This window comes from Myotis nattereri, assembly GCF_964212035.1.
Source record: "Myotis nattereri genome assembly, chromosome: 15".
Lineage (NCBI taxonomy): Eukaryota > Metazoa > Chordata > Mammalia > Chiroptera > Vespertilionidae > Myotis > Myotis nattereri.
Genome location: NC_138090.1, coordinates 22,999,600 through 23,071,688, shown reverse-complemented (window position 1 = coordinate 23,071,688; position 72,089 = coordinate 22,999,600). Strand labels below are relative to the sequence as shown.

Sequence of the window (72,089 nt, the reverse complement as noted above, 5' to 3'; positions counted from 1 at the left end):
GCGTAGATTTCTTGTGGCTGGTCATGGCCAAGGCAAGGTTGGAAAATGCTGTTTGGAGAGGCTGTGATCACCCTGGGCCCCTCCCTCCCTCTGCCTCTGGGTCCTGGGGCAAGTCCCGGGAGGCAGTCCCCCAGCCTCTGAGCACCTGATGGGTTTTCATGGTGAAGTGGGGGGAAGGGTGGCAGAGCAGCATGTCCACAACCCCGGTTGCCATGGCAGAGGTTCCCTGGGTGAGGGAAAGGCCATGACAGTCCTCCACAGCTCAGGGCTGGCCCAGTCCCGACCCCTGATCCCTGACAGCGCTGCTGCCCCATCCAATCTGCTGTAACATTCACACCCCCCCCCCACACACACACCCCTGGGGATAAGTCAGAATCCCCAGTAGCCCTGGCATCATCCCTCCATCCCTGGCTGCCAAGCAGGAGCTGGGCTGCGGAGCTGAGAGGCCTTTAATTTGTTTGATGTACGACTTGCTGCCAGATGGTGTGCACTGCCAATGAGGCCTGGCCTCTACGTACACACACACACACACACACACACACACACACACACACACACACGAGGCAGAGCCTGCGGACAAGGGAATGAGGGGCTGTGCAAGTCTCCCTCCCATGCCATCCTCTCCCGGGCCCTGAGCATCCCAGAGACCTGGCCCAGGGAGGAAATGGAAAGACATTGAGCTTCTAAGGCCCCAAGAGTTGGCGCTGAGCCCCAGCCGAGTAACTCCAGGCAGCTAAATCTCTCCAAGCCTTGGTTTCCTCATTCGCAGGCTCCTACCATTCCCTTATCTCATTGCTGTTTTCACTCTGGGAAGGACAAGAACATGAACAGTGCCTGAATTCCAAGCAGAATCCATCCTAGTTCGGTGGGAAAGAATGACACTGGAGGCCCTTCCTCCCTCAGATACTCCTAAGCATCTGTGTATTTAATCTCTTCTCTTCTGCCTCAATTCCCAGCTCCTCTAGTAGCCCCTTCTAGCAAATGAGATGTCGAGGTTCCTGGGAAAGGCTTCCCCTCTCAACTCAAACCTGGCTTGGAGGAATCCATTGGTCTCTTCCCTCTTCCTCCTGACATGGGCATGGTATCCAGTCTTAAGACCATGAAGATGGGATAAAGGGGAAAGAACAGAACAGTAGAAGCACATTTGGGACATTGTGACGCACACCCCAACTGCTCACCTTCAGACCTCTCGTCCACTTTTAACACTGAAATTAGTTTTTACTTTTTACTTGTAGGCAAGTACAACTTCTGATGTATATAGTGATCTATTCATGTGGGGCCTCACCCTTGAATTTATTCGTTTGGCAAACATTTATTGAGTCCCTACCATGTGCTGGGCAGAGCCACCAGAAAAATGAATCAGATTTGGACTCTGCCCTGAAAGAGCTCAGAGTTTAATGTGGGAGGTAAGACATGTGGAAGCCTTGTAATGAAGGGGGTGTCCCTGCCCCTCAGATCTAGTTTTGATCAGCTGAACACCTGTGAATTCCAAGGCAATTTTATAACATTAAGTTCAAATTTAGATCAGACTTCTGGCTTCTGTTAGGAAGTTCCTATCTCTAAATCTTATCTTTGTTGCTTTATTTGTGCCAGTTGGTCCAAATGGGAGACACCTTTTTTATCCAGTCAACCAGCCTTTGCCAAAACTTTGCCCCCCCTCCCCCCGCACTCCCCAAGCTCCCACTTACCCAAGGACTTTGTCTGTACAGCAGACTTGGCTGGAGATTTGGGGAGGCATACCCCGGAAAGTTAGAAATGGAACATTAAACACTCCTTAAAGTCATTTGTTATCTCCTGCAGCTACTCCTCCCTCCCTTCTCCTCTTGCCTCCCCACTCCCCCTGCTCTTCAATTACTCTCATGGGATGTACATCCTTGTCTAAATATATGCGAGGAAGCTGAGGAGCTGAAAGGGGTAGGGCTTTGAAGTTGAAGGACCTAGATGACAATCACATAGTTTCTCTGGGGCTCACTCTTCTTATCTACAAAAGGGAGATAATTATCCCCTTTCCCCTCAAAGAATCAGGAGAGGACTCCATGGGGCAATGGTTAGCACAGGACCTAGGGCATTTGTGGTATAATCAATATATTAGTTCTATATTGCCTGCCCCACTACAGCCCCCAAAGGAGTTCATTCAAAAAAAGGTTTCCATGTCAAGTAGGAATCCATCACCACTGGGCTTCTGTTTCTATGATTCTGAGCAGAAATAGTGGGAATGTGTATCTTCATTATGACGCAATGAGTAGAGGTGTGGAGGATTTTCAAAGAAAATGGGGTGTTTGGACCAGTGACATATTTGGCCAACTTTGCTCCATTTCCCCAGACCAACACATGTCCGTCAAATTGTTACCATCATGGGAAAATTGAGGGACTGTGCCTCTCCCCATATGCACCTGTCCCAGTGCCTATCCCATTGCTTTTCTAAAGTTCTCTTTCTCCAGCAGATTTGAGGGGTCTGGATCCCTTTCTGAGGCTTCTTTTTTTTTATTGAGATATAATTCACATAACATAAAATTCACCCTCTTAGAGTGTACAATTTGGCTGTACAACTACCACCATTCTCTAATTCCAGAATATTTTCCTGTCCTCACAAAGAAATCCTGCACTTATTAGGATTCCCATATCTGTAGCCCACTCAGTCCCCAATCTACTTTCTGTCTCTATGGTCCCTCAGAAACTTCTGACACCAATATTTCAAGTCTGTGAGCATGATCTCCATTTTTAATAGCTTTGGCCTTGACACCCCCAACTTACCTTTGCTCCTGGATAAAGCAGGTTTAATACTTCCTAAGAGCAATTTTTCATTATTTCCCCAACATTTGAACCTCCTTCCTGTATTTGTGGAATTCCTTAGTGTGTGGCTCATTGTAGGAGACATAGGCTGTCTCTCTCTATTAAAGCTAAAAAAGCTAGATATATGTTTTCCCAGACTCCCTTGCAGCTATACCTCAGATATTTTAGCTAGGCTCAACCAAGGACTTAAAATCTGGAGTTAGTGGTCCCCAAAAATCAGGTACAATGGGGTAGCTGTGGTGACCTCAGAATGTCCAAGGTTTATGGGCAGTCATGATGATGAGTCCATGGTAGTGGGAATTATGCCCAGTGGTGCCAGTGTTCTCACTGGGCTGGTTCTGATTCTGACTGCAGTCCTGGCTATCTCTCAGACTCCTTTCTTTCTGCCCATTGTTTCAGCTGGGTCCTTCAGCCTTCCCAGCTGTTGTGTGAGCTAGGTCTTATTCTTAAAATGGGTTCCTTTTAGTTAAAATCATCCAGAGTTGAATTCCTTGCTTGCAGCTGAGCATGCCATCGCAGTTTAATAAGAAGGGTTTTACAAAGTAGAGTCTTAACCAGAATAGGTTGACAGAGGTTTTTGTCCTAGAATACGGCAATACACAAGGTGCTACATTGCAAAGATTGAAACCACCTATCTTCCTCCTATTCCTGCTGCAGCAGTGGTGAGCTGGCCGCTTGCTCTGGGGCCATCTGCTCAGGAGCAGGTGGAAAAAGATGGAGGTGGGACAAAGGCATTGAGTGCCCACCCTGGGGTTCCTCTGTCAGGGAGAAGGCCAACCCCCTCCTCACTCTCTGAATCTCCTTGTTTAAAAAACTGAGTTTCTGGCTGCTTGTCCTCTGTTATGGATTGAAGTGTGTTTCCAAAAAAAAACCACATTGAAGTCCTAACCCCCAATACCTAAGAATGTGACCTTATTTGGAAATAGGGTAATTAAAGATGTAATTAATTAGCGTGAGGTCACACTGGAGTAGGGTGGCCCTTCACGTAGTGTGACTGGTGTTTGTATAAGACGACGAGAAGACAGACAGAGGGAGGGGCACAGAGGGAAGAAGGCCACGTGATGACAGGCAGAGATTGGAGTGATACAGCTGCAAACCAAGGAATGCCGAAGATTGCTGGCCGCCACCCGAAGCTAGGAAGAGGCAAGGATGGATCTGAGCCTTCAGAACTGGAGGAGATAATTTATGTCCTCATAAGTCACCCAGTTTGTGGCCCGTTGTTACAACAGCCCTGGGAACTAAAACAACTCTTGTACCCAAGTCCCTGGCAATAGCTCTGCTTAAGAATCCTCCAGCCTTGGAGGCAGGTGGCCTGGGTGATTCTCAGCTCCATTACCACCAGTGCCATGGGCAGGAGAAGTGATTTACCTTCTTGGAGTCTCCATGCCCTCATCTGTCAATCAAAGATGAACATACCTCCGTCAAAGACTGTTAGACATTTCAAGTAGTGCCTGGTGCACGAATGGCAGCCATTAATATTCAACAACTGCTCCTTGTCAGTATCTGGCCCCCTTGCTCCACCCCTGTTTGGGGGAATCAGTCTAAAGCTTGCTCTTAGAATACAGATCAATGCCATGGATTATTAAAAAACAATGATTTTTGTTTTCAAAAGAGATGATAATTCCATGTGTGCCGTGTCTCCCCCCACCTCTTTTTAATGTAGCTTTTTGCTCTTCTTAGCTTATGATGCAGGAAGTTTTCCTTCCCAGGACGAGTGGGCGCCAACACGCAGAGCTGCCACGGGGGCCTAAGGACTGAGCCCCCTTCCCGCCGGCCAGGGTGGGGTTCAGGGGGTGCAAATGCTGCACGGAGCAGCTACTAGAAAATCTGGCCTCTGATCTGGGAAGCTCAGCGCAGCCAGTGGCTTTAATATCCGCTCCCCACAGCTTCATCTCCACTCGAGATGGCTGTGCTGATTGTAGCGCAATAGAGCTGGGGTGATGGGGGGATGTCTCTACTGTCCCTGGCTATTTCATTTAGAAGCCACTGTAATACTCTTCGGGGAGAGATGGCCGTGATTCAAGGTAATTCAGGACTTCAGGCGCCCATGACATTTACGGTCCCCTAGAACTCTGGGGATTTTATGATTCGAGGCCTCTGGCCACACAGCAAGGCCAGCTTGTGGCTAACAGCGGGGAAGAGGTTAACAGGTGTGAGTTCCAACTGGGTGGTGGGAGGTTTCTGCACTATTATCCATGTATCCCTCACAACAGCCCCGAGGGCGTCTTTGGGCAGGTTCCCTAGAAGTGGGCCCTGCTCAGGATTCCTGTGCATGTAACTATTTTAGGAAGATCTCCTGGGGGGACCCACAGGAGACAGTGGGAGAGGAAGGAGTCCCGCAAGGTGTCATTTCAGGCCCAGACCCATGGAGGGGAGCTGCAGTCGGCTCCTGCAGGGGCTTCTGGAAGGCACACTGCACCTGCCCTGGGTGCAAGGGAGCTGGAATCACACACCGGCACCCAGCACTTGCCGGACGGCGGCTTCCAGGGTGAGTGTGAGCAAACTCCTGGGCACTTGTGGTCTCTTGGCATGCTTACAAAGTGGCTGTCATCACCCAAGGACAGGTGGAAGCAAAAAACTCCAGAGCCAGCAGCAGAGCACACAGACATGATAAGGAGGCTTTAAGGGGACTTGGGTGGAAGCCAACAGTATTTGCTATAGGGAACAATCAAGATCCCCATTTTTCAGATAAAGAAACTGAGGCAACAAAGAGGGAAACAGCAGGCCTGGCTAGTGTTTCTCAGTGGTTGAGCATCAACCTATAAACCTATGAACCAGCAGATCAGGATTCCATTCTTGGTCGGGGCACATGCCTAGGTTGTGGGGGCTTGATCCCCAATAGGGGGGCATGCAGGAGGCAGCCACTCAATGATTTTCTCATCATTGATGTTTTAATCTCTTCTCCCTTCCTCTCTGAAATCAATAAAAATATATTAACAAACAAACAAAAGAGTGAAACAACACTCCTGGAAAAGGTGATGGTAAGCCAGGATTTGAATCTAAGCTTTCAAAGCATATGTCCTTCCACTGTACAGCGATGGTGGGCGGGCTTGTTGGCATCTGGAACAAGTGGCTGAAAGCATGGACCTTTCCCCTTTCTTTTACCATCTCTCTGAGCTATGCCAGCCCTTCTGCAGGAGGGAAAAATCTGGCTCCACACTTCCTTCTATATAGACTTCCTCCTGCCATCAAAGAAAAAAGTTTAAGTAAAATTGCTATGCTTAAAAAAAACAAACACACAAAAATGGCGATGAGAATGAGTGATCTCCTACCCACACAATACAGGTGAATCTCACCATCGTACTGATGGTCAAATGACGCTGGATACCAAAGAGTAGGCTTTCACTTATACAAAGTACACACACACACACACAAACTAACTTCTGGTGACAAAAGCCAGACTCTTGATGACCCTAGGGTTGGCGTTAGAGACCAGAAGGAAGCCCAGGGGTCCTTGGGGGCAGCTGTGTTTAGTCTCTTGATTTGGGTGCTGGTCACATGGTGTGTTCAGTTTGTGAAAAATCATCAAGATGTGTACTTAAGATATGTTTGCTTTTAATATGCATCTCATAGTTCAATAAAATTCAAATTGCTGAAAAAAGTGAAAGAAGCAGACCATAAAGAAAGGCAAAAGGGAGAAAATAAAATCGGGCATAATCCTACTCACTCAGAAATCATTATTGTTAGTGTCTTGGTATGGATTTAATTTTTTTTTTTTTGCCCTGCCTGGGTGGCTCAGTTTGTTGGAGTGTCATCCTGTACACTGAAAGGTCACGGGTTTGATTTCCGGTCAGGGCACATACCCAGTTTTTGGGTTCTAACCCAGGTTGGAGTGCCTGCATGAGGCAACTGATGGATGTTTCTCACATCAATGTTTTTTTTTTCTCTCTCCCTTGCCTTTCCTCTCTTTCTAAAATAAATGAAAACATATCCTTGGGTGAAGAATAAATAAATAAATAAATAATCTTTCCACATGTGTGTGCACACGTGCACTCACATATACAAACACATGTGACAGATTTCCTGACTGTCTCAGAGCCAATCACCCTACTCTTGAGAGTGGATCAGCCTGTGCTCCAGTGATAAATTTACCTTTATTTATTTACAGTGTGTGCCCCTCTTTCCCCACCCCCCCAAACTGGTGATGTGGATTATACCCACACAATTCATTATTCTTCATCCAAGCTTTCTATGCTGAGTGTGGACTCGATACAGACTCTGAACAAGGCATGGGAGGGGTGCAATGATAAGTAAGAATTGGTTTCTGTCCTTGAGGGTCTTTGAGGTGAGCAAGCAGCGTGACTCTGGGCAAGATAACCACATGTGAACCCCATTTTCCTTATTAGGAAAGCAGGGATAATGAAGTCTACCTGGGGAGGTTATTTTGCGATCAGTGGGGTAAGATCATAAAGAACCAGGAACACAGCCTGAGCTCCAGGACTGTATGTGACATTGAACAAGTCTGTCGGAGCCTGGTTTCAGCTCCCACAGGCGTCCAGGTGTGTCTCACGACAGGTAGGCTGGTGTTGTCAGAAGCCTGTTTGCATGGATGCTTCAGAGCCTCCTGGATGAGCATTCCCCCTCAGTGAAGGGGAAGTCAAGAGAAAAGCTAGGATTAACCCAGTGAGACCTCACTTCTCTGAGTGGAAGACCCACCTGGTTAGAGAAGGGGGTCTGCCCCCAGGAAGGACATGGTTTGTACAAACCGAGAGGGTGGCCTTCACAAGGAGCCCGAGCTGATGGAATCCAGGAAGGAGAGGAAGAGCCCGAGCTGAAGGACTCCCTTCTGCAGCTCTCACTGGTGGCAGGTGTGCCTGGCATGGGAGGAAATGGTGCTGGCAGGTAAGGGGGCAGTGCCTCTACTATAGTGGTTCCCAGGGTGTCCGTGATATTCTGAACCCAGTAGTTCCGGTAGGATCAGCAGTGTCCTCGGGACATGGCTGTGCCAAGGGGGGCGAGTTGGAGCAGGGGAAGGTGAAGGTCATGGAAATGCCACGTGGAAACTGGCTGGACTGGTTCACTGGCAGCCGGAGGGGACCTCAATCCTGGTGGGTGGATCAGCTTTGGTTGGATTTCACAGTGCGTCTCCTTTCTCTCTTAGTTTGGATTGGGATGCAGTTGACTTCTATATACCACACCTTTACATCGCTCCCTGCCTGTTGTTAGCTGTGGCTTTGGGTGTCCTGGGCTTGGCAATGGAGGATGATTTCCAGAAGAGAGAAAAGGCAGAGTGGCAGTGTTTCTTAACTCCCTGATCATAACCCCTCTGTCTCCTCAGGGCACTTGTTGGGGAAAATAGATTTCCTCCTGGCGTAGCACTTCTCAGACTTAATGGGAACAAGTGTCCCCTGGGGCTCCTCCCAACTGCAGATTCTGATTCCACAGGTCTGGGGTGGGGAAGAGTAGGGGAAGGGGGAAGGGAAGAGGAGACACTCTGCTTCATGGAGAGCAAGCCGCTCTGCTCGCCTCTCCTCAGGGCTGTGTGTGAAGCAGGTCGCTATTCCTAAAACAAGGTTTGAAGACACCGCCTAGAACAGCCGTGGGCAAACTACGGCCCGCGGGTCGGATCCGGCCGTTTGAAATGAATAAAACTAAAAAAAAAAAAGACCGTACCCTTTTATGTAATGATGTTTACTTTGAATTTATATTAGTTCACACAAACACTCCATCCATGCTTTTGTTCTGGCCCTCCGGTCCAGTTTAAGAACCCACTGTGGCCCTCCAGTCAAAAAGTTTGCCCACCCCTGGCCTAGAATATGCCTCCCTTTGCCATTTTCTGCCTAGATCCCCGTTTCCATCTTAACACTGTAAACTAGTCCACCTTGAACATCCAGCTCAGAGTGCCTGCTTGAATGCAGCCTCCTGAACACCACGCCTTTATCAGCCCTTTATCCGCATTGCAGTCGCTTTGTCCCTCACACATACGTCTTTGGTTGCTATTGTCTCACTGTTTGAGAATGTATTCTTTGCACACCTATCTCTATTATTCCCCAGGAGCTCTTTGCGGCAGGGATGACATCACCCATGTCTGCTCCTGGGCACAGAGTGTGCCTGGCCTGAATTAATTATTGGTTAGGTGCTTGCAGAATGGGATACCACCTGGTTAATGGTAACCTGGTTAAGAAACATACCTCCTTTCCTCTAAACTCTCAGAGGAAGCCAGTATTATTATTAATTTGAGATTTCATAAATGGTTATTCATCTCTGCTTGCATCTCCCGGAAATTGCTGGGCTTGGCGAGAGCAGGTACACTCATTAAGATGATATCCTCTATCCTGTTCTGACATCACTGATGTTTGTGTGCTTTTTTTTCCCTTCTTTTTTCCTCCTGGAGACAGTAGACATTTACTTTCCCCCCACTTCCCTGAGATATGATCAAATACCCAACCGAAAGGTTCAGAGTTTGTGAACAACCTAAAGTTCACATTGGATAAAGGATCTGGCTGACGGCACCATTTGGGGCATTGTAATCGGAGGGAGCTGGCGTCAGCCCATTCCCCAGAGGTCTAGGACTAGCTGGTATAGGCCTCCCATCCCTGCTCTACAAAGGGTGCAGCTGTGGGTGCTGGACCTATTCTGAGAGCTGGGCCCTCTGCTTTCCTGGCATTGATGGGGAGGCCCCCAGATCTTTCCTTGGGCTATTGGGAAAGCAGAAAGTGTGCAGGAGCAGATGTGGAAGGAAGCCCATGGGAGTCAATGACCTGCCTTAATTCATTTTGCAACCTGAATTGAGAACTTCATTTTGCAATCTGAATTGAGAAGGGTTAGCGCTTCTAATTGGTCAGAACCCTGTCTTGAGTATTCTCAGGGGATGTAGATAATTATGTCTACTTGAAAGGTGCATATTAACTTGGTGGACCCCTCTGCAACCAATCCCATAACAAAGGGAACTGTTTCCAAAAGGGGGCCTGGGTGGGAATAGAGATGTTGACTATTTACCACACAGACACTGTGCCAGATTTTCTGCCAGGTACTAGGGGGTAAGAATAAGACGGATTTTGTCCGTAAGCCTAACAGACTGTGTAATGAACAACTTTGCTTGGTTGGATTTTTGCGTTAGACCAAAAATCAGTCTGATATGTTGAATTGACCCATGAAAATAGAAAGGCTGGTTCTATGTGTAGGCAGAGTGGGGAACAGGAAAGAAGGAATGGTTCAAACTGGTTACAAGTGGGACAGAATAGGAAGGAAAAAAAGCATAGTACAAGCTCATTTTATGTGTAGAATCAATGGGAGAGAGATAAAACATAGGCTTAGTGACACATGAAAACATGAAACAGTAGATGCTTTCCTGATGGAGAGATTAGTCCTATGAGCAATTCCTGGTGTGAGGACATTCCATGAGTAGAACAGTAGGCTGACATCCTGTAAAACCAGATGGATAGCTGATAGTTGATTTAGGGATTTGATGGAAGTATTAGGAGTAACCACTCAACCTGATGAGCCCCATGGAATATTGTCAAATATAAACATTGTGACATTGGTCATATTTATATTAACATAACTGCTAAGTTGGTCATCTTCCAGCAGTTACTGATCTTCTAGGTAGTATTGATGGGGATGGTGATAGTAGCAATTACCCTTTGTTAAACATCTACTAAGTGTCAGGTTCTTTATATAATTTCTTCTTGTCTCCCAACAACCCATAATGTGGGAGTTATGGTCTGTATTTTACAGGTAAGGATTCTAAGGCTCATAGGCGTTAATTTCCTTGTCACATGTCTGGTGAGTCAACAATCTAAGGGAGTGGTAGAGTGTGTGCCCCAGTCACCTATGGGGGTTTTGGTTCCTCCTATGACACTTAAAAGCTGATTGACCTTGGGAAAGCCATGAGACTACTCTAAGCCTTGGTGCTCTTGTCTGTAAAATGGGATTGTTGTGAAAATCCAATGTGCCTGTCACATAGTAAGTGATCAGCAAATGTTTGCTGCTGTTGTTCTTCATCCCTCCTTCCTCTTCCTATTTTCTTCTGAAAATAATATAAATTATCATCATCATCATCATCATCATCATCATCTTCATCATAATTATTATTAACTAGAGGCCCAATGCATGAAGATTCGTGCAAGAATGGGCCTTACTTTCCCTAGCTGCCGGCACTGCCTTTGCTCTGGTCTGGAGCCGCCTTTCTGCCTTCCCACACTGCCCAGAGGCCCGGAGTGGCTGGGGTGGTGGAACGCAAGCATCCTGCCCCGCCCCTGGCCGCTTGGTGCCTGCTTATGCAAATAAACCCACCAGCTTTGTTGGGTTAATTTGCATACGCACTCCTGATTTGCTGGTGGGTGTCACAAAGGTATGGTCAATTTGCATCTTTCTCTTTTATTAATGTAGATTAGTGTAGATGGCAGGGCAAGGTATCAAAGACAGACCTGTCTAACCACAAAGCATTGTCCTTGCTTCAGCACCACACTGCCTTTGGGGACAAGGGGGTAGTTTGTTATCTGGTGAGTCTGTTCTGTATCTCTTTATCCCTCTTGTGTCTCAAGCGGCTTTCTGCCAATTCAGCCACCCTGGGCCACCTGGAGTGGTGCTTTGGGAATGCGTCTGCCCAGTGTCCAGGTGGTCACATCTCTTTCCAGCCAATGACAGAGGCAGAGGCAACCCACCAGGTGGAAATGAACTAGAGATGCTGCTCCCAGTGAAAGGGATGTCTCAGAACCTCTCTCCAACCCAGAGTCTGCCTCCTAAAGCTCCAGGGCTTACATTAACCAGGGCCTCTGATTAATATACACATTGGGGAGCCACTGGGCTCCTTGGCTGTGTCGGATTAAAGCGGCCTGGGGTGACCCAAATATAGCCCAAATGTGTTAGGTGAGGCCTTTTTGGTTTCAGGCAACAGATGAAATCCACCCTGTCAGTGTACACAAAAGAGGAAAACCAAGGGTAAAGTGTAGCCGATGACCTACAGAGAATCCATGGAACATCATCCTGCCCTGGCTCTGTACTCTCTCCTTCTAAGAACTGCCTCTCTCTGCTTTTCCCCTGTGCAAAATATGGCTACACCCAACACCTGTGTGTTTGTGCAGTGGTCCAGCCACATGGGGACTTGCTCTCTGACTCTCTTCCAACTCTAAATACCAAGGAAGCATCTCTCATTGGCCTTGTCTGGACCAGGTCACCACTGACAAATATGAGGGAAGTGCATACAGATATTAAGAAAAACCAGTAGAGGCTGTGGGAGGGAGGCACCTGGGGGAGCTTTGGGCAGGCTCTCACCCATTCTCTTCTGGGTGATGAAGATTTGGGAGCGTAGAATGATGATGATGTATAAATATATTTTAGCTATTTTATCAGCTGGCCTTTCTAGGTTCCTTATCATTCATATTTATGGTGGGGATATGTTCTTCCAGACATTCTGTAAATAGCTCTCCTATTATTCAGGTAAAATTCCTACCAAGTTGGATTAAGGGGAGGCACCAGTGAGCCCAGGCTTGTACTTCTCATAGGAAAGGAGCGCGTTACCAATGGTTTTGAATAGGTGTGAATCTTTAGGTCCAGGCATCATTAAAATAGAGCTAATTAACTATGCTGTGCATCTGGGGGCAGGGAACATGAATGTCCATGTGCCGGAAGGCAGAGAGCGGTTGTAAAAACTCCCAAAGGTCATATCATCCTTCGATGTAATCGGCTTTGGCAAGTTCTACTTTTTGCTGCCACCTTCACCATCTCTAACAAAGGATTACAATTTCCTCTGGATGCAAACGTGCAGGCAGGATCACAGCAGAATTCACTGCCCAGTAGGATGGAAGGGTTGTCTTCCCCAGCAGAACCCACCCAGAGCCCCGGCACTAGCGGTGTCCTTTGCATCTGCCAGAGATTTCCCACGCCTGCATCGCAGATGGGGCTTGAAATTCTGGCTGGGCCAGGAGGAAGGAAGTGGCTTTACCACTCAGTCACGCATCTGCCGATGAGCTCTGGGTGGGCTGGGGAAGTGTGGGGAGATGACATTTAGGTATTGGAATCAAATGTTACCTCTGGTACATTTTATAACAATGAGCTAATATGTACTTCCTAACTTTTTTTGGAGGCTATGGAGGGGGTCTCAAAAGAGCAGGAGCCCTCTGATAAGATCCTAAGCATCCGCTTATAGACATGACCAGTCCAATACAAACCCACATACCTGATTCCTGTGACCCCTGACCCTTGGCTCAGGTGAAATCTTCACCTGTAAAACCAAGGGGCTGGACAGGTGATCTCTGTGGGCCTTTCCCTCAACAATGCATTTCCTTGCTGTGTGTATTCTAACAAGATCTTGTTTATGTTGGAAACTGTCAGCAGATGCTAAAGCTGTCCCTGGGGGAGTGGGCACTGTGGTACCCAGACCTCCCTGGGCTGAAGCATGAGGTGGGTCCATGGTGATGTCTGGTCTCTGAGTCAGGCGCAGAAGGAAGGTTAACACCTGTGACTAAGACCTGCCCTTCAGCTGAATTTCCTCTCCCTGAGGCTGCATCTGGGTCTAATCAGCATGGGCTCAAGGGGGACGGGGAGCAGGTGGCTCTGGGGACTCTGGGGAGAGCAAATACAAATTCGATACCACCTGGAGGTACAGAAGAGCGAAAAATGGGGTCCTGAAAACAGCTAAAAACGAGAGACATAACAACCAAAGGTAACATGTAACCCTTGATAGGATCCTGGATTAAAAACACACATAAAAGACATATTGGGGGGAACTTGAATGACTCTATTAGAGGATATCAGTATTAAATTTTTAAGTATAAAATTGGAGTTATTGAGATATATATCTCAATAACTCCAATTTTATACTTAAAAATTATATATATATATAATATATATATATATATATATATATAGAGAGAGAGAGAGAGAGAGAGAGAGAGAGAGAGAGAGATATGAAGCAAATGTAAAATATAAAAAGTTGGTGAATGTGGGTGAAGCTTATATGGATGTTCATTGTGCTATTTATTCTTCTCCTCTGCAAGCCTGAAGTTTTAAAAAATAAAGTGTTAGAAAATTGCTCAGAAGTCAGATAAGTGCTATAGAATAGGTTCTCCATTCCTGCAATGTTTCCTTTGTGTTTACCCATCCCACACATTAAGAAGAACACACTCCGATTGTAATTTAAGCTCATTTCCTCATTTGTTCTGTTCTCTCTGGAGACAGTCAGCATCTTCCTTGTACATCTCGGGCTCAGCTGGCTGGGATGATATGGGAACTTCAAGGCTGTTCCCGGAACTCATATTTCTATGTGTCAGGGGCCCTCTCCTCACCACCCCAGGGAGAGCCATTGTTGAGTTATCCTGAAGGCAGCTTCTGCTAACACTTGTTGGCATTCGAGTGAGTGCTCTTTAGCTGCACCAGCTCAGCTGATTCTCAACAACAAAACTTGCTTACAAATGGCAGAGCCAGAATGAGAAGAACCCAAGGACTCATGACTCCCAAACCTTTGTCCTTGACCACCATTCAGCTGATCTCAGCCTGAAGGTCATTGCAAATAACTGGAGAGGATATTCCAAGTATATTCATGTGCTCCCTCCCCCGACCCCAGCAGTACTGGATCAGACACCTGTTGTACAGACAGGCTTGGGTTCACTGTCTCTCTGAGCCTTGAGTGAGTTCCATCTGCGATCCATCTCCTCTCCCATTCCCACTTGGAGAGTAAACCCCTTAAATCGGAGGGATTGGCCCCAGCCCTTCCTTTCTGCCCCAAACACTGTTTGCTTGGGTTGGCCATGGTGCCTCACAGGATGCAAGCTGGGGCCATGGGTTTAGTTGAACTAGTAAAACTACTGTGCACCGTTCCTCATGCGTGCATGGCTTGTTGTGGAGGCATCTCGGGAACTCAGGTGCGGGCTGGTGAGGACCCCGGTGGAGAGTGACTTGTGCCTCTGGCAAGAATCCTCTGGGGGAGGAGAGGAAAAGGAACCAGGGGAGGAGCAGGCTTCGGCTGTATCTGTAATGTTTTATTTCTTATATTTTTGAATCAATCTCAAGGGAATTATGCTGAGCAAAGAAAGGCAATTCCAAAGGCTATGCACTGTATTATTCCATTTCTATAATCTCCTTGATATGACAGAATTACAGCAGTAGGGCAGATTAGTGGTTGCCAGGGGTCAGGGGCTGGTGGATTGCTGGTGAAGGGCACCAGGAGAGGCGCTGGTGGTGATGGGAAGAATCTGTATTCAGCCTGAATCAGTGTCAATTCCCTGCTTGCGCCATTGTACTGTAATTTAGAAAGATGTTGCTGTGGAGGAAAGCGGTAAGGGTACACAAGCTCTCTCTCTATGTTATCTGTTACAATGTGATGTGAACCCTCAGTTACCTCAAAAGAAAAAGGCTTAATTAAAAAAGAAAGAGGACATAAGGCAAATATGGCAAAATATTAATATCTGTTCTATATGGGTCTTGAAAATCTGCTGATTCTGTAGTTTGATTTTCATTATTTTCTGAATGTTTGAAAAATGTAGTAATAACAAAACCCTCTGGGTTATCTAGTCAGCCTTTGAAGTGTGCACCCTGCCCAACACCTGCTCCTGGTCCCCAGGCTGGTGTGGCTGAAGCACAATCTTGAGGGGCTTTGCAAGGGATGGGAGGCGGTGCTTGGCGGTGGTGCTGGCCCAGCTGAGAACAACCCTTCTGATCTCTCACTGTCCTCCCTGAACCTGGGAAAGCACCCAACACTCCTGGAGGGCGGGGACTGCCCTGTAGCTCCGCAGGGCCCCACTGCATCCCTTTGGCATGTCAACAAAATGGGCAAAATTCTACTTTCCCACTGAGTCTTGGTGACAGTTCACTTCTCAACTAAAAGGAAGGCTATTATAAGGAAGGCTGTCTTCTCACTAGACTCTTTTACTTTGTGTATTATAAGAAAAGAGACACACATACCAGAATTTCTTTATTATGTAGCTAAATCACAACTTTACAATACATTCAAAAGGAACTAAATGAGACATGTACAATAGTTTAAATGTAAAAATAGAAAAGAATGTCCAAAAAAGATCAGTTCTATTGGAATAGAGTCTTAGTAATCATTAAAGAGTAAAGTGTTTTCAACCCAGTGTCACAGGATGGGCTTGGCTATATACGTAGCAGGGCTATTCACATGGGTTCTGAATGACAATCAGAAGATATTCCTTATCTGTGGAAAGATATGGGCAGAATTAATCGACTCTAAAAATTAAATGTAATAAGTGGATACATCAGCTAATCTGCTTTTTCTCTTTGAAACATCACTTGGACCTTGTGTAGACCAATGGTTTTCCACCCTGGTTGCATCAGAATCATCTGTCCAACTTCCACAAAATACCCAATACTTGGGGCCCAGCCTCCGAGGTTCTGGTTTCACTGGTCTGGGGTGAAGTCCAGGCATCAATCATTATTTCTGTAAAGCTCTCCATGTGATTCCAATGTGCAGCCAGGGTGAGAAAAAGCTTTACTTAGTTTATGGGGAATTCTGATCATACAGGTGTGCTGCTATGGAGAATTTTATTCTAGACTAGATCTAGGAGCATGAGTCCTATTTTACACTGGCATCTACCAACACCGGAAATGTAATTCCTTCAGGGAAAGAAGCATTTTGGCAGCTGCTGTCTTTAGGTAGGCCAGGGGAGTGTGAGCTCTTCCAAGTGGGAGCCTAAGACTACAGGCCTGTGACCCACCCCTACTTTATCCCCTGGGCAGGAGACATTTCTCCCGCTCTCCAGAAAATCGGTGTGCTAAGTTCACCTTAATGTTTTGATTACTAATAATAAATGCAAGTGGGCAGAATCCAACTTCTTCAGAGGTCAGATGCCTCACCAATGTCACAGAATGTTCAAGTGGAAAATTTCAGATTCAAACGTGTCTTCATTTTGTAATTGAAGAATATTATGTGCCATAGTGCATATTAAAATCTATACTCCTTGTTCTTTGAAACAAAGCTTTTTTTATACGGTAGAGTAGGAAGATGCTTTAAATATGAAATAAAATGCCAAATTACCTGGCGCCACCATGATTTCATGTTTCTTTGATCTGATTCTAAGAAAGGTGAGGTCGTTCTGAGGATCAATGTCACGGACTGTGCTCCTGGCTTTCATGGTCAGCTGATGGAGAAGACCTGCATACTGAACTGTTGTCGAGTTGTCCAAGGTTGTTCGAATCGGAATACCTGGTACAAGATTTAATTTGGGGTTAATTTTTTTGTTTGTTTATAAAAGTAAAATGAACATTGTAGAAATATGAGAACTACTTATAATTGTTAGGAGGAAGAAAAAGTGATGGCTGGTATTACCCACTGGTAACAATTTTAGTTTATTTTCTCCCAATCTTCTTGTTTCTACATAGATTTAAAAAAATACTTGGGTCAGCCCTGGCTGGGTGGCTCGGTTGGTTGGAGTGTTGTCTGCTACACCAAAAAGTTGCAGGTTGGATCCCTGGTCAGGGTGCATATGGGAGGCAACTGATCTATGTTTCTCACTTCAATGTCTCTCTTGTCTCTCTCTCTCTCTCTCTCTCTCTCTCTCTCTCTCTCTCTCTCTCTCCCTCCCTCCCTCCCTCTTTCTTTCCCCCTCTCTCTAAATATAACCTTGAGTGAAGATAAAAGAAATACTCGGGGTCAAATTATAATTATAAATTTGATAATTGTTTTTGTCTTCATTTAAATGACAGCATACAGGTTGTCCTTGTTGGTGACCATGTCATCAATATTATTTTGAATGGCTGTACCCTTTACTATTATATAATATATCATAATCAATCCCTACTGTTTGATTATTAGGTATCGTGTCTTTGTTTTTGTAGCTAATGGTGTGATGAATGTTTTTGTGCACAGATCTTTTGGAAGCTGTTAACTGTTTCAGTACTAGGTGAGCATATTACTAGACAAAACGAATTCCCCCAAGTGTCCTGTCTACAGAATCTGCTTTGAAATGCTTGGTCTGTGATATGATGCTAATTTTCTTCCGAGGCCAGAGTTAGAAAGAGATATCACTGCACATGATAGACAGCATATCAAAAGGGATTTTCAAAATTTCTTAGTAACATTCAGTATTTAGAAAAACAAATTTTATATTGGAGAACACAGCAACAAAGACACTGAAGTTTTGCTGGGCATTTCATGGCTTGCACTCATTCTTGGGTTAAGCATTATTAAATTTGGCTACTTTTGTGCTCTACTGCTCCATGATACGTGTTTAAAACAGAACCTATTAATTTAACTGGAAACGTCTAGACAGACAAATATGCAAGTATAATTCAATTCAGTTCAGATCAGTCTAGCTTAATTCGGGTCACTCAGCGCTCAGAGCTTATTAAGTAACAGGTGCTGTGCTAGGTATTTGCATGTATTGTATCTAATCAGAAACGGCCTTCTTATAATTTTGAGGACTACCACATGGCCAGGGAATCCCAGGAATCTGAATTGCAAATGTGTCTTTAATTTAGGGTGACAGACAAAGGTGAATTAGAGATTACTGTCAGACTCCTCAGGTAGCTAGCTGAATTGAGGACAATCAATAAAAGAGGCTAGCGTGACTCTTGGTTTCCCCTCTGAGAATGTAACTTCAGAAACTCTCAAGATGAGCACTTCAAGAGTGGACCAGAATTACAAACTTGGGATTTTACTAGTTTTTCATGAAACCCTTTGAGAGCCTCAATTCTGAATTTGAAATAGATTAATTGCTTTCTCTTTTAAGAAGATGATTATCTCTAGAATAGGTAGGTCTTGCTAAGCAATACCAGGACAATATTTACAGGAAAACCTACTCAACGAATCAGGTTTTATATACACTTGTTAATTTTTATATTATTATTTTTTGGCCACTTTCCCCCAGAAGTCAGTGTTGTCTTTCACACCTGATGAAACATCCCAAGGCACAAGCAGGAGAGTGGAATGTAGCAAGCACTCAACCTTGTGAGAGCACCTTTGAGAAACAGTGTTATTTTGCATCCTAAATAGGGACTACTTAAAGTCTGCACTGCTCAGTGTCAACACAAGAAATACAACCAGAATAAATTATTTAAAATGCAGATGACAAGATATGAATCAGCTGCTCAGGTCTACTTAGTTAGTCTATTCATGATCCAAGGCGATATATAAAAACAGCTAGCCTTTCTGAATAGTAAGTGCACACTGTGGAAAGTCTTGGAGTTTTTCATATCCCCTATAGACACTTGAGAAAAATCAATCAACAAATATTTATGAAGCTCCTGCTTGGTACCATGCAAGGTAATTAAAAAATAATTTATTAGGAAGTAATTTTAGCACGTGGTGTGAAATTCTCCCACTTCCCCTTCTGAGAGGTAGCCACTCCTCCCTGTTTCTTTGGGATCCTTCCAGCCTATTCAAGTAGGTTTGTGTTTGTATTCTTTAACTAGAGGTCCGGTGCATGAAAATTTGTGCACTCAGGGGGTGGGAGGGGAGGGGCCCTCAGCCTGGCCTGCACTGTCTTGCAATCTAGGACCCCTCAGGGGATGTCCACCTGCTGGCTTAGGCTCACTCCCCAGGGGACAGAGCCTAAGTAGGCAGTCATTCAGATATCCCTCTGGCAGCCTGGGAGCCCTCGGGGGATGTCCGACTAACGGCATAGGCCCACTCCCCATGCCACTCCCTGTGCTGCTCCCCTCAGGGAGCGGGCCTAAGCCATTAGTTGGACATCCTTAGGGCTGCTGCAGAGGTGGGAGAGGCTCCTGCCACCACCACTGCATTGGCCAGCCATGAGCCTGCTTCTGGCTGAGCGGTGCTCCCCCTGTGGAAGCACACTGACCACCAGGAAGCAGCTCCTGCATTGAGTGTCTGCCCCCTGGTGGTCAGTGTGCATCATAGTGACCGGTCATTCTGCCATTTGGTTAATTTGCATATTAGCCTTTTATTATATAGGATTGTATCATTCTCTATTCTGCACTTAAATTTTTTTCATCTAATGCACTTTGGAAACGGTTCCATTCAGTATGCATAAGGCTCACTTATTCATGTTAATGACTATGTAATATGACTGTCAAATGGATGCTTTGTAATATATATACCTGGTATCTAATACATCCTCCTGACAGGCATCTAGGCTGTTCCCAATCTTTGACTTCTATAAACAAGGCTACAGAGTACGTCTTTGTGCATGCCATTTCACATTTGCATATATGTGTAGTATAAATTCCTAAAATTACACTACTTTAAAATGATTCTGTCTGATCCCAGTAAGCTGGTACTCTTCTGCTGTACATTTATAAAAGGAGTTGGCTGAAAGGCTGATAAAAATCTAATGAAATTCAAAGGATAGATTGTTAGAAATGTCAAGAACATTTCAAATTAAGACCCTATAGAAATCAGGCTTACATCCATAAGAATATATGACAGATGTGACAGATATACATATACAGGGTGTCCCAAAAGAATGTATACACACTTTAACAGCTGATAGCTCAATTTTGAAAATGAAGTGTATTTTAATAAACACTGTCTTTATAATTGTTGAAAGTGTGTGTATACATTTTTGGAGATACCCTATATACACACAGGCATATTCACTAGTATCTAATTCAATGATCAGTGCTGTAAGCTTATAAATAATGAATGGTTTTATAAATGGGAAATCGATGTTACCAAAGAATCTTCTCTAACAAAAACCTATACCATTCAGCATTGGACTAAAATGGTAGTCTACTTTATTTTCCTGAATAAGAAGTATATGTTTCCATAACAGTGAAACCAAAAAACTATTTAATATGGCATGTGAAAAGATCTCAGTGCATAACCATGGTAGAGGGCCTACGTAACCACCTGAAAGTTAAAATGATTTGCCTAGAGTTAGTGGACTAACATCATTAGCAGAAAATAAGACCACAAAACACCATCTTAGCTAAATATTTTCAGAATCAAATTTCATGGGACTTCTGAAAGCTACAAAACTGCACTATAATAAATGACAATTTCATCTAAAATTGAGTAGGCTGTTGAAATGGAGTATTTTATTACATTCTGGTCATACAACTTATACCACATGATATTAATAAAGATCCTTGCTATATACTCTGTTATTAATAATATGACCATAAAAATAAGCCCCTATTTATATTTTTGGGTAAAAGGTTAATTTGGATTTCAGAAGAGTGCCCTGAATCCTAACACAACCTTATCATAATAGAGGTTAATTAGAAGAAGTTAATAGGTATTAAAAATAATATTTTGTTGTCTGGATGAGAAAAGTGTTGAGAAACCCCAGAAAAATAATGTAAAAATCACTTTTAATTCCATCACTTAGAGATAATCACCATATCTCTGCCTTTTCTTCCATATTTATTTTAAGTGTATATGTGTGCCTGACTATATTTTTTATTAGAAAATGCTGGGAACTGCTATGTTTCCTGATATTTTCATCCACTATTGTGAATAGTTTCCCATGACTGGAAATTCTTCAACATTTTAAGAAATACTTCATCAAGTAAATATTACATAATTAATTTAAAAATGTCCCTACTGTTGGGAGAGATCATCGATTTTCAACCTTTTTCATCTCATGGCACATATAAACTAATTACAAAAATTCTGTGGCACACCAAAAAATATATTTTTTGCCAATCTGACCAAAAATAGGTCTAATTTTGATTCATTCACACCAGATGGCTATTGTTGTGGTTGGCTGTTGTCATTTCTTTATTTGACATCCTAGGGGAAAAGAGCAGGTATTGCATGTTTTAAAAATTCTGAGAGACACCAGTTGAAAATTGCTGGAATAGATATATTTATTGGTATTCTACATTAGGCCTCACTAATTATCCTTTGGATTTAATCTTTCCCTCATCACTTCTTAGGACAAATTCCTAGGAGTGGAATTACAGATCAAAGGGTAGAACATTGTTCAGACATTGAATGCATATTGCCAGGATTGCTTACTTTAGACTAAGATCTTCCAAAGTAACACATAGGTGAGCTGACCTGGATGTCACAGGTGAATGCACCTGTATTGAGCTGAATAGTGTCTCCCCCTCCCGCCCTCCCCCAATTCAGGTATATCCTAAACCTCAGAACGTGACCTTATTTGGAAATAGGGTATTTTTAGATGTGATTAGTTAAGATAAGGTCACACTGGATTAAGGTGGAGCCTAATCCAATACTAGTGTCCTTCTAAGAAGAGAAAAAGAGACATGGAGAGGGTGATGGAGGCAAAGAATGGAGGGATGAGTCTACAAGCCAAGGAATGCCAAGGATTGCTGGGAACCACCAGAAGCTGGGAGGCAGGCAAGGAAGGATGCTCTTGTAGAGCCTTCAAAGACAGCTTGGCCCTGCTGACACCTTCATTTCAACTTCTAGCCTTCAAAACTAAGAGAGAATAACTGTCTGGTTTTTTAAGCCACTAGGTGTGTGGTACTTTGTTATGGCAGCCAAAGGAAAGGATTATAGTGCCTCTGTGGAGTGACGAAGATTAACCCATCTGAGGGTGTGTGGCAGAGTTTGTGTAAATGCATGGACCTAAAATCAGTTTAACCAGAACCATGCACTAGGGTTGGATTGCTTCCTGGAAATATTAGGCACAGATCTGGACTTACCTGTAGGGCTGATCTTAAATCCACTCCTCCTGATCACTCTAGTTGAGTGTATTTATTATATTCATTTGATGTTATGTTTAATTTAATTTTATTTTGTGAAACACATCATATGTTTTATTGGTACAAATGAATTAAAAATCCCTGCATAATCAGAACTATTTATTTATAATTCTATTAAGTGTTGGGTATTGTGGCAGGCACTTGACAGTTATTACTTCACTTATTACAGCCATCAGTAAAGTGGGTGATTTTCCATTTTTAATAATAAGGGATTGAAGGTCAGAGTTTAAACAGACTTTTAGTTGTTTGCATTTTAAAGCCATCAATAAATATTGATGGATTTGCTCCAAAACAATGATTAGTGTTGAGATTCTGTTGCCAAGCACTGAGTTAGCAATGTGCCAATCCCATGGCTGCACCATCAATTATATAAAGTAACTACTCTTATTTCAACTAATACTCTGGGATTTGTAGCACCTCTTGCCCTTACAAATGCCTGAATTAGCAATGAAGTGAGAAAGAGCCTTTAAGAGGTAACACCATAGCTGAGCCTGAGGCAGGCAATGTGCTAGAGAAATGCTCTGTGGATTAATAGGGACTGTGGGGTGAGAGCCAGTTTCTGGGATAAGTCTACAGATTTCATAGGTGGAAATGTAGTAGCCCTTCTTATACTATAACCACAAAGACTATACTAGAAATTACAACTAATTCTCAAAGATTTTATTAAATGTGGTAAAGGAGCAATTTCATTTAAAATGAAGACTGAAACCCTGTACCCTCTATGATGTTAAAACAAAAACAAACTGCCAATAATGATACTCTCCCTATCTTCAATATAGAAGTTTTATTGGTATGCCTGAAATGCTAAAAGACACTTAACAGAGCTTTCAAAATTAGACAAGGCAATAGTGTCTCTTAGCAATATGTAGACATTTTTAGACATGTCTGCTTCATATTTATATCCCTAGTTCTTAGCAGAGTGGATGGCATGTGATAATAGATGTTTTATAAGTACATGTTATAGCTAAAATATACAAAATGTGCTTTTGATTTCCAAATTCTAAGATGCTTGGCTTGGGTGTGGCACAACCAACAGGGGCTTGGTTGGCTTCTGCAAGTCAAGAAGGAAGCTCGTGATGTCTTTACCTTCTGCATTTACAACCATCGTTCCAATCACCCCTTTATGGCTCTGTATCCTCTTTAGGGTTTCCTCCACCTCTGCCTGGAAGAGATCAGGAAAGAAATTAACCAAAAGATTCTTTGTGGTGACCCCCATCCTAAAGAGAATAATATTTGGAAAGATAGCTCCCACCTCTCTCTTTAACGTAAGGTATTACATACTAATCTCAGACTTTTGGAAGAGAGCTTTGAAATTGACAAGTCCCATATACAGGCCCATATAGGACCCCCGGAAGACAACCTTGACAAATCTCTTGGCTTGAACTCTTCTAGAGTCAGAAAGCTTACTGCCTCACAAGAGCTCACTCCATGTTTATCTATTTTCTGGCAAAGCATTCTTTATATTGGACAGAAACCTGCTCCTTACCATCTTTCACTCATTGGTCTTTCCATATTTGTATAAAAAATTCCCTTTCTACGTTATAGTATTTTAATATTTATAGAGCTATATCATTGCCATCCTCTGTCTAAAAGTATCCCTTAATGAGAAATCTTATTTTCAGTCCTAAATATTACGTATTTGGGAGTTCAGATGATTAAATTGAGGCTATTCTGTAAAAACATATTCCAATATTCCAAGAATCTCTTGGTAACTATGGCCTGGTTCTCAGTGCAAGCTGAATGTTCAACCATGAATGGTTGCATTGGAACCACATTATTGGGTTTAAACTCAGGTTTCGGAATGAATTTTATGCATGAACTATATTGTAGTGGTTTTCTTGCCTTCTACAAATGCCCAAACCAAGAATGATCTTTTCCAAACCTGCATCTTGTTCATAACTGAGTAATCACTGGACATTCTGAATTTAAACATCATTCTGCAGAGTCTCTTGATGAGGTTTTTTGATATTTTTTTCCCTCCCAACATTGTACAAGTGAACATTATGTTACTTAGGCAAGACAGTTTTCTTTTGCACCTAACGTGGGTGGGAAAACTTATTTCCTCTTTTGTTACCACTCTACAGGTGTTTTCTGAATTTCAGTCATTTATGGACTAGATTCTCAATTTTTGACATTAGGGATGCCATCTATGTTACTTACCTAGCACTTCTTTAAAATTATCTTACTGCTAAAAGCTTGAATGAATTTTCAAAGGAAACTATACATCACTACCAAATGGAAATCTGGTCATAAACAGAAATAACCAAGAAAGAAAGGGGGCAAATATTATTATATTATACCCTAATGAAACCTTTGAGCCTGAGGTGTATTCTTTAGTGAAAATTTGAAATTGTGAAATGATAGCGGCCTAACGACCTAATATTGTCAGAAACTTTCTCCTGGATATGGTCTAAAGGCTGAAAAGAAAATTAAATGAAAAAGGAATAACTCTCTCAAATGTGATTTACTCTGTTGTTTGGTGTTTCTGAGCCATCTCACATAGCAACAATGTTTGCACCTCACTTTGGGAAACACTGCATTTGAAGCTAACAGCTGTAGAGGGGATCAATAATCTATTACATTTTTGCCATCTCTAAGACAACGTCCACAGCCCCTTAGATCACTGCCCTCATTTTCCTTTTTTCTTTTACTTCTCTCCCCAACCCCTTTCTCTTTGCTTTCTCCAGACTTCCAGATTTTCCTTCTTTTCCCAGTTTTCTACTTTCGTGATTTCTGAGCCCTCCCGCTACAATCTCTTGATCCTCACCCCCCTTTCATTCCTCTCAAACCTCTGCGGTCACCTTGCTCTTCCTTCAAAATTTCCAGTTCCCTCCTTCCCCCCTCCTCCCTTTCTCTCACTCTCTTCCTATTTATTTTCTCTCCTCCCTTTTCACCTTCTTTCTTTCTTTTTATTTAATTTTCTTCTCTTTCAATATCTCCTTCTCCCCTCTCTCCATTGCCTTGCGCTTCCTGTCCCCTCTCTTTTTCCCTGTCAGGATGATTTTTCTCTCCATCTCGCTCCTTTTCACACTTTCCTCGCAGTGGAAATCTCTCATCCCACACAGGATTTTTCATCCCCTCAGTATCTTCTCTTTCTCGATATCTCCTCTCACCAAGTATCACCTCCAAAAATTCCCCCCCCCCACCCCCGCTCGCCCCCGCCACCCCTCAGATATCTATGCTCCAAGATATCTTTCCGCCTCCATGGTCACCCTGGGTCTCCCAGTCGCCCTTCCAAGAAGCTTCTGAACATCAGTCCTTCGCAACGGCCCCGGCCCGGCCTGGATGGACCTCGGGAGCCGGGCGGCGAAGACCCACTCGGGTCGGCGCCTTTAGAGCGCCCGGTAGCAGACGAAGACCCCAGATTTACCATCGCACTGGCGGCGAAACTCTGGGCTCAGTCCCTCAGTCCGGCGCTCCCTCTGCCTGGGCTGTCAACAACGCTTCCCGCCGTTGCTAGGAGACGGGGGAGGAAGTGACCTCCGGGAAGCGCCGTGCCCACGCCTGCGTGCGCGAGGGTGGGGCCGCAGCCGGAGGTGGCTTTTCCGCCCGGAACTGGCTGGCTCCTCCCGGCCGCCGTAGGCGGAGTTTTGGAGCTCGTGGCCTGGAGCGCTCACCCGCATTTCACCGACGCCCGCGGGGCGACGAGGGCGAGGAGCCGCGTGGGGCCTTGGAGCGGGGCATAGGCCGGCTCCGGATCATTCGTTCGTCCATTCGCTCATTTATTCGTTCGCTCTTTGAGGTATGCATTGATGTCACAGCCACTTCCTCAGTCAAGACCACCGACCACGTGCCAGGCTGCCCTCAGGGCCCTGGGTACATTCCGAGTACATTCCGTCGGGAGGCAGACAAAATGCAACAACAGAAACTATGCTCTCCAATGGGATACCTGCTCCGGAGCTTGCACGGGGAGGGCCCTCTGACGTGGGGTAGGGCTTCTTTAGACACTTGGGAATAGACTGGCGGCCTCCGGACATTCTGGGTACTTCCTTGTGCAGCTCCGGGGACGTTTGTTTCCTTGCCCTGCACGGATAGGTTTTAAAACCATGTTTTTATGCAAGAAGAAATGTATCTCAGCGTAGAATAGTACAATCATAGATACGTTTGGCAAGCACCGTCTTCCATATGGGTTCTCATCCGGTTGTAGCACTGCTTTGCACTCCGTTGAGTTGCCGCTTACCAGCCAGTATTCTTGTTTCATCCGGATCTTTCTTTTGTGGCCGTTATTTGTCAGCAGTTCTGAGTCGCTGAACAGTGGCAGGTGGCAGTGGTGGAACTTCTACAAATTGCCATAGTGTGACAGAGCATTGTACTGGGTATATAAGGAACTGATAGGGGAGACAAGTTAAATAAAGATCCAGTAGGGATAGTCAGAAGCCACTTGACCTTTTGAAAGGCATTGATAATATCTTTGTAGCCGGGGAGGCAGGAACCAACTATTGTGTGAAGTACAGCAGGAAAATGTTGTGACTGGAGTCATAGAATCCTGGGGTTTGAGAAGGCAAACATTGATTATCGATACACGTTGTAGGTTGGGAATGCATCCCCAAAGGGTCCAGGCTCTGACTATAACACTGATTCAGTCTGGGGTCTCATTTAATGAAAGTTGTCTCCAACCAAACAAGGTGTCCTTATTGCTAGGAATGCCATCGAGAATATGAATGGGCCCTTGTCATAGATGTTCTGAAAGAGTTGTGAGCTTTTTGGTAATTTGGGATGAGCAGGTCCATTTGAACTTGGAGTCTTTCATTTTATGGCATTAAGTTATAGACAGAAACACCCTGAGAAGCTCTAGTTCTGTTTCACTTTTTCCCCTACAGAGGAGGAGATTCTGGTCACTGTCATCCTCTTTTTTTTTTTTTTTCTCCAAGAAACTCATGATTCTCAAAAATCCAGGTCACAATAGCTAACTAGGGTCCTTTTCACTCCACACCTAAAAGTCCAATCAAGATGATTTGGAATGGGCAGCAAGGGTTGTGGGGGAGGAGTCTGGTGTGTGTGTGCTCGCGTGTACACAGATCTGGTTCTTGACTGATTGCCTATACCAGTGATGGCGAACCTTTTGAGCTCGGCGTGTCAGCATTTTGAAAAACCCTAACTTAACTCTGGTGCCATGTCACATATAGACATTTTTTGATATTTGCAACCATAGTAAAACAAAGATTTATATTTTTGATATTTATTTTACATATTTAAATGCCATTTAACAAAGAAAAATCAACCAAAAAAATGAGTTCGCGTGTCACCTCTGACACCCGTGTCATAGATTCACCATCACTGGCCTATACGACCTTTTTTTTTTAGTTAATCCTCACCTGAGGATATTTTTTTCCATTGATTTTTAGAGAAAGTGGAAGGGAGGGAAGGGGATAGAGAGAGAGACACATCGATGTGAGAGAAACTCATCAATTAATTGCCTCTTGCATGTGCCCCAACCAGGACAGGATCGAACTTGCAACCCAGGTATGTGCCTTTTAATGGGAATCAAATCCAAGACCCGTCGGTGTGCAGGCTGACTCTCTAACCATTTAGCAACACCAGCCAGGGCTATATCTACAATTTTAAGTACTAAAAGTATAGATATTTACAGTGTTGCCTGTATAATGACTGATTTTTGCACTCCCTGGGTGTTCCTGATCAAGGAGACCCCTACTTGATTGTGTAGCCATCTGTTTTGCTTATAAAAATCAGCGGTAGTGCACCATTTCTGTTATGTCAATCAGCTTTAATGAAGGAACCTGACTTTCTATGCATGAAATGTGAATCCCCTCATTTCTGGAGTCAGGGTGTCAAACTCATTCGATAGCTGACAGCTGTGATTAGAGCAGAGAAAGACTCCAGCATGAAAGACCCTGACAGGAGTGCCCAACTGCTGAAAAAGTAATAAGAAGTAGCCACACTGACTTCTAACCAACAGTCAAGTTTGACTCACTGTGCACAGGAAATCAATGAGGAGAATATGAGCCATTTTCTCCTTATTGATTTTCACTTCTAATTATTCCTGGGAGGTAGCTTCGTTTAATTTTTATGCCTTTTTGGGACTATAATGAATATCCTGAGCTGTGCTATATAAAGTATCCTGGCAGTGTCTGACATATTCCCTACCCCATTCTTAACACATGTGAATTATCCCATTCCCGTCTCCTTTTCCCACCCTTTTTTTGGGGGCCCATGGTAAGTGTTCAATACCTTTGAATTTAAGTGAAATTACTAATGAGTAATACTTTTGGAAAGTACTCTGAAATGACCCCCAAATTTGTGGTACATACAGAGACAAAGTCCACAATTCTTCACATAATTTTGTCAAAATAAGATTATTTTCTTCTGAGGTCTCTCTCTGATAATTTGCTACTGCTCTCTGCTTAGCCTGAAGAAATTTAGGTAATTTGATAATCTTGAGTTTTCTCTTGGAATTTTCTACACCACCCCCATATGCCTTTGGCATTCTTTCCTAGTTGGCAGATACTATAAACTGGGCAATGGAATATATTTTGTGTCCATTCTCTTATAAGGTAAGGCATTGTTTCTCAACTTAAACAGAACATCTCTTAGTGCTCTACTGGTTTCACTCCAGAAAGTACTAGATTCTTTGAAAATGTCCCTTTATAATAGTGAGGCAGAATTAGATGATGTCAGTGATATCAGTAAGTATTTCACATAATTGGCCCGATGCCACAGAATTACAGAGTATAGATTTAAGAATTCAGAAGAGCAAACATTTTCTACTTCTTATAAGGGCAAAGACACCTTCGAGGGTAATTCTTTCTAGAACTCAAGTATAACGTAAGCATAAGGCATCCTCTCTTTCCAAGATCACAGAATTTGGAATTATATGCAGCTAGAGTTGATGTTTCTAGGTGTGTTTCTTTGAGCAACAGAGATTATCAGGGTTTTTGCTTACCCATTTATAAAATAGGAAAGATAATGTCTACTTTAAAGGGTTTATGTGAGGTTTATCCGATATTATATGGGTAGACTGCCTGGTTTGTACCCGGTGCCCCGTATGGATCATTTAACCACATTTCTTTCTTATGTCCTTTCCTTAGTTCATCCTTCCTTCTCCCCTTCCTCCGTCATCATCTTTCTATCTCTCTAGCCTTTTCCTTTCTATTTCTCTCCCGTTTCTTTCCTCTCTCCCTTCTAACTACCTTCTTTTCAACCTCCTTTTCCTTCATGCCCTCCTTAGGAAAAATACCCAGAATTCGTATTGTTGATTTTCTCACTAAAGAACATCTTTCCCTTTCTTCTCTCATTCCTTTGGTCCTGTTATTCACTTAGAATTTTTACCTAATGTAACTCATCTCCCTCTAATCTCTTTTTTTCCACAAGTCCAGTTTTTAAACTTCTAGCTCCACAAGCAATTCCCATCTCAGTGCCTTGCATTAAATAGATATTCTCAGTATCTGAGCATTGGGGGCAAACTGTAAATATTTCTTCATCTATCGATTTTGTTCAAAGAAGGAAGGGCTGATGGGTGCAGTAAATCCCATGCACTTGATGTACCCCTTCTTTTTTTCTGATAATCTAGTCCCAAGGTCCTTGATGTATTTTTTTTAAACTTTTTGATCTATTTAGTTTTACTGGTATGTATAATACACACAAAGTTTAGGTGCAGAAAACAAATGTAGGTCAGTGAGTTACTAACAAAAGTAGGTGTATGAAACAAAATACACAGTTAGTGAGTTACAAGAAAGTGAACTCCTATGTAACCCCCAGCCAGTTCAAGAAATAGAACACTGCCCACATTCTAGAAGATTCCACATGGCAGTTGCCAATCATTACTCTCACACTGTGTGTCTTGAAAACCCCAAAATTTTATCTATCTATCTATCTATCTATCTATCTATCATCTATCTATTTCTCTTTATTGAATTTGTTGGGATGACCCTGGTTAACAAAATATACAGGTTTCAGGTGCACAATTTCATAACACGTCATCTGTACACTGTATTGTGTGTTCACCACCCCAAGTTAAGTCTCCGTCCATCACCGTTTATCCCCACTATTCCCTCTTCCACAGCCCCCTCCTCCCCTCCACCAGCAATCACCACACTGTTGTAAAAGTATTCATTATCTGGCCCTTTACTGAAAGAATTTGCTGATGCCCATAATAGACTGTTCCTCTTCTCTTTCATCTTCAAAATATGTTTAATGGTTGAAAGCAAGAAATATAACATTGTTCTGGGTTTTTAAAATATGCAAATGTAACATGTAAAGTAACTACAACATAGAGGAGAGAGGGTAAAGAGACCTATGTGAGGGTAAGCATCTTACATTCCACTTGAAATTCAAGTACTGATTCTAAATAGACTGTGAAAAATGAGGTATGTAATCCCTAGAGTAACCAATAAGAAACTATACAGATAGAGTAAAACAGCAAATAGAAAAATTAAAATGGCATACTAAAAACTGTTCAAATAATATAAAAGGGAAAACAGTGAAATGGAAAGCAAATGGAAAAACCTGAAAACAAGTAATATAAATTAAATCTTGGTACATCATTTATTACATTAAATGCAAGTAGTCTAAGCACACTTATTAAAGACAGAGATTATCCGCATTAATTTAAAAAATGATCAGTGGTTTCTGTTTATGGAAAGATGAAGTAGATGCACTTTTACCTAATCCTCTCACTATGTGTAACTGGAAATTATCTTGGAACACAACAAGACTCTGAGAGAATCAGTCGGATTGCCTAGGGAGCTTTGGACCCAGAGAATGACATGATTGTAAGTTACCTGGGTTTTCTTTTTGCTTCATATATTCAAGTCTTGGAGATGAAGAATCTGGTAACCCAGAAATGGTGACAGGCACAGAAATTTTAAAAAGCCTAGTCTCTAGCCAAAAGACCAGGAAAGGGATAGCCAACAAGATAGAAACTTAGAAAATAACCACTCTTCTCCAGCCAAATGCCACAGAGGCCAAGTGGGGAGTATAGACTTCCACTCTCACCCTACTGACTCCTCCCATCCCCCACCAGGGTATGGTCAGAGAAGGCTGAGTAGGGAGTCAGTACTTTTATCCTGCTGCATGTTATAGTTACCTTTCCCACTCCCTTCAGCAGTTTTAGTGAAGTCCAGGTGGGGAGCCTGGATTGCCACCCCCAGTCTAGCATATAAATAGTTATATTAAATATTAACAGCCCAAATACACCAATGAAAAGACAGAGATCATCATAGTGGATGAAAAAAACATGACCTAAGTATATGCAGTGTATAAGTTACTGTCTTCAAATACAATATCACATGCATGTAGAAAATAAAAGGATGGAAAAAGGTATATCATGTAAACAATCTAAAGAAAGAAAGAGTGGTTACATTAGTATCAGATAAATAGACTCCAGATCAAAGAAAATTACTAGATATTGAGAAGAACATTATATAATTACTAGAGGCCCGGTGCACGAAAATTCATGCACTGAAGAGGGTGTCCCTTAGCCTGGCCTGACCCCTCTCACAGTCCAGGAGCCCTCAGGGGCAGGAGGCGACACAGTGGTCAGGGGAAGACAACACCCCCATCACACCTCTGCTGCTGCCACTGCCGGCAACACAAGCCTCTGCCAACCCTGGTTACCTGCACCTTGGGCCGGCCCTGGGCATTTGGGGGACTGAGGGGACTAGGGGACTCTGGAGGCAGGCATGCTGGCGGAGCTGAGGGGACTGGGTGCTGCTATCTTGTGGCTGTGGGTGCTGCCATCTTTGAGGGTGTGGCAGTCAATTAGCATATTCCCTCATTGGCTGTGGGCGCTGCTATCTTTGTGACAGCGTGAGGGTCATTTAGCATATTCCCTCTTTATTAGATAGGATAAAATGGTCACTCCACCAAGAAGACATAGCAAACCTAAAAATGTATGCATTGAAGAACAAAGCTACAAATTGTGTAAAGCAAAAAGTGATGGAATTGAAAGAAGTAAATATAGTCTCAGTGATAGCTGAAAATGTCAATGGCCCTTTCTCACCAACTGATAGAAGGATCAGACAGAAAATCATCAACGATAGAGAACTCAGCATCATCAACTAACATAATCTAGTTGACATAGAACACTCCAGCCAACATCAGCAGAATTCATATTCTTTTCAAGTGCCTATAGAGCATACACTAAGATAGACCACATCCTGAAGACAAACCTTAATAAGTTTAAAAGAGTTGAAATCATACAGAGTATGTTCTCCAGTTATAGTGGAGTCAGGCTAGAAATCAATAACAAAAACCTAACAGGAAAATCTCCAAACACTTGGAAAATTAACAAGACATTTCTAATGAGTCACAGAGGAAACTTTAAGGGAAATAAAAACAATTACACTGAACTGAATGAGAATAAAAATATAGCATATCAGAAGTGTGAGATACAATTAAAACAATGATGAGAGAAATTATAACACTAAGTACTTACACTAGAAAAGATGAAACATCTTAATAATGTGAGCTGCCAAAACCGGTTTGGCTCAGTGGATAGAGCGTCGGCCTGCGGACTGAGGGGTCCCGGGTTCGATTCCGGTCAAGGGCATGTACCTTGGTTGCGGGCACATCCCCAGTGGGGAGTGTGCAGGAGGCAGCTGATCGATGTTTCTCTCTCATCGATGTTTCTATCTCTCTATCTCTCGCCTTTCCTCTCTGTAAAAACTCAAAAACTCAATAAAATATATTTAAAAGAAAATAATAATGTGAGCTTTCACGTAAAGAACTTAGAAAAAGAAGAGCAAAATAAACCCAAAGTAATTTCATAAAGTAATACAATTTAATAAAGAGAAGAGCAGAAATAAAAAATTAAAACAGAAAAATAACATAGGAAGAATATATTCAAGGGTTAGGCAAAGTGTTCTTAGAGTTAGCAATGAAGCACAACACACACACACAAAATGATAAATTAGACTTTATCGAAGTTAAAAACTTTGCTCTGTGAAGACCATGTTAAAAAAATGAAAGGCAAACTATAGACTGAGAGCAAATATTTGCACACCATGTATGATAAATGATATTTAAGTACATTATTTAAATATCCTCTAAATAAATAAAATAATTAAAGAATTCCCAAAACTCAACAGTAAAAAGACAAATGATGCAGTTAGAAAGTGGGCAAAAGACTTTCCACTGAAGTGGATACACAGATGGCTCTACACAGCTATCAGAATGGCTAAAATAAAAGCAATGACACCACCAAATGCTGGTAAGGATGTGGAGAAACTGGATCACCCATACATCGCAGTTCCATTTTGTGTGGTTTTCTTTGTATTTATCCTGCTAGGGATTCGTTGTATCTCTTAAAATTGGGGCTTGGTATCTTTTGTCAATTTTGTAACATTCTCTTTTGTTTTGCCAGTTTCCAGGATTTTTAAAAAAAACAACTTCTTTTATGCATAAATAAAGACTTTATTTAAGGGAATTGGCTGAAAAATGTTTGTTTTACTCTGAATGTAGATTCCCATCTACACAATTATAAGCGTGAAAATAAACAAAACAATACAGCTATATGTATTGTTTCCCCTTTATTGCACATTAATGATTTCTAACTGATTCTTAGTCTCAGGATCTACTTACTAGTTGTCACTTAATATATGTTAGAATAATTTTGCTGTAAGTTTTATTCCCTAATTAAACTTCTGCCAGGATCTAAGCAGTGAAATATCATCTAAATAATAAAATGATTAATAATAAATCCAGACCTTTAACAACTAACTACAACAGCTATTAGATGAGAACAGTTTGTGGCCCTTCTATTAACACTCAGTAATCCCTCGGTGTCTGTTAGCCGGGCATAGTTTGAACGCCTTTGATGTTCCATCTCATTTGCTTTCACATTTGCTCCTTGAGCTTGGCACACTTAGTTCCATTTTGCAGATGTAGCCTTTGGGGCAAAGAAGTCCAATGACAAAATAAGGCCCCAGAGTGGTAAATCTCATTTCATTCCAGTCTGGAACTTCTAGGATGGCCCTGAATCTGTATTTGAGTGCTTATTGTATACTCTTCAAGTTACGTAGATGGCCCTGTGCTCTTCCAGTTCCAAAAGATTATAGTTCTTCCATGGACACAATAGAAACAAAGTTGGACTTTTTTGTCTTCCTTCTGTGCTAGTATGCCAACTGCATACCGGAGAGAAGAGCACTGTTACCTGCTTGGAAAGAGGAAGCGGTCTCATCTCCCTGCCAGTTGACTGCTGCTTCTAGTAGCGCACAGCCATCCGAGAAAGATCCCTTCTCTAAGTATTTTGGTTGACCACTTCTCTTGCAGCTGACTCAGGAGTTGAGATGAGTTGTCTGTGGATCCTAGAATGAGTCTGGAGATGCTGAAGAGGTTGCCAAGCAGAATTTGCCATAAACCTTGACTAGCAAGAAGCAGCTTTCCTTGTAGAATCGTGGGCCTTCCTTCTGACCAGTTTAGGGATTAAGAGAACAAGGTAAGTGGGGAAGCAAAATGGGAGTAATGAGGCACATGTTTGGAAGGCAAAGAAGTGGAGACAACGTATGGAACTTCAGAGTCCTTCCCAAGGTAAGTTGTACTTACAGAGGGCAAGCATGCCTTCAGTAATACTGATAGAGTGTGTGAGCCAGAACCATGGAGATGTAGGGACTGTGAATAAGAAAGAACTGTGCCCTGCTTTCATGGCACCTGGGGGAGCGGTGGGGGGGGGGGAAGGCTATGGTTAATAAACAAGTAATTACAAAACTACATCAGGGTTTCTTATGTGAGAAATATAGGTTGCAATTGGAGCACATAGGAGGTCACCTTGACCCAGTGTCAGGGGGTCCTGGAAAGGTTTCTGGAGTTAGTGATACCTTAGCTGAGTCATAAAGGAGAATCTGACACTCGTTAGGTGAGTAAGTGTGGAGGTGGAATAGAGGGAAAGCATTTACAAAAAAAATGAAGCCATTCAAAGAACTAACATTATTACAGTTTGGTATGCCTTTACCTATGGCTTTAACATACAAACTGGGCAAGAGATTTCTCTAGGCAAAACCTAGTAGTTCCTTTGGTAAACTGGGTCCAAATACATTACCTAAAATTTAGAGAATTGCCATGAATGAGCTACTGTTCTCTCCCCCCACCCCCAACGTTAACAGTGTGCTCAGGTAGGAACCATGGCTTCAAAGTGCAGGTTAACTCAGATTTCTATATTTAATGCCTTGCCAGGCAAAATGCCAGTGAGTCCCACGTCACTGAGGCCGACAGCTCCCTCCCGTGGAAATAAAGATGAGCGCTCCTCATGGGCCTTACTGGTCCCAACTGTATTAAATGCATTGTTGCCATTCCCCTGTAAGGTTGCAGTCACCTGGAGTCAGCAAAGTCTGCTGGAATTCTGAGACCCGGTAACACAAGGAGTGCTAGTTCTTATGCCTCCAAAGCAGTTTCCTGCTTGAGAAAAATTAATGGGAGCTAGAACTATAAAAAAGGGGGGGGGGATGTTTTGCTATTGCTCTTTCAACCCCACTCCCTGAACATTGATTCAGCTTTGGCCAGTGGAGGGGGATTCATAAGTGGATGTGGTGTAAGCCATTTTAACAAAAGAAAGTTAATTTCTTCTCCACTCCTCTAAAAATAAATGTTGGACAGTAGCTCTGGAATATGACTTTGAAGTGTTACCTGATGTCCAGTCAGCTTAGGCACTCATGTGCTTAGTTTGGATCAAGACAGAACAAGGGGGTGTGTGTCCGGGTTGGGGGGACAGCCATGGCTCAGGTCATCATGCCCCAGGGCCTGGATACTCCTGTACACACACCAGTACCACCTGCCCGTCCAGGAGGAGAATTGGAATCCTCTGCCCAGTTGCACTGTGAGTTTGAGAGTATTCAATTTCATTTAGCTATTTAAAAATTTCAATATTTAAGAAGGTGCTATATGATATGGAGAGAGTAAAAATGCTTTGAATGACATAACATGTTGAAACTCAGGGGTTACCTTCCTCTTCTAAATAGGAAGAATGGCATGTTGGGGGGAAATGAACCTGTGTTACTTTTTGGAGTCCTCTAGGTGGTGCTGCTGCGTTAGCTATGGGCTAGAAAGTGTTAGCGCTTAACCATCAAACCAAATATTTAACTTATTAAACGTCTATACTTCCGGTTAATTGCTAGTGTGATACCGTTGATAATTTATGCTATCACATTTACAGACATTCTCCTAAGACTGAGCCTATACACACAAATTACACAACAGTAATTTTGAGAGTTGGAATACATGTACTTCTCTGGTTATTATTTAATAAAATTAAAGTTTTCAAGTGTGGCCTAATTCTTGCACACATTGAAACTGGCTGTAGGATCAACTTGTCTTTACCTGATTAGTGTTTGTCAGTGCAGGACAGTGCCCTGTTCATAGTAGATGCTAAATTAATGTTTATCAAAAGAATTGATTGTATTGTTTTTTTTTCCCTTTTACGACTGGAGATGGGAAGACTAACTGGATTAAGCTTTTTAAAATCCAAGTCAGACATTGCCCCTTATCTTTGCTAATAAAAGGATTGGGAGGCCATTTTTCCTTTATTTCTGAAAATGGCCTGAGGTTTATATAAAAAATCACTTATTTTAAAAGTAAATTGGTTTTCAGGTTGATTCCTTTTGAAATGCAGGAATGGTATGAAAAATTGTGCTTGATAATTGCTCAAATCTTAATCAAGATTTCATTAAAATCAATATTTGATCTGCTCAATTTAATTAAATTAAGCCATAGAGAAATGAGTAATAAATGAATTTGAAAATCAATCACGGGATAAGGTATGTTTCTCTTAATTAGTTTAACATATGAAATGTTGGGTTAAGGAGTTACTGACCCCAAAAGGAACAACAATAAAAGAAATCACCACTCCTATTTATGTGATATGAACAACTAATACCAACGAGCACATACTCCGTGCCAGCCACTGTGCTAAACACTGTCTCTGAAGTCCCTTCATTTATTTTAACACAGAATCCTACGAGATCTGTCTGTGTCCTGGGGGGATGATTCAGGCCCGGATTTGAGCCGGCATGGATGTCCCAGGTCGATCAGCCAATAAATGGCCGAGATAGATTTTTAACACAATGATCAAGCTTTTCCCACTACCGTAAAGTGTTCACAAATAGGAAAGAAAGAATACTTTGATTATGATTAATTTAAGAGAAGGGCATTGGAGGTAATTTTCTTTTTGAAAAGACTTGTTGCTTTTACCGAGGCGTGATAGACGGGGGAAAACCTAAACGAAAAGGCGTGACTGTTGATGTAGCAGCTCTGAGTCCCATGGACTGAAGAAAAAAAGGTTTTTATTTTTCTGGACAGACACAGAACACAGTTATTTACTGTATAATTTATGCTATGGAGAGTGGCAGAGATTTATGGTTTTAGTAAAAAAAAATTCTAATTGGGATTAGCTAATGAAAAAGAGGTGGCACAGTGAGGGAGAGAGTAGGAAGCTGTGATTTCAGCTGAGGTGTTCCTTGTCCCCTGGGATGCTAACAAAAGGGCCAGTGTTGCGACCGGGGGCAGGGCTCACACTTTTAATTAGGCCTTTCGAGTTTGTGCTGCGTTTTTTAGTTCTAAGTGTTCTTAGTCACCCAAAGAATCGGCTCTAGGAAACTCATGCTATTTTGGTGAAATACTATCGGCAATGAGAATGAAACTGCAGTTTCCTTAAAAAAAAAATCCCCTTCGTTTTTATTCAGTGCTTATTTGGTGGGATGCAAGTAAAAAATCAACAGAAATCACAGCCACACAAGTACAACTCCTCTATCCAAGGCTGAGAATCCTTTTTCTTTCAAGTCACTGTTTCCTAAACTGTCATTCATGTATCCCATGCACAATTTTTAACATCATCCCATACCTCTAGTGTTAACTTAATATTTTCACTTAAAACGGTGCATTAAAAAAGTTACAATGAAATACCTTCATTTTAGAAGGAAGCTTTGTTTCATGATCATGAATGGGAAACCAGAGTCACTTGCTCTGAGGACACGAGTGAAAAGAAATACAATTAAATCAAAGCATTGTTATCAAATTTTAACTCCAGGAAAAAGTCTTGAGGTCATGAGGACTTACTTGTACCAATGGAGACTTCCTCTTTTGTTATATCTGAGGAATAAAAAAAATTTGAAAAAGGAATAATTTTTTATTATGTGAACCAGTTTTCTCCAACAAAGTGTCCATATACCACCAAAAATCGTGTTTCTCACCAGAAATGCATCCTCCAACCTTGGTGATCAACAGCCCATGTGTCTTTGTGTGCTGCTCATATGAACCTTTGGCCCCCTTACATCCCCTCAATAGTATCTGAACCTTACTCTCCACCCATCTGATTCCGCTTACCTTACTTCTAAACATTCAGAGAGTCCTGTTAAGCAAGCACACTTGGGATGGAGGGCAGCTTAAAAATAAATAGTCTTGATTGTTGGTTAACACTGCTTTTCTCTGTATTTGCTGTTGGAGATAGTTTTTCTCTAATCAGATGAGGCAAATTTCCAATAATAGTGAAGTAAGTGCAGTGAATAATATGTCTCTTTACCACCCCTGACCTTCATACACCCAGTTTTCTCCATGCCACCATGTTTTACCTGCTCTTCTGGAGATATTCTGTGTCTGAACAAGCTTACTAGAACCTGTAATTTTCACACCAATGGAAGCACACTCTATGTGTCATTCTACAATTCACTTTCCCTCCCAACAACATATATATTTTTAAATATGTTTTTATTGACTTTTAGAGAGATGGTGGGGGGGGGGGGAGGAGAGAGAGAGAGAGAGAGAGAGAGAGAGAGAGAGAGAGAGAGGAGAGAGAAAGAAAAAGAGAAACATCTGTGAGAGAGAAACACTGATCAGCAGCCTCCTGCACTGTTCTCACCAGGGATTGAGCCCATAACCTGGACATGTGCCCTGACTGGGAATCGAACCAGCAACCTCTTGGTGCATGGGTCAACACTCAACCACTGTGCCACACTGTCCGGGCCCAATAACATTTTGTTGTTGTAGTTTTATATTAGTACTAGAGGTCCAGTGCACGAATTTGTGCATGGGTGGAGTTCCTTGTCCTGGCCGGCAGTCGGGGCTGATCACGGCCATCTTGCCCAATCCTGATTTGGGTTGATTGGGGCCGTCTCACCCAGTCCCAATTGGGTCCAATCAGGGTCGATCAGGGCCGGCCAGGGAGAGGGACGATGGGAGGTTGGCTGGCCACGGGAGGTTGGCTGTGGGAGCACACTGACCACCAGGGGGCAGCTCCTGCACTGAGCATCTGCTCCCTGGTGGTCAGTGTGCATCATAGCAACCTGTCGACCTGTCATTTGGTCGACTGCTGGTAATGGTCGCTTAGGCTTTTATATAGAGAGAATATATAGCCCTAGTTCGTTCTTTGGAATACTGCATAGAAGTACTCTATGCATGTGACTAATCCCCTTTGGAAGGGCACTTGGATTCGTACTTTTTCTACAACAATGCTATAATATCTTTGCCTAATTCTCTTTGGCCCATGATGATAATTAAGAAATAAATCTGTTGCTGTATAGTACTTATTCCAATGAATGGAGTTCTAATTATAATAATTAGAGAGTGCAAACATGGTTATATTTTTTTATGAGGATTGGCTTCCTCACCCATGATATAAATTAGTACTCGTCGTGGTGTCCTGCACAGAATGAAACATCCTGATTTGTACACAAAGTTGTAGGTTCTAAGTTATGTTTGTTGCATTTGTCTAATAGTATTTAATTCTTCCTTGTCGTGATCACAGCTGAAATTAGCCATGTAGTTTTGTGCTCAAGGCCTGTCTCTCTTGGTGGATGACCAGCTCCATGGGGCCAGGGAGGGACCTGAGGTTGTTGAAAAATCCTAAATGTCTCTGACCTTAGGTAAAATAACTGCCATATTGTTTCAGTAGCAAATAGATACACATGGTTAGTAGAGTTTGAATGGGTAAGATGGAGCGGGAGAAAGGAAAGGAAAGTCCCCCAGGAGAGTTGGGGTTGCTATTTCTGACCAAGTTAGGATTGGGAAATACCAGGAGTCTCATAGGAAATCTTATCTCACCGGAAGACCATTCTGTTCTCTTGGCCAAAGAATGGGTATGTATTTCTGTGTGTATGAAACTCACAGGCCCAGACAGAGGGCAGTCTACCTCTGCCTCAGCCTGCCGTTTATCATCATTCACAAGGTGGTGTTAGATGTTCAGCTTTTAAAAGAACTGGCTTTTCAGCAGTATTTTTACCCTGGAGAGTATATAGAGAGAGCTCTGTGTTGTATATTAATCAGAGCTTTCACAACTCACTCTGAATGGTATTCGAAATGTGTCTGGGAGTATGGTGAATGAACTATGCCCAAAGAGTGTTCTATTATTTATTACTCAGGAGTCTTACTATCTGAGACATAGACTGAAATTAAAGGAACCAAATGCCTACCTTTAATAACTCAACGTTCTTCCCAGTTCTGCTCCCTGTGCACCCCCCCACTCTTAAAAGGGTTCTAGGATTTGATGCCTCATAAGAGTCAGTTTGTATATAAAATTGTGCTAACATTTATATTTTTACATTCTCTGCTCCTTCTGCGGATGTGTAGATCTCAGGGCACACATGCTACGAAACATTTAGTAAACATGCCTGGAAGATGTGCCTTCTAGAACCACTTCCCTCCCTTTTCCCAGATGGGAAATCTGACTCATCTGACCAAACCAGGCTGAAATGTCACTTCCTGCTTGGCCCTTCCTGTCCCAGGCAGTGGGCCGCCCCTTCTCTGCTGCCACCATCTTTTCTCTGTACCTTGGTCACATGCATTCTCAATGTGGGCAATATTGTCCCCAACAGGCAAAAGTTAGAACAAAAAAATTATTCTTTTAATGTATAAACACAGATATACATATAATACATAGATATACAGTATATAAAATTTAATTGTGTGTGTGTCGGGGGGGGGGAGATTAGGAAAAAGATATCTTAAAAAATGCTTGATTTTAGGGTGGTGATAATGAAAAAATGGGTGAGAAACATTGTTTTTTCATAACACTTGTCCTTTGTCTGACAGTCATTACTTTGTATTATAGTGTGTATGTCTTACAAGTTGGAAAATCATGGCTTTGAAACCCCAGCCTCTGCATAGCACTTGACACATTTTGCCATTCACAAGTTATTCACTTGAAGGAATAGATGATTGAGATTCTTGCTTCTAAGCATGAGGGCTCCACACCAGAAACTCCTGCAAAAATTATTTTCCATACTAACTTGTAGGATCCACCTCCAGAAATTTTACCTTGGTGAATCTAGAGTAGAGCCTGGGTTGATGTATTTTAAAATGCTACTCAGGTGATTGGATTCGAGAACTATTGCTTCAGCCCAAGAATCACTTTCCCTTTCTTCTAAAAAATGACTATTTATAAAAACAAAAACAAAATCAGTGCCACATTCATCTGTGGACATTTTCTGTGCCCATCAGACCGAGAGCGCTGGTTTCCACTCAGGGTGTCATTTTCTAACAGGAAAGCCATCAGGCACTGGCATTTTAAGAAAAGTTCAATGAAGCACGTTCTCTCCGTGGTGAGGACTGTGGACTTCAGGCCAATGTGAACGTGGCAGGCAGTGTGGCCTGGCTAGACACCAGATGGCTCTGGGCAGGGTTTCTGTTGCTAGGCTCTGAACAAGATGGACGGATACGAAAGGTTAGGTGATTTGGGGACTGAATGAATGTCTAGGCCAGGGGTGGGCAAACTTTTTGACTTGAGGGCCACAATGGGTTCTTAAACTGGACCGGAGGGCCGGAACAAAAGCATGGATGGAGTGTTTATGTGAACTAATATAAATTCAAAGTAAACATCATTACATAAAAGGGTACGGTCTTTTTTTTTTTTTTTTTTAGTTTTATTCATTTCAAACGGGCCGTATCCGGCCCGCGGGCCGTAGTTTGCCCACGGCTGGTCTAGGGTGCTGGTTAATGGGAGTGTTGGAGAGTGATTTTTAGTGGCAGGACCTGAATTCCTTCTTAAGTCCTATCCTGGAAAAAACTGTTTTGATAGTTTGAATGTCACAATAACTTGAATGGCAAAAATCTATGGATAACACCCACTAAAGAGGAATAACAAATGTATAGAAAAATAATTATTGCCGAGACCGGTTTGGCTCAGTGGGTAGAGCGTCGGCCTGTGGACTGAAAGGTCCCGGGTTCGATTCCGGTCGGGGGCATGTACCTGGGTTGCGGGCATATCCCCAGTGGGGGATGTGCAGGAGGCAGCTGGTCGATGTTTCTCTCTCATCAATGTTTCTAACTCTCTATCTCTCTCCCTTCCTCTCTGTAAAAAATCAATAAAATATATTTTAAAAAAAAAAAAGAAAAATAATTATTTAACAACTACCCAGTAGGTTAGAACAGAGGTTCTCAACTCTCTCAGGCCAAATGCCCTCTTTATATGAAATATTTTGTAATCTACTTTTATTATTGTGAAGTGAAGATCACAAATAACATAACATATGGAGTTCCTAACTCCATATTTAATGCCCTAAGTGTAATATAAAGGAGAAATAAAAGGAAAGTGATTTTGGAATAAAACTACACTAGGGACATAATGAAATACAGTCAGTTCTGTTATCAGTCATACTTGTTTTTGAAAATGTGAGTTTGTTCCAATGTGACTGATATATTAGGGAGCAACTTGAGCATTAGTATTTGCTTATGCATGATTTTTAAAATATATTTTTATTGATTTCAGGGAGGAAGGGAGAGAGAGATAGAAACATCAATGATAAGAGAGAATCATTCATCGGCTGCCTCCTGCACACCCCCTACTGGGGATTGAGCCCGCAACCCAGGCATGTGCCCTTGACCAGAATCAAACCTGGGTCCCTTCAGTCCACAGGCCGAGACTCTATCCACTGAGCCAGACCAGCTAGAGCTGCTTATGCATGATTTTATCCACAAAAAACACAAGGTAAACACAGAAAACTACACCCAGGTGAGTTTAGCTTGTAGAATATACAAAACTCGAGTATGCACATGACTCAATTATCAACCAGACACCTCTTATTGGAAGCCCACCCGCCCCCAATCTGCTGTTACAACTTTCCTTCCCATTTAGCCAACCCTCTGCCTTCACTTCACAGTAGTTCACAAGCTGTAGCCCTTCCATTTTCCCCACGTCTACAGCAAACCTCAGGTCTTTCCCTTTCATTGTACTACTGATAAGCATTTAACGTGTAAAACTGAGTAACCATTTTCACTAGGTTCTTTTTTTTTCTTTAATGTGTCAGTAGGAAAGTTTTTGCGTGTGTGCCACTCATTTCACTTTCCCCACAGGTCCAGTGTGCAATTTTGTGTAGTGCAGTGACTTTTTAGGCACATATATTGTGTTAGATCAGAACTGATTTTACTCAGTTGTTTGCCTCTGGTATCAATGAATTAGTTTGGATTTAAAAGAAGTAAGACTATCTTCAGCTGAAAAGTGTTGACACGTTTTCTATTGGATTCAAACACCAGCAGCAGTGGCATTGTGATAAATGATGTGATTTTCTAGAATGGTGAACAGCTTCTCCAATTTTGAATAAGACAAAGCACACCTGTCCTTTGATTTACATAGTAGTTACTGTCTTAGATAATTCACTTACATTAACCTCATGCAAAGAAAACCCCTGTATTTTTAACTAAAATAGAATTCAATCCTGGCTAGTTATGTCTATACACATCTTTTCACCTATAGGAATGGCATGGGGGGAAGTTCTGTTATCTACTATTAGACGTGCAAACCCCAGCCCACTAAATAACATGCCCCTCCCAATCACGTGACAACCCAGACTGCCCCCACAGATGTCCATCATGCCCTCTGATGAACCTTTGGCCTATTGTAATGGTTTTAGGATAAACTATAATTAGGATCAATGTCATTCTTCACTTAGGTTGAGAAAATACCTGCAGAAAACAGAGTGGGCAAAAAGGCTTTAGCACAAGAAAGAATAAGGAAAGTTCAGAAATGTTTGTTGACAGTAAGTGAAATATGAGTACATAGTTTCATGTGACCTAATATCCTTAGGCCGATTGGAAGGAATGCACTAACTAGATCAGTGCTCTTCAATAGAAATACAACGTGAGTACATATGTAATTTCAAATTTTCTAGGGGCCACATTCCAAAAAAATGATTAAAAGAAAGAGATGAAATTAACTTAATGAATTTATTTTATTTAACCCAGCATACCCCAAAATAATGTTTTTTTTAAAGATGTAATCAAGATGAAAATATATTAATCAGGTACTTTATATGTTTTTTATACTGTCTTTCTTATTCTGTCTTTTAGATGCAGAGCACATCTCACATTTCAAGTGTTCAAGAATTCTATATAGCTACCAGCCAAGTCTTATTTGGTTATCACAGGGCTTAAAAATTAAAACTTGAATTCTGTATTTTTTTCTTTTTTAAAAATGATATCATGAGCATCTTTATTGAGAGAGAGAGAGAGAAAGAGAAACATCAATTTTTTGTTCCACTTATTTATGCATTCATTGGTTGATTCTTGTATGTATTCTGACCTGGGATTGAACGCACAACCTTGGTGTATTGGGATGACGCTCTAACCAATGGAGCTACCTGGTCAGGGCAAGTTCTTTATTTCCTAGGATGCTGTTGAGCAGTCCCCACTCAAACTGTCTTAAATAGTGAGAACATTTATTTTCTTACTTAAGTCAAGAGTTAGGGTGTGCTCCAGGATTGGTTGGTTTAGTAGTCCATGCTGCCATCGAGGGCGCAGGTTCTTGCTGTTCTTTCATCCTGACTTTATTGACTTGGGGTTCCCTCCACCCGCAGTTGTAAGATAGCATCCAGTCGCAGATGGGGGCCCAGGCTTCCTTGTTTGTGTCCAAATGGAGGATGAAGACACCGTTTCCCTCAAACTTGAAATATCCATTCTTTCCGTCAGTCTTATTGGGCCCAAAAGCCATATCCCAATTGGCATACACAAATTGCCTGGGTCAGACTACCGGATATTCTTTTGATGGATGCAAGAATGCCTTTGGGCATTTCCTCTTCATTGACTCACCACAAGAGACACCATTTCTTACTGCCTTATACTTGATTCCTTCACTCATTTACTATCCCCCACTGTCTCTGGAAGTGTTTTAGTTTGTGACCTCTTCATAAAACCTGCATTCCAATAATTTCTGGCCAAGCCACACATACAACATTGCATTTAATTCTGATTTAAGAAGATATAAAAGAGAAGGAGTAGGTTTAAAGGAGACAGCTAAGGTGGCAAAGGGAATTGAAATCATATTATATGTGGAATGTTGAAGGGAATGGTGATATGAACCCATGAGAGGTGAGGGCTGGGGGCAGGGATAGAGCATCTTACAGAAAATGGTATGTCTGCTTGCAGCCATTCTCTGCTCCTGTCAGTTTATCTGCCTCTAATTTGTTCTGGAACTGAAAGCCAGATAATTAAGCCTGCTAGAATAACATGCACTATAAGAACAAATAGGCTGTGAATGAGAGGCAGAGGTGCTATTTAAGCATCAGTCCATGAACTTGGCTACCCACCGTTCACCTCTCTCATCTCATTCCTTTCTGATATGTTTGAGGCCTTGAGCTTAGTTCTGGGTAGGTAATAGGATTTTGTCATTTTCTAGGTATACTAACACATTTATGAATGATCACTGTTAAATGATGATAATATTAGTTAATCTTTATTGATGCTCTGAGCTAACTCCAGAGCAGTTATAATAGCTACCATTGACCATGTGCTTACTGTGAGCTGTGCATTGTGCAGAGCATGTCACACAAATTATTATTCCACTTAATTCCCACCACAAACATCAAAGGAGTATTCTTATTTCCATTTTACAGATGAGCATATTGAGGCCTGGAGGGGTCGAGTGACATTCTCAAAGTCATATGATAGTAAATGGCAGAATGCCGTTCAAACTCAAGCTGTGTGACTCCAGAGCTAAAACTTTACACCATAATGAGTCTGGATTCTCGGAGGTTTATTTCAAGAAACCTGAGATTGTCCCCCTTCCACAAAACAATTGATGCCAGACATACGAAACACACAGCAAGGTTGAGACCCTACAGAGCCTAATCTCTGTAGCACCGGCCAGGTGTCACGTGATCCTGATCACATACATCATAGACATCATGTTCATATATCATCTCAATATTCCAGTGTAAGGTGTGCCATCAGGCAGCAAAAATCAGTTGTCAAGCAAATGGCTCTAGCAATTGTGCTAAGCCATCTCTACAAGGTAAAAATAAATGGCAATGTGGAAAGACAGAAGTCTGCTAGCTGCAAGAGGCCAGCTGTAATTTCAAGAAAATGTTGATTGCGTGCTTTAGGATCTCTTTCACAAAGCCTTGCTTCAGTGCAGCTTTTACTCATAAGGTAGCATGAAAAAAGATTTTTTTTATTTTTACTTGGTGTTTATTGTCTCTTCGTCAGCAGCTGTTCCGACGTGGTGTTGATTATGCAGAGAAGAATTATTTTGATTATTGACAGTTGGCATTCTTCTCCTAATTTGGAGTTCTTCATCTCAGAATTGTTTCCTCACCTCCTCTCCTGTCAGCACATGAATAAAAATCTAAAAGCACTTACTAGAATCCTAACCAAGGCAGCTGCTAGGAGGAACGTAGAAAGTTCACGTGCGATTTGACGTTAAACTCTCCCTGCTGTGTGTTCCTTTCTCTGAGCATCAGTTCAGAGCAGTGGAGCTGGTGGGATTCATCGGGAGTGTCCGAAAGGCCTCTCTGCAAGGAACCCACACTCTCCTTTGTGGATTGCCTTCCCCCTGCGTCTTTGTCTACTGGCTGGGGGCCCCCATCTCTCCTTGCCATGGCCACTCAAAACTAAATCAACAGATTAGCAGTCAGGGTTGGCTATAAAATGAGTAGTCTGTGTTACTTTGTGTGTGTGTAAAAAGGGAGATCTTTAGATCAGTTTTTCTTTTAAAAAGAAAAACTGATCTAAAGATCTCCCTCTTATATAATTTTTGCATGGTGCTTGTAACAGATTCTTTTGGTATCCTGTGTCACACCCCTTTGCCTGCCTCTATTTCAGGCTCAGGTAAGACACACCTCAGATGGCAGAATCCCATCTCAAGCTTCCTCTCCCTGAGGCAGGGGCTCAGTACTCTGGGGTAACCCTCCATTCAGGGCATCAGGAGCCACTGGAAGGTGATGCTGCTTCTCCTCCTTCAGGTGGGAGTTCTGGGAGGCACTTTATCTGCTTCTTAGAATCCAATCCTGTTATCTCTAGCAGTGACCCCAGTGCCCTTCCTTATCTTGGCTTTTCTTGTTTCCCTGGATCACCTTCCCTGCATCATGTACCCAAGTCCTCTTCTCGGGCTCTGCTTTTAGGGAAACACAAAATAAAACAGTAAAAATAATTTTTTCCCACTGAATGTTTCTTTTTTTCTCCTTTCCTAGATCTTACCCATTTCTATTATTTTTGAATATTAAAATCTATTTCTTAAAAAATATATATGTAATGTAGGTTAATTGAAAAAAATTTTTCTTTCTGCATATACACACACATATATATATTTCATATTATGTGTGTATATATTTATATGTATTTTATATATACATACATATATATATACATATATATATACACATATATATATGTATATATATATATATATATATATATATATATATATATGAAAGCCATCTCTTTGTGGAGAAAGTACACCATGGGCAGAACTCAGTGTTGGGTCAGACAGACCTGGACCAGAACTGTGGCTCTGTCCCATTCAAGTCTTATGAACGTGGTTATTTACATTCCTAGGCCTCTGTTCCAGCTCCTGTAAGCTAGAGTAAGATTTTACAGGGTTATGCATGTTAATGGGCATTGTGTGTGTAGTACACTAGCGTGGTTTTCAGCATTTAGCAAGCACTTGGCATATTTTGGTGATTACTATAAAAAACAAAACAAATGTCTCCACTAGGCCATACATACTCCCCTGACTCCCTGGGAAGGGGATAGGGAGGGGAAGAAAACCACTGTGGCTGCTGTGTATCTTTCCAGACGTTTTTCTATGTTTATACAAACTTTCTAAAAAACTTTCATAAAAACTTTCTATGCATATGTATATTCACTTTTCTAAACTTTCTTTTAATGTATATGAGATCATAGTAAACATACTCTTCTGCAATTTGCTTTTTAAAAAAAAATTAATACCATTACATGGACAGTCTCCAATGTCAGAATATATGCATCTATTATATTTTCTAAAATGGCTGCACAGCATTTCTCTGTATGAATGAACCCAACTGTGACTATTCATTTTATGTATTAACCTAACTGGGCCACAGGATGCCTTGCTATTTGGTTAAATATTATTTTGGATGTTTCTGTGAGGGTGTTTTTGTATGAGTTTTAATATTTAAATAGATAGACGGAGTAAAGCAGATTGCTGTCCCTAATGTGGGTGGGCTTTGTCTAACCAGTTGAAGGCATGAATGGAACAAAAAGTTGACCCTCCCTTGAATAATGGGGAATTTCCTCCTGCCTGATGGCCTTCAAGTGGTACATTGTTTTTTTTCCTGCCTTGAGACTCAGTCTGAAACAGTGGCTCTCCCTGGCCCTCAAGCCTGCTGGCCTTCAGACTGGAACCACACCACTGGCTCTCCTGGGTCTGCAGCTTGCTGACTGTGATCTTGGGACTTGTCAGCCTCCGTAACTACATGATCCAATTTCTTATACATTTCCCTCCTCCCTGCTCATCTCTCTTGCTATTTCTCTCTATCTCTGTATATCACAGAAAGAGTTCTAGATGTATGAATTAATGGGGAAACATTAATACATTATACATTAATAGGGGAAAGGGCAGAGCAATGGTGTATTAGTCTGGCTTCTCAGAAGAACAGAACCAAAATGAACAGATCTGTATGAGTGAAGCTGGTGAAATGTCTGTGGTCCTGTCTTGGAGACTCTTTGGCTCTCTTAATTCATCAGAGACTTCCCCATTCCCACCACCACCTTTAAATAGATCAGCACAAGCCTTCTTGGATTCACTTTTCCTTCTTGATTTCCAGACTCACAGCCTCCCATTTTAGGACATGGTCCCCAAGGATGTCATGGTGATGCAGGATAACTACTCGAGAGGAGTAACAGTCCTGGCTCCAGGCTGACCTGGGGGAGCTGTTAGAATAGTGCTCTTTGGAAGTGCCTATGCCTTCTCTGTAGATATTAGACAACTAAGAGTTAGACAAATTTGCATAACCTCTGAGCCATATCCAAGTGTTTATGAAGGCTGTAGACAGACTACCCAAAGCCAGAAGTCTCTATATGTGATTTTACTTCAACATCTCTTTGTCCTGGCTACGTCTCATGCCTAGCATTCGCAAGAGCTCTGAACATGGGAGCTATCCAGCTCCAAGAAGGCAGAGCTTAAGAGGGTACCACGTGAGTTTAGGGTTTCCCTGCAACTCTCCTACCTGGAAATTAAAGTAGATTCTTGCTGTTGGATGCTCTGAACTGAGGCTCCTCAGGGTGGAGGGGACTCTGCCTCGGCTGAGTGGCCCTGTTTTGATCTACAAAGCTCAGCATGAACTGCGGTGGCTGTCAGGGCCCAGTTATTAGGCCCTTCCTCTTGAATTCCGCCAGTAAAAGGAAATGATAACACACTGAAGCAAATCGGATGTCAGGCATCTGTTCTATTCCATTCTCCTTCGTTCTACTCTGTGCCATTCTACGCTATTATATTTAATTACTAGATGTTCTAGTCTATGCTGTCTCATTCCATTTGAACTTGTGACTTTTTGTTCTATATTATTCTGGTCCATTCTATTCCATTCCATTTCATTCTATAGCCTTGTATTGAGTTCTTGCTTAATGTAGGGGTTTTGCTAAATGCTACGAAAAAAGCTTGTGTGTGTGTACGCGCGCTCGCGCACTCATGCGCTTGCGCGTGCCCCTGTGCCTGTGTATAGCATACATGATGAATGGATGTATTTTGGGAAGTACTTTTCAGAATATCATTATAATTGACAAAAAGTCCATAATTCTTAAGCCCCTCTCTAGGAATACTCAGGTATTCGAATTCAAGGGTTTAAGCCCTTTGTGCTTCTTTGCTAGTATCTGTTAGAAACCATGTTTACAAACTGCATATCCTGTGGTAAATTAAAATAAGCTGAAACTCTATTTGAAAGTTGGAAGCCACCAAATAACAAAAAAGACCATAAGGGGAACTAAGGCAATATCTGCTTTCAGATTTATTTCTGAACCATTCTTTTTCAGTGTTGGCTGTGATGTGTACCTTGACATCTTTTTGTTTGTTTTTCTTCTGAGAGTCAGTTATTCTAGGAATAAAATGTGTTTCTGAGAGCCAGTTTAGTGTCATGGTTAAGGTCATGGGCTCTATGGAGAACTGAGTTAGAATGTTCGCCTTGTGAACCTGGGTGTGTTCCTTAAGCACTTGGAGCCTCAGCACTTGGATAACAGTAGTATCTCCTTCATGTTGTCCTTGAAATAATTAAATGCGATAATGCACGTAGAGTGCTTATCGTCATATTTTCCAATATTAAGTGGTCAATACATGTTAGTTTTTTAAAATATATTTTTATTGATTTCAGAGAGGAAGGGAGAGGAAGAGAAAGATAGAAACATCAATGATGAGAGAGAATCATTGATCGGCTGCCTCCTGCACTCCTCCCACTGGGGATCGAGCCCACAACGCGGGCTTGTGCCCTTGACCGGAATCGAACCTGGGACCCTTCAGTCCCCAGGCCCACGCTGTATCCACTGAGTCAAACTGGCTAGGGCAATAAATGTTAGTTTTTATGTGGGAAATAGGGACAATATAATGGTCTTAGGGATGTTTTGAGGATTAGCTGAGATGCTTGTAAAGCATTTAGGTCACTAACTGATACATAGCAAGCACTCAACAAATGTTCAACATTGACATCACTGTTTTTGTTACGTGTTACTTGTAAAATGTGGATAATGTCATTAACGAAGTAAAGGGAATAATGCCATTAACTTTTAAAGACTGAGATAATGTGAGTGAAATATTGAGCACTGTGCCTAGCACAGAGTGAGAACCAAGTAAACGTTAGGCTTCTGAAGGACATGAACTGTGTGATTTACACCACTTTATTGCTAGCACCCTGGCCCAGTGCTTGGCACACAGATAGTATCCAGTGACCATTTTGTAAACAAATGAATGAGGTTCTATTCTGCCCCAAATGTAAAAGGAGTCGTAGAAAAAAGTCCTGGTTTCCTTTAGAATCTGATGACCCCTGAAAAATGGGGAATTAAATAAACCCGAGGAGACAGGATGTTCCCAAACTCTGAGATCATGGTTTTAATCCCCTACATTATAAAGGTCTTTATGGTTCACAAAGATCTTTCAAATCCATTATGTCATTCAACATAAAAAAATAAAAACAACAGGCAAGAAACGTCCTTAGGGTCAGCCTGGACAAGGAGCTCAATCTCTTACAAATGATTTAAAACCCACTCTGCCTTGCTACAGATATTGCTTATAGAAAACTTCAGGCACAGCAATGCTGCCCAGCTTGATTTAGCTTAAAGAAACCTTTCGTGACCTTATAAACAAACACAGCCCAGTGGGAACCAAAGTGGAATTTCTGAATTTTGAAGATGAGCTGAGAGAATTTGCTCAGAAATGGGACATATTAAAACAATCTCTACCAAAGGAGTGAAACAATAAAGAGATCGACTCAGAAGAGAACAAAAAGGCCAGTGCCACTTATTGGTGAGCAGTGAGCTCCTGACTCATTATAACTGTTGACTGCGTAGCAATAATGTTTGGGAACATTGCAGTCCCGAAAGCGAGCTTATAATAATGTTCATCTGCTCATATGGATGGACGGCCTTACATAAACTCTGGTTGCTCACGGAAAAAGCCTCTTATCCTCAAAGCACACCATCCAAATGGGCCTGAATACAGCTGATTAAAAGACATTTTTATGAATCTAAATGTCAGCTTTTAAATGCCTGTTCCCTGATAAAAGGCTGTGTGCTCATGCATGTGTTGGGTGAGTGTGTTTTGACCTTATGGACCTTATGTCCTGAGTGAGTGGGTTAGGCTGCTTGATTTCCTAAGTGAGTTATTGAAAGACAGAAGGGGCTGTGTTTGGTCAGGGTCCCAGCAAGAAATAGATGGTTCAACTGGAGTTTCAAATGGTTCATATGGAGGCACTTGTTTGACCAAGATATGAGGCAGGGTTGCTCCTCGATGATTCAAATTCAGGGGCAAAAGGACTGAAATATAGGCAGGGTTACTAAAATAGACCAGGGATGGTGAGTGAAGTCCGTAGAGACTAGCCATAATAGGAAGCTGTTTCAGCCCCTAGGGCAGTGATTCTCAACCTTCTGGCCCTTTAAATACAGTTCCTCATGTTGTGACCCAACCATAAAATTATTTTCGTTGCTACTTCATAACTGTAATGTTGCTACTGTTATGAATCATAATGTAAGTATCTGATATGCAGGATGGTCTTAGGCGACCCCTGTGAAAGGGTCGTTTGACCGCCAAAGCGGTCGCGACCCACAGGTTGAGAACCGCTGCCCTAGGGGGTCATAGTGTTATGGGAACCCAGTGGATGGCAGTGTGGAGGAGGATCCATCTGGGAGGAGCTGCGACCAGGGAGAGACACAGATACCATAGGAGATGTGGTTAAGCAAAGAAGAAATACTCTGGTCTCTCTCTCCTCCCACCCTCTGATTTCCTGTAGGTGCTTCCCATTGATCAAACCCAACTGGATGCTCATGGTCCAGGGAAGCTGGGAGATGCACTCTGCTAGGGCTTCCAGGCACAGAACAGGGCAGAAAAAGATGGATCTGGGTGTGGGCCATTACCATCTTTGCTGTAGCTACTGAACTACTATTGGAGGGTAAAAGCAGTCATAGATAATAAATAAGTCAGTGGGTGTGGCTGTATGTCAGTAAAACTTCATTTACAAAACAGTCAGTGAGCCAAATACACAGTCATAATTTGTTGACCCTTGGTCTCAAAAAAAATCATTTATGTGTTGGATCTAGCATAAACACAGTCATTTATATTCTGGTTGGCAGCAGACGACAGCAGCAGTGGCCTCAAGTCTTTTTGGTAAAGGCCTGCCTTCACTTGGTTTCTGCCCTGAGTGTCACATAAATTAAAGCAATTGCCCCAATACAGGCTTAAAACACACCAGGGTAAACTTGGGTGGAAGCCTTTAGCACACTTGAAATAAGGCCATAAATAATTGAATTCAATGCATAAATGATTCAAGCCAGTACCAGAAGTGAGTGTGCCTGTGCACAAGTGTGTGTGTTGTGTTATATGTCATGAACGGAAGGGCTATGTGTGAATTACGTGTGGATCAGATGGACGCAGCCCAAAACCATGTAATCTGTGTCCTCATTAAGCCATGGGCTTTAAGGTGGATGTGGGCACCAGGCAAATCTTTAGGCCATTTCAGATGGGAGTGGAAAAAAAAAAACAATGACCACCCGAGTGAGAACAAACAGAAATCCAAATTGGCATTTGGCAGGGACTCAAAGGCAGGCAGGGAAGAGGGTAAGTTTGATAGTGAAAAAGGGAAAGTGTCTGGTTTACCCTGTCTGGAGGCTGGAGGTGGCCTAACTAGAAGTGGGACGTCCTGTGTGGCTGGTTTTGGGAGCATATTTGTCATTCTCTAGTTGGTCATGAACAGGAGAAGGAGGCAGACCTTAGGGAAGCTGGGCATTGTAGACTGAGTCCTGCTTGTGTTGGGTTGAGTGCCTCAGAGGCTGTAGGTTGGCTTCCTGGGCTGGCTGCTGCAGAGGCTGTGGGTCAGAGGTCTATTGTCACACACAGTCTGGCCACTGGCTGTTTGTATATTCAGGCTCTCAAGTTATACAGGTTACTGTTGACTCACTGTCTTGGCTCTGCTGCCTCCCAAATGATGAATGACATTAAGACAGGAAGAGCAGGCAGGCGCTCTGCTCTGGACCAACTCACACAGGCCTTTTCCACTCATGCAGACAGACCTATAGCTACCCGAGTACCGCAGTACTGACTTAACCAGTGTTACCAAGGAAAGCTATAGCCCGGTTGTCTGAATTCCCTATAAAAGCAGCCTTAAGTCAACCCTTCTTTATCCATGTCAACATTTTCCCTGAATGACCTCATGCCTGGCAGCATAATCCCCTCCTAATGCCTTCCCAGATCTCCTCATGAGTTGGACCCAACCACGTCATGTGTGGACTCTTCTCCAGTGACTCCTTATTTCATTTGTATGCAGTTTTTCTCATTATACTTTTATCTCCAGAAGGGGCATCCTTGGACCAGATGACCCAGCATGGAGTGTACCTAGTGAAGTCTCCATTCAGGCCCAAACAGATGAGATCCTGCTCCTTTTGTGTTCCAGGTTTCTTGCTCAGGGGTGGTTAAAAGATTGCAAACTCTTCAAAGGTCTATTTTTTTTCTTTTTTCTTTTAGTTTTTCCTTCCTACAAGGTCTATCTTTGTCTCTTCAACATTTGACTGAATTGTTCAGTTTGTTATGAATTCGCTAAACTACTAATGCCTTTCTCTCCTAAAATAAAATCTATTACCTCCTGAATTTCATTTCTGATCAGTGCTTTTCCCTCAACAGACACGCCTCTCTCTGCTCTGAAGCAGACAAGCCCTGCAGGCAGTTCATTTGTGTGTGTGCAGTTGCTCACCTGAGTCAACTGATAAAATTTTTTTCCATAGACTTGCAAATCCCTGGAGCAGGAAGGGGGATCTCAGAGGTCACGGAGGCTAATATTCTCCAAATGTGATGAATAACCCACTGGGATATACAAGATGACCTTAGCTAGCCATTTAAATAACTTTTGTTGTTGTATATTTTATTTAATCCTATTAGAGAAATGTGTATAACTGGTACATTAAACTGTTATAACTACTACTGTCTAGGATGAGTTTAAAGCAGATGATGCCATAGAAACCATTGTCACCAGTATATATGAATTGCAGGTGCTGACAGGTAATACTTAGACACGACAAAGATCATGAATGTCAAATTTTTGGAAGCACCGCTCCCAAACCTCCATATGCTCCATCCTCCTCAGTACTACACGAGAGGAAACTGAGTCTCTGAAAAGGGAAGAGGTTTGTCCAAGGCCACTCAGCGGATAGCAGCAGGACTAGGTTTAGGTCATGACTGCCCAGATTCCCAATGTTCTTTCATTCAGTTTGCAAAGACTCCTTCTTTGCAACTGTGAGTTCAGTTTCTGAATAGAAACTGAGCAACAAAGGCGCCTTGGGATGAATTTGCAAAAACACAAGATGCTGGCCAAAAGCCGGTTCCAATCATATGGTGAATTACCTGAACGAGTCCAAAAGCCTCATTTCAAAGACAGAAACTGGTCATCTATTGGGTCTAGAACAACTGAAACTTCACTGGATAACAAGGTAAATGAATGCATCGCAGCATTCACTGACGTGGAGGCCCGCAAGCTGCTGGTTGCTCTGCGTAATGGGAGATTCGGAATGCAGTTAATGGGTTAGTGCAGTTTTTATTGTAAAAGCAAACTAAATTAAACTGATAGTTTTAATTAAATTTGAATTGGCTGTGATTTTACTTAGTTTTAAAGGCCACTTGAGACACTAGTGTTGCACTTAAAATCTAGTGTTGTAATTAGTGACATCTACATTTATTATAATGGTTACTGCACTTTATTGAATTTATTCAGGAGTAAACAAAAGCTCAGCACCTAAAGAGCTTGAATTCCAGGCTAAGCTGGGTTTGGGAGCCTGTTTGATTCTGTTGGAACGTCCGGTGGTGATACCGATCTAGAAAAGGGTGGTTGCTGGTGTAACCTTGCAGCCATAAGTTTAGGATTTTGGGCCACCTCAAGCCAGAAGTGTCAGAACACTGTAATTATGCATTTGCTGTTCTCTTTAATCTGGAACATCTACATTTGGTGCACATTTGAGCATCCTTCAGTCTCCCAGTGCCTCTAGAGTTCAAGGTCTGTGAATCTAGATTTGGAGACCCTGTCTAGCAACCATTAATTCGATCTGGAAATCAGAAGAGCTGTATGGCAGCTCCGGAAAATGTTGGCCAAGGAGGCTTCGGGCTTCCTGAGAAGGGCAATGCTGTGTGGCTCAGTATGATAGGTTGTCCCAGACAAAACTGGACTCCGAAATGGTGGTTCTCCTAGTTGTGGTGTACGCAGAGTCACCGGGAGGGTTGTTATAATGCAGTCTCTGGGCCTCATCTGTAGGAATTCCGGTTTAGTGAGTGCATGGGGAAAACCTCATTTTGAGAAAGTGTGCTCTAAAGTATTAATTCAGTTAAATGAAATCCTCAAAAAGACCAACTTATAAACAGAAATAGGAGTATCTTCCCAGAGGGCCACCGTGTTATATACTTGATTAGAAGGTCTGCGTGGCAATGGTCTCTTAAAAATAGTTTGATGCTAGTATAAGTGAGATTAAAGAAATGATTACATTTTAATTATAAATTAATAAATGATTATAAAAATAATACAGAAATATATAACACAAAAGATGAAATACCTTTAGACAATCAATCCCCTTCCTCAGAGGTAAATAGTTCACTGCGTGCTATGTTCCTTCCAGATATTTGCCTCTTTATTTGTAAGCAGAGAGATAAATAGATGCCTCCTTATTACAGTCTCCCTACATGTTACTTTGTTCTTTGTTCTGAAGGATTCCCTCTACTTTGTCTTTTTGTGTTCTTGGGTTATTCCCTTTATGTAACACCCTATTCTCATTTTATGGATATAAATGCTTTCCCAGTGTTTTTGAAGATACATTTTTAGGTTTTTTTGGTATTACCTCTGTTTTTTCTGTTATCACATTTATTATTTGATCCTTTTCTGGCAAGGTGGTTCTCATTTATTCATATGTGAGGAGGAGCCAATAAGAAGGCTGGGAACTGGGTATGGAGGGGCTGGTTGACTGTCAGGTGTCTCTTTTGGTACAATAGGCAAGAATCTGGACATTCTGCTTTGGAATTCCCAATGCCAACATGTGGAGTGTTGTCCCATTGCATTCACCCTAGCTGCCATGGGTTTTCTCTGTTCATTCAGTTTTTTGTTTTTTTTTTGTTTTGTTTTGTTTTTTAAGAGGGAGAGCTCATGTGACTATTATTGCTGTTGTTTTTCCTGTGGTTGTTTTTATTGAGGTAAACACTTGGCTTTAGGACATCCTGAATGTGCAGAAAGGAGAGTTGACTACTCCATATGTAGAACATTAATTAATCTCACTTTCTTCTTTCCTATTCTCATATATGTTATGATGTTTTTGAGTTTCAATCCTTTCTGCAGTTCTTTCTTTTTAAGAGAGAGTGGTTAAAATTCAGAATTTTTTAAGAGAGTGACACATATGCCTATTAAATGGTATAAAATTCAAACAAGTTGAACATTAACAAACAATAAATATGAGAAAAAAGACCTGGGTATTTTAGTAGGGAGCAAGACCTGGGGCACTTCCACAGTATTCAGATTAATTTTAGGTTTAAATTGTATTTGTAAAGAACAGTGAACCTTGATCAAAGATGAAACAAATCTGAATCATTTGCATATGATTCCTTCAATTTAAACTCATTGACTTGGAATCAGTGGAACTGGAGGCTGCATAATAATGATCAATCAATCAATCAATCAATCAGGCAGTAAAAAAAATCCCAAACTCAGTGAATATGGGTGGGAGAGGGAGAAAATAGGTATAATTTCTTTTTAATCAATATAGATCCAATTACCCTTATACCTGTTGTCAATGTAGACCTGTGAAACACTGAACACCAATTTAAGAATTCAAAATTTTGTGCACAAAAGCTGTAATAGTGAACAAAATATTTTAGGCCTTGATAAGTCCTTATAGCTCAATTGAAACAAACTCCTAGTAGTATAGATTTTAAAAAATGTAGGAAGCCATATTGGGAGGAAGTTAAACATTTGGGCTTCAGATGTGGGTTCTCATCTGCCCTGGCCTGGAAGTAACTCTCTTTCTTCTGCTTACATCCTACTGGTCAGAACTAATTACATAGCCCTATCCTAACTTCAATTCGAGAATTGAATTTGAGAAATATAGGGCCACCCGTAGACTATTTTGTGAGCTCTTTTTGACATATTGACTTATCATCATCATCAAATCTGAGAGATGAAATATGTTTATTTAATTTACAGAACCAGTTATTGTTAGAATTAAGACTTAGACATAAGATAAGAAGTTCTGAGCCACAGTTGAGGACTCTATCCACAAGAGTATTTTATTTTACATATGGTTAAACTTAGGTTCCTAGAGGTTGAACAAACTTTTCAAGATGGGGGATGAATTAGGAACAGAATTTAATTTTGTGCTTTCTATGTAATCATCCTGCCTCTCTCCTCCCAGAGCTATGGCCTGGGTCTCTGAATTCCTGGGTATTTCCACACTTATTTCTGTGACTTTTTTCCTCCAAATTACTGAATTGTTTATTGTCACCTAGAAAGATTAAGTCTTTCAGTAAAATGTATGAACATGTAAATTTTATGATAATGAGAAACATTTCTTTCTAAAAGTAGGATAGAGCATCTGGAAGCATAAAATGCACATTAAAATGACTGAGGAGACCTCCCCCCCCCCCCCCCCCCCATCAAAGTAATTAAAGTTTGGTTGAAAAGATTTGTGTTAAGATCAGGAAGTGCTTTTGTAGGTTCTGTAATGGTGAAGTCTTGTCACAATGACAAAACGGTTTTCTAACATGTGGATACCATCAATGCTTCATTGTTGAAGAGCATTCTTCTAGAACTATGAGGTGTCAATAAAATTGTGTGAAGTAAGTGTACAGTATCTCCCAACTAGGTTGGACTTCTATTTTGGTGGACTAAAAATGCCTGCAGATTCTTTAACTCAACTTCCAGTGAGAGATGGGGTCCCATCTCTGTGACTGCTTCCAGTGGTTCTCAACCTCTGGCCCTTTAAATACAGTTCCTCATGTTGTGACCCAACCATAAAATTATTTTCGTTGTTACTTCATAACTGTAATGTTGCTACTGTTATGAATCGTAATGTAAACATCTGATATGCAGGATGGTCTTAGGCGACCCCTGTGAAAGGGTCTTTCGACCGCCACAGGGGTCGCGACCCACAGGTTGAGAACCGCTGGCTTAGACAGCTAGAATATGGTGGAAGTGACACTGTGCCAGTTTCCAGACCCAGGCTAAGGCAGCATTTCCTGTTATTTAAAATATTTCTTCTGAGATCCTTAAACTTCATGTGGACGGGCTCAAAACTATGTGGAGAGGGGGCTCCAGTTGTGCCCAGCTCCCCAGTCATTCCTGCTGAGGCACCAGACATGGAAAGAAGAAGCTATCTTGGAAATAGATCCCTCCAGCCCCAATGTCCACCCAAGGCCACATGGATAAGAGACAAACTGCCTGTCTGAGATGCTCCTGAATTTCTGGCCAAAATGAAATGGCTGTTTTTAAACTCTTGCCTTTTGGAGTGCTTCGTTACACAGCTGTTGATAACTAGTCCATCTATCACTTATGATTCCTACTTAGTTATGAGTGTGCCCTCTGCATTTAGACTGCTTGGGTTTGAATCCCACCACCAAGATTTAGTAGCCATGGGATCTCAAGCAAATTATTTTAATTCTCTCTGTCTCAGTTTTATCATCTATAAAGTTAGGATACTGGAATTTATCTCATAAGGCAGTTCTGAAGACTAAATTCATTAATTCACATAAAATACATAAAGCAATGCTCAAGAAGTATTTAGTCCACAAGTATTTTTTTTAGAAACTACTATGTGGCAAGTACTGTTCTAGGCGCTAGGGCAGTGGTTCTCAACCTTCTGGCCCTTTAAATACAGCTCCTCATGTTGTGACCCAACCATAAAACTATTTTCGTTGCTACTTCATAACTGTAATGTTGCTACTGTTACGAATCGTAATGTAAATATCTGATATGCAGGATGGTCTTAGGTGACCCCTGTGAAAGGGTCGTTCGACCGCCAAAGGGGTCGCGACCCACGGGTTGAGAACCGCTGCTCTAGGGGCATATCTGTGATAAAAATAGGCAAAAAGTTCTTCCCTTATGACATTTACCTCCTTGTAAGTATATTTTGCCAAATAGATTAAAAATGAACAGATGAGAAAAACTCAGAACTCATGGAGTCAGGGCCTTTGGATTCAGGATACATTAGTCACAGGTGTGCCCCCTTGTCATATTTCTACACAGTCTGATATATATATATATATATATATATATATATATATATATATATATATATATATTGGTTTCAGAGAGGAAGAGAGAGGGAGAGAGAGATAGAAACAGCAGTGATGAGAGAGAATCATTGATCAGCTGCCTCTTGCACACTCCCCCACCCCCAATCACGGATCGAGCCCGCAACCTGGGCATGTGCCCTGACCGGGAATCGAACTGTGATGACTTGTTTCATAGGTCGATGCTCAACCATTGAGCCACACTGGATGGACATGCATAGTTCCACTTTTTATATGGATAATTTTTTTATTATAGTGATGGTTAAATCATTTAGAATAGTGATTATGGTGACTTATGGGGACCATCAAGAATAGCCTTCTAAAGGAAAACAACTGTGTAACTGGTCAAATTGAACCTTCTGAGTCAATTTTCTTACCTGTAGAGTCTACCAGTTACACTCAAAGAAATGTAAGGTTTCATCCATTCCTTATAATTTGTGTGTCCATGACAAGAAGTAACAAGAGGTCAGCAAGAAGGTTGAGTGGAGAGGGAGAAAAGAGTGCGTTATATGTGGTCTGATATGTATAGGTACAGTTTCAGGAAGACTAGGAAAGCATACTTAAAATGCGATTTGGAAAAGGTAAGGATACAGGTGGCCGCCAAGCTGCAGCGGTATCTGCGAGTAGGTTGCCATGAAGAGCATGTGTGTGCCAGCAGGAGGCCTCTTCATTCTCACACTCAGGCATTCAGGAAACAACACCCTCTCTCCATTTATTTGTCAAACTCACATCCCTTTTATACCAGAGCAATTGCCCTATTTTATTGGCATTACTGATAACTTCCTACTGGATAGTTTCCTTTGGAGAACTTCTGCTTGGAGCTTCATGAGGTGGTAATCTCACCCATTCATGCATTTTTTCACTACACATATGTGCTGTGCAGCCATTTAGTGCTACATACACACGTGCAACATTAATGTTTTATGTTAATTGCATCAATAGAGGTTTGCCCAGGATGCAGTGAGAGCTGGAGAAAGATGCTTTCCATCCAGCCTAGGAGGCTCAGGACAAGTGGCAAGGACAACTTGTTTTTTGTCTTTCTCCCTCTGCAGGGAACGGACCTCTTTCTTATTAAGAATAAATCCTGCATGTTCTGAGTGGGACTGACTCAGCAAACTGTGCTGTGTGACCCAGACAAATAAGTGTCTCCCCTAGGAACTTTATGAGAACAACCATTGGCAGAGACTCACTTTGTTAAGGTTGCTAATCAGATGGGGTATAAATTTGGGAAGGCCACTGGTTATCTTTCCTATCAATGGAGAAAGTCTGCCTATGAACAGAACATATATTAAAACAGCTGAAGATCCCCTTCACCCCCACTCATCAACCTAAGGTAATTGGAATTTGGCTGCAAAGATTTATATACAAATTCGTAAATGCAGCCTTAAATTTTAGAGTGCTGCTATCCTGTTACCGTGATGACAGTCTCTTGAACTGCTGGGCATCAAGAATGAAACCAAAGAACAGGGGAAAGCAGACCCAAGGGAAGGAGGGAAAGACAGAGCTCTAATGATATCGTTCAAGCTCCTGGATTTAACCTTGCCTCAGCTGGGATTCAGTCCTGTACTTCTTATAACATGACTCAGTGAGTTACTCCTCCCACTCTCTCCCCCTCTAAGCTAGTTCAAGGTAGATTTCTGTTGTCTGCAAGTGCAAGGTTTTCTGGAGTATATGCCTAATCTGAGTCTTAATGAATGAATGGGAACTTATCATTGAAACGAAGCTGGTGACTGAGGTGGGTAAGATTTTTCAGGCAGAAAGAACATAACAGGCTCAGGGAGAAATTTTCTAAGGAAAATATACAAAATAACTACAATGGGCATTGTCATTCATCCAAACTCTTCACTTGGAAAAATACTGCTATGCAGTGGCCAAAATTAAGTTGGAAACAGTACCCAGAAGAGCATGACTTTCTGAGTAAAATCCACAAAGCAATAAGTTGGGAAAATACTAGTTCATAAGACTCACTTAACATGCTTCTAGGATGAAGTTACAACTGTGGTAGACACAGAAGAAATGACAGAAATCAGACCTTTGTTTTAATAAGTTTTATGTAATCTATTAGGGCATACTCAAAACAGTTGGGAGAAGTCAATCACATTTACTGTCTGCTCTTGTTTATTTAGAATGACTGAAAATTAAGGTGTTTCTGTGTAATTGCTGTGAGGAATGGAATTGTTTTCACCTGAGCTATGCCATTTTATTTTTAAAAATATATTTTTATTGATTTCAGAGAGGAAGTGAGAGGGATAGAGAGTTAGAAATATCAATGATGAGAGAGAATCATTGATTGGCTGCCTCCTGCACACTACCTTCTGGGGCTCGAGCCCGCAACCTGAGCATTTGCCCTTGACCGGAATCAAACCTGGGACCCTTCAGTCCTAAGGCTGATGCACTATCCACTGAGCAAAACTGGTTAGGGTAAGTTATACCATTTTATAAAACACACACACTGAATTTAATATAGTTGATAATCAAAATGGATCCTCTACATGGCTTATGTGGTGATAGTAAAGCCAGAAACATTTTGTTTGAAACAAGTCTTATCTCCTCCTCTCCCCTACCATCTAGATTTACCCGACCTTTAATGCCCATTTGAAATTCTATTCCCTTCAAATAGTTGTTTCTGAATACTATAATAGAATCAAGACCATCCTCTTGATACTGGCCTAGATACTATTTATTGTCTATTTATGAAATCAACTTGGATTACAACTTAACTTTGGGTTGGTGGTTGACTTGGATATAGCATTGGGGCCAAAGGACTTTAATACCCATTCCTAATCTTTTGATTATAGTGTAGATTTTGTATGTAACTTTTCAGCAGTCCCACCAACATACCCCTGTTCCTTATGAAAGGCGTTCCCAGGAACTGTGGTTTCAAGGGATACTAATAAGTGTCCTAAAAAATGGCTCCATTTGGGTACTTCATGTTTTAGATGAAATACTCTAAATTAAATACGTCTCTATTGCAGGACTTATCAGAGCCTTTAATGTGCTTCTATTCTTTAACAGGGACATTACAGTATGTAGTTTTGATATATTATTTTAGTTGTTTTCTTCTTCTTGGTGACCCAGTGATTTCACTTCTGGGAATTGATTTCAAGAAACCAGAAACACTAGTTCAAAAGCATATACACACCCCTATGTTCATTACAGCATTATTTACAATAGCCAAGATTTGGATCAGTAGATGAGTGGATAAAAATGCTGTAGTACATTTACACAATGGAATACTACTTGGCCGTAAAAAAGAAGGAAATCTTACCCTTTGTGACAGCATGGATAGGCATAGAGAACATTATGCTCAGTGAAATAAAGCAGTCAGAGGATGACACATGCCATATGATTTCACACATACATAGAATTTAATGAACAAACTGAACGCCAAGCAAAATGCAGACAGACTCATAGATAGAGAGCAGGCAGACCGCTCTGGCGGGGGTGGGAAGATATTGGGGAAGGTGGAGGGATTGTGCAAAAAGGGGAAAAAAAAAAGAACCCATGGGCATGGACTACAGTGTGGTGATTTGGGATGGGAAAGGGGTGTGGGTGGAGGTGGAAGTAGGCATAGATGGTGATGGGAAAAGTAAAATAAAATATAAGAAAAAGAATCAATCTTGATCCAAGTGACCATGAGGTGTGCTTTGCTGTCTTTCAGTTCTTACTCTTCCTTTAGGGTGAATCAGCAATTAACATTAAGGGAATTTACTTCATGAAATGCTGAATTTTATAATCTCTACTGTCTACCAGAAGGATTCTTTCCCCTCCTCAAACTTCAGTTAAAAAGGAGAACAACTGTTTTGTCCTGCTGAACCCTTTCTATCATATTTGAATAAAAGGCCAATTTTAAGCACAGCAATTCACCACCCCTGTGTACACTTCTCTTTACGTAAGGGTTGTACTTACTTTAAGCTGATTTCATGAAGTTATTCTTTCTTTATATTTATAAATGCCTGGAAAGAGTGTTTATTTCTTCTTTTTATCCTTAAGAATATTGGTGTTTCTGGAATCATGAATGTAGAAAGAGGGTGGCTGTGGAGCAAACCAGCTTGATTTTGAATACCTGCTTTATTTCTTACTAATTTCATGGGTTTGGGAAGGGATTTCACCTTTCTGAACCTCAGTTTTTCTGTCTGCAAAATTAGAAGGTTAATACCCCTCTACCTTGCTGGAAGGCTGTGACATTTCTTTCTCTGTCTTTGCAAGCTGAACTGGAAGATGATCCAAAGCCAAGTTATTACCCCGAATCCATCAATTGCTCACATTGTTTGAAATTGTGCCTCCTTTCTGTAGCTGAAATTTCTTTCCCCACACTGGCCTGCACTGTCACTTCAATAGTACACGGATCTTTCCTGGCCTGGCTGCTGCTTTTTTTAAAATCTTCACCTGAGGCTATGTTTATTGATGAGAGAGAGAGAGAGAGAGAGAGAGAGAGAGAGAGAGAGAGAGAGAGAGAGAGAGAGAGAGAGAGAGAGAGAGAGAGAGAGAGAGAGAGAGAGAGAGAGAGAGAAACATCAATGTGAGAGTGAAACATCAATTGGCTGCTTTCTGCACACCTCTGACTGGACATTGAGCCTGAAACCTGGTCATGTGCCCAGACCAGGAATTGAACCCACAACCTTTTGGTGTATGGGACAACGTCCAATCAACAGAGCCACACCAGATAGGGCAAAGGTGATTTCTTCTATTTTAGAATCAATAGGGTTTATTGCAGTATGGATTTTGGACCAGATGGGAGAATCAGTAAGTTTATGACATTATCATTCTTCTCAGGAACTAACAACAAGGAAAAAAATCTCTCAAATAAATCCAAAATGTGCTACTGAGGACCAGTAAGTATCCCCCAGTGGCAACATTTCTTATCAAAATGTGACAGAAGTTCTTTCTTTAGAAAGGTGCCAAGTTAATTAGCACCTTATAGGACCTTGTTATAGCTCAGAACAACTTTCCATCTGCTGATAATTCAATCGTTACACGTGTGACACAGAGAAATCGGCTTCACATTCCATTACATAATGTAAATCGACAGTCAGTGAATGCTGCTCAATAGCTTGATGCCATTAATAAGGTTGTTTCTTAAATTCATAACAAATATCAAGTTATTTTCTCAGTAGGTTAAAAATATAGACCCAACACGTGTGACAGTTTTGAGATGTGAAACAGCCCAGGCACATCTGCTGTGCTTCTGCAAGTTGTGGTCTGTGGATGGAGAAGCTCATGTGGGCACTGATCTTTGAGGTCAAGAAGGTTCTAGAATCTAGATGGACATCCTGGAGGGCAGGGCAAAGGGTCGTTCAGTCATCCTTCTCCCAGGTTGTCTTTAGCAATTGACTGCTCCTGCTCTAGAGGACTCTGCCCTGCCAGTGTGGAGGTGCAGCCAGGGCAGTGCCATGCTGGGTTGAGGGCAGGAGAGCCTTGTGAATAGATGCCAGGGGACTGGCCTCCTCTCATGCTTCCACAGACTTTCAGAACTGAGTCCAGGGTTCCTGTCTGGTCAGAGCATTCTGAGAGTCTCTTCGGTCCGGTGACCCAGCACAACAGCCCAGGGAGTAGCCATTCTTGGGGCGGCAGGAAACTCATCCCCAATCTGATCACCAGCCTTGGCAGCTGGAGCGAGCACCGGAGCCAGCCTGTGTGGTGGGCTGTGTGGCCTCTGGGGGATGGGGGTGGCTTTTTCTCCTGATTGACCCACAGTGCTGTTCTAATCCTCAGTGTTGCCTCTCTCCACCCATGACTTAGTTATGGTTTTCCTTTCAAACATCCCATTGTGGGCAAAGAAGGAAAGCCTTTCCATCTCTTTCAGGTAGGGGGGGTTATGTTCAGAGTTAAGACACAAAAGTAAAGCAAATAGACAAATTAAAAACAAAAAAAAAACACCCCAAAAAAACCAATTCAATAACCTAACAAAGTCAAACAAAGAGGAGGCACAGCTTTGGGCAGCAACAAGGAAGACAACTGCAGAGGTCTGGGCTGGGTGGAGCAGCATGGCTGCTCAGGGAGTGGCTCAGAGAGGCCAGGGTTCTTGACCATCTGGGGAAAGGATCTGCTGTGCACAAGGATTGGACTTGATGAGAGAGAATCATTCATCAGCTGCTTCCTGCATGCCCCCCTACTGGGGATTGAGCCAGCAACCCGGGCATGTGCTCTTGACCGGAATCAAACCCAGAACCCTTCAGTCCGCGTCCAATGCTCTATCCACTGAGCCAAACCAGCTAGGGCTCAGTCTGCTCTTCTTCTTTTTAAAATATATTTTATTGATTTTTTTACAGAGAGGAAGGGAGAGGGATAGAGAGTTAGAAACATCGATGAGAGAGAAACATTGATCAGCTGCCTCCTGCACACCCCCTACTGGGGATGTGCCCGCAACCAAGGTACATGCCCTTGACGGGAATCGAACCTAGGACCTTTGAGTCTGCAGGCCAATGCTCTATCCACTGAGCCAAACCAGTTAGGGCTCAGTATTCTCTTCCTGACTCTGATTCCTTGTTCTTCATAGGATAGGAAGCCATGCCCCTTCACCCCATTCATCCCCCTCTCTCCCCTGAATAAGCTTCCATTTGTACCCATTTTGAATGGCTTTAGTTCTTCTCTTCACCCCCCACTCCCTCCACACTTCCCTAAACAAAAACTTACCTTTGTGACTTGATACCCAATGGGTTCTCCTTGGAGTGTACAGGGGTCTTCCTTTCCCAGAGCCTCTATTTTATTCCAGTCTCAGGAGACAGGGCAGGGGGACACTGCTGTGCAAGTGGATTCTGTTTAAAAAGGAGCAGAAGTGAAGCATGAACTGTTTGATACTCAGTGTCACCTGCTTCCTGTGGCCTCTTAAGGGCAGATTTTGAAGGGATTATCAGTATAAAAACATTCCGAATGTGGAGATAACACCGTATACCTCTTGAGTCAGGGACTTTACATTGTTCTTTTTGTTCCCCTGGTTGATGGATCCTGCTATTAACAGTCATTGTGCATTGAGCACTTACCGGGTGCCAGCTCTGTAATTCTTCCAACAAGCCTAGGAAGGAAGTTATTCTACTACCCTCACTGTAACAGCTGTGGAACCTGGAATTCAGAGAGGTTCTGACAACATCCAAAGTCACACAGCTGTTAAAATGGTGGGATTTTTAGCAGGATCATAAATAACAACATTTCCTTGCTTTCACAAATTGATAGACACAGGAGTGAAAGACATGAATATGAAAATATCACCTTTAATGTTGTAAATCTGATGGGGAAATGTGGTTATTTATGGCCAATGGAGCTTGTTGATACCTTGTTCTCCTCATGAGTTAGTGTTTTGGGAGAGCCCACTCAAGGAAAAGTTAGGGATTGAAGAGGAGTTTGGTGGCCCACATTGATAGAAAGAGAAGGAGAGAAAATCCTGGAGTGAAGTTCCTGAAGGGTCTTAAGTTGAAAGGAGCCTGATTGGATTTACAGTATGAAAGTTCTTATTGTGGCCTTTACAGCCCTTTATCTGCCTAACCTCTGGCTTCTACACACAACCTGTACCCCCTCACTCAGCTCTCCAACCACTTGGACCTTCCCTCCATCCCTTGAATGAGCCACGCTCCCCTCTGCCACAGGCCCTTTGCATGTGCCAGTTCCTCCCCCTCATCCAAATCAGTCTTCCCTTATTTTCTTCCCACGTAGATGTCAGGAACCTGATTTAGAGGCTATTAAAGCCACAGACCCTCATATATAGAACATTTAATTTACGTTATTACAAGAAACACAATCTAGTGCTTTAAATAGATTGGTTTTACTTAATCATTGAACACAGACCAGTGAGCTCCCGCAGATTTGAGTCACCCGTCTGTGGATAGAGCAAGAGAGAGTCTGCAAGCTCCTCCAGTGGAGACACAATTCTGGGGAAAGGAGGGCCCCACTGATCCTCCATTTAGATTGGAATCCAGAACTCTGACTTCAGGGTGCTTATACCTTTCAATTGGCTTCCTCGCCCCTCAGTGGTTCGTTTACTGAACAACTTTTTAAAAACTATATTTTTTAATTGCTAAAGGAGAGGAAGAGAGAGATAGAAATATCAATGATGCGAGAGAATCATTGATCGGCTGCCTCCTGCATGCCCCCTACTGGGGAGTGTGCATGTGCCGGGCATGTGCCCTGACTTGGAATTGAACTGTGACCTCCTGGTTCATAGGTCAACGCTCAACCACTGAGCTACGCTGGCTGGGCTGAACAACTTTGATTTCCTATTATAATATCTTAGGAGAAAAAAAAATTCTTTGTAGACTTTTTCATGCTTCAGTATTTTTAAGAAAAATTAAATACACAGTGTAATTTTGGTTGGCAGAATTCCTGCTCTTGACACAATGGATAACTCTGCTTGTGCCAGCAACCCAAACTATTTTGACAACGCATGTGACTGGAGCTGTTTGTTAAAAGCCATTTTGTGACAAGAAGGATAACAGATTTTTCAGGTCTTCCCACCCTTACCAGACATCTTATCCAGCCTGATGTCTCTCTCCCATTAGAATAGATCAGAGAGAATGGTGTCTCGCCTCTAATTAAATCCTCATCTTTGCCCAACTGTTTGAAAGGGCAACTGTCTTAAACCTTTGAACTTTATTTGTAATACAAAACTTCAATTAGATAAAGGACAATAATTAGCAGATATTTTATCTTTGGGCATAATTAAATCTTTAAGAAGGGACGTTTTAATCAATGAATTGTAATGACAAGTTCATAAATTAATTAATCCCACCAATGGAGGCTTGGCAGTAATCAATGGGTCTTTAAAGAGGCTCCGGGTGAGGGGACATGGGAACACGGATGCTCCCTCAGTTCAGCGTGGTGTAAAGATTCTAATTTATTAAGGATTAGCTGGCTCCAAAGATTACCTATTTACTTAAGGGAAAAATCATTGAAAATATTAACTTTTAATGGGAGGAAAACCTTCTTCTTGCAAGGTTTTGCTTTTGAAACTTTCTTCTTAGAGTGCTCAATTCAGAACACAGCTGCTGACATACATTTTACCCTTGTCCTGGAGCTGTTTGCCAGCTTACTGACTTGACAGCTGGCTTGTATAAAAAGCAAAGCTGACCTGCCTCCTGCATGCCCCCTACTGGGGATTGACTACAGGTTGACTACATTAGATATTTAAAGTTTTCTTCTAAAACAGTAGTCAGCAACCTCTGGCCTACTTGCCAGATCTGGCCCACTACCTATTTCTGTAAATAAAGTTTTATTGCAACACAGCCTTGCCCATTGTGTTTATATTGTCCATGCCTGTGTCACACTATAATGGCAGAGTTGTATATTTACAACAGAGACTATATTATCTCAAATGTGACCAAATATATATATATATATATATACATATATATATACATACACACACATACATACACACACACACATACACATATACTAGAGGTCTGGTGCATGAATTAGTGCACCAGTGGGGTCCCTCAGCCTGGCCTGCGGGATTGGGCCGAAACTGGCTCTCCAACATCCCCCAAAGGGTCCTGGATTGCGAGAGGGTGCAGGCCAGGCTGAGGGACCCACTGATGCATGATTGGGACCAGGGAGGGATGCAGGAGGTTGACCAGCCGGGGAGGGCTCCAAGGCATGTCCAGCCTGTGTTGCTCTGTCCTGATCAGCTGGATCAAAGCTACCTACCGGTCAGAGAGTCTGCCCCCTGGTGGTCAGTGCACATCATAGTGAGTGGTTGAGTGGCCTTAACATGCTTTGATTGGTTGAACGAATAACCGAACACTTAGCATATTAGGCTTTTATTATATAGGATATATATCTGACCCTTCTTACAGAAAAAGTTTCAGAGCCCTTGTTTTAAAACATTGTGTTCTTTTACCAAACCTTGAGAGTTTTGATAATATTTAAACTCAGTACAGCACTAGATGGCGTTTAGAATAAGAATATAAATTAAATATTTCAAATATAAGGTTCTGTGGCTTTAATAGCCTCAACACCAGATTCTAACTGAGGGGAAAAATAAAAAAACAAGGAAAGACTGATTTGGAAGAGGGGGAGGAACTGGCATATGCAAAGGGCCTGTGGCAGAAGGGAGCATGACTCATTCAAGGGGTGGAGGGAAGGTCCAAGTGGCTTAGAGAACAGAGTGAGGGGCTACAGGTTGTGTGTAGAGCTAGAGGTTAGGCAGATAAAGTGCCATAAAGGCCATGATAAGAATTTCATAATACAAATCCAATCAGGTCCCCCTTCCCTCAATTAAAAACCCTTCAAGGACTTCACATCACTCTAGGATAAAATCCTAAGGTCTTACCTAGAAGCCAGATCTGCTTGTTTGGTGTGGGGAGGGAGTCTTGAAGGTTGGCGGGTAGGAGGAAGGGGAGCAGAAATGCTGGTGGAGTTAGCAGGGCTCCATCCTCCGAATCCTTGGTCCTCTGGGACTCCCTGGAGAGACCATGTGTATATTGGCTTGTAATGGTCTCTGTCCCCGTGTTGTCCACAGATCAACTCAGCTTTTTCAGGGCAGGGACAAAGCCAGTAGTACCTAAGGGGGGGCCTGGTCTCACCGGGTGCTTTGTTAGTGTCTCCTGCTTAAAGGAGTGGGAACCTGGAAGAGAGGGGTTTCACGATTAACCTTTGCACCCCAGCTCTCTGGAGTGGGTTCTCCTCATCAGGAAGATGTGCTGGCCTTTACTCACCAGTCAGTGGTACCAGGACAGCCAGTACTCCCTTCTGCTATTGCTGTTACTCCTGGTGTTCCCACTACCACCAACTCCTTTGCCACCCTCCCTGGAGGTGCAGAAACAACTCACAGCTGAACAAACTGGGGCTCTCTTTAGTATTTGTTTTACGAGGACTTTTAGTTATGGAAGGGGAAGGTGTTGCTGCAGCCTCCATTCCACACACCATCCCCAAAGAAGCCGAATTAGAAAGGAGAGAGGAAACATGGCCTTTTTGCCTTGGTTTGTCCCTACAGTCTATGCAAATTATTAAATCTTGATAGTGTTTAGTTGGGGGATGGTTCCCCAGAGAAACAGGACACACACACACACACACACACACACACACACACACACACAGAAACACACACATCTCCGTTTACCCCTGAGATAAGGTGGGCAGAGAGAACCTACTATGCTGGAGCCTGAGGAGGAGGTGGAGCAGCTAAGGGAAGTGTAGCTGTTGCTGGTGGGGGTGGGCGTAGGGATGAGAAGACGATACATACACAAGCCGTGAGGCAGGAGCTTGGGGTGCTCCACACACAGGAAGAAGCCAAGGTTATAGTTATGAGTGGTGTAGCAAGGTTGGGTAAGGCATGAATGGAGGCTGGGGCTGTTGTCAGGTGCCAGATAAGAAGTCTGGACTCTATTCAAAGTGTGAACAGAAGCCACGGAAAGATTCTAAAAAGGCTTCTAGGCCTGTTACAAAAAATTACCACCCACTTTATGGCTTAAAACAACAGAAATTCATTTTGTCACAATTCTAGAGGCCAGAAATCCTAATTCAAGGTGTCAGCAGGCCCAGTTCCCTCTGAAGGCTCCAGGGCAGGGTCCTTCCTGCTTCTTCCAGCTCCTGGTGGCTCCACGTGTTTCTTGGCTGGTGGCCTCATCACTCCAGTCTCTGCCTCTCTCCACATGGCCACCTCCTCTGTGTCTGTGGGTTATATCTCCCTCTCCTT

At 42.2% G+C, this 72,089-nt stretch overlaps 1 protein-coding gene across 1 annotated transcript; it reads right to left on the bottom strand.

Moving 5' to 3' along the window:
* Positions 1 to 15,633: 15,633 nt before the first annotated feature.
* DYNLRB2 (dynein light chain roadblock-type 2) lies at positions 15,634 to 25,781 on the bottom strand. The gene is made up of 4 exons (XM_081106856.1): positions 25,700 to 25,781; positions 23,416 to 23,491; positions 16,730 to 16,897; positions 15,634 to 15,889 (listed from the first exon to the last, which is right to left on the bottom strand). Exons 1-4 carry the CDS (start codon positions 25,700 to 25,702, stop codon positions 15,846 to 15,848), a joined length of 291 nt encoding a protein of 96 aa, XP_080962982.1. The 5' UTR covers positions 25,703 to 25,781; the 3' UTR covers positions 15,634 to 15,845.
* Between the last annotated feature and the right edge of the window lie 46,308 nt (positions 25,782 to 72,089).

Bases quoted from the DNA above. Each gene is read 5' to 3' on its own strand.
- DYNLRB2 (XM_081106856.1), bottom strand. The intron at 16,898-23,415 runs GTAAAGACATCA...ATCTTGTACCAG, and splicing joins GATGGTTGTAAATGCAGAAG to GTATTCCGATTCGAACAACC. The intron at 15,890-16,729 runs GTAATTTGGCAT...ATCTTTCCACAG, and splicing joins TGAAATCATGGTGGCGCCAG to ATAAGGAATATCTTCTGATT.